The sequence below is a fragment of the Strongylocentrotus purpuratus genome, unplaced genomic scaffold (genome assembly GCF_000002235.5).
Source record: "Strongylocentrotus purpuratus isolate Spur 01 unplaced genomic scaffold, Spur_5.0 spur5_scaffold_9, whole genome shotgun sequence".
In the NCBI taxonomy this organism is placed as follows: Eukaryota; Metazoa; Echinodermata; class Echinoidea; order Camarodonta; family Strongylocentrotidae; genus Strongylocentrotus; species Strongylocentrotus purpuratus.
Window position 1 is genome coordinate 30,002,027 of NW_022145615.1, and position 72,089 is coordinate 30,074,115.

The window sequence follows — 72,089 nt, forward strand, 5'->3', positions numbered from 1 at the left end:
AGCATCAAGACACAGTATGCATACACACGAACATACGGTCAAGGTCATTTTAAGTATGTGCGCGTGCGTGCGTGTTTGTGTGTTCGTGTGTAATATTTGTTCACTTTTACTGCATATATCATTGCCATCTTATTTTAAATGCTTGAATTAGTGCTGAAACGAAAACATGTATTTTTATTTCAGTAGATTACTCAGAAGGTATTTTAAAGCAAAGTCTACAGTATTCTCATGAAAATTGTATGTAAATTTCTTGTATGTAGGTTTTCTTTTACCACATCTTTATTTACAGGTTGAATTATTTTAACTTGAATCTTCTATATTTTCCTGATTCCTGTATTCTAGAACATATTCATCTACTTTATATATTCTAAAGTATCTAATTGTCCCTTAATATTCCAACATAGTTTAATGAAAAAATGTTGTTGAACAGTTTTGAATCGAGATTTTACTCAAAACATGTTTTCAACATTAACAAATTTTTGAATTCCAGAAATTCCAAAAGACGGAAATTGGAGTATCATAATAGCTGTAAATTTTAATATTTGGTTTTAGCAGGTACCCTAACTTTGTGATAATCGGTTGCATGTAAAAATTTCATCATCAAAAAGATCTCCTAAGATCAACAAACCTGAAGCGAATAAAATTTCAATCAGCATTCTATTATTCTAGATGTATATTTTGTTTATTCGTTTGTTGGTGTATTTAGAATGGACCTAGAGGCAGGCGCGGATCCAGGGGGAGGGGGCGATGGGCCCACCCCCTCCCCCTCCTGGCCAAAAAAAGAAAGAACAGAAGAGACGGGCCCCCACCCCTTGCAAAAAAAGTTTTTTAAAAAGATGATGACCACAAATTTACCTTTTTTTCTCAAGTGGGGGGGCATATGGAAACGTTGTATCATCCGCTCAATCTGACTTGCGTGCATAGAACAAATAAGCATTTTTCCATGAAAAAGTGAAGTTTTCCCAAAATAATGTGCTTTTCTTTCCAGCATTGGGGCGCCCGGAAGTCACTCGGGTAACATTTCATAAAGTATAGTATAAAAAGACCATATGCAAATTTTCTGTACTTTTGTCGGAAAAAATACATTTATCCAGCACAATGTCGTCTCTTTTTGCGTTGGAGAAGAGCAAATAGCGAGTTTCAACCCGGCCCCCCCACTCAGGTTTCAAAATGACCGCATGCGTGTTGCCAAAATGTCCTTTTCGTAACAAAAGAAAAAGGTCGAGCCGTATTGACTTTACACACCGGACTTTTGCTGAAAAGGGGGGGATGCTGAAAAAGGCTCGTATACAAAAGAAAAAGGTCGAGCCGTATTGACTTTACACACCGGACTTTTGCTGAAAAGGGGGGGGGGTCGGTTGGAACACGCATATGCGTACCCTAAATAACACTGAGTGGGGGGGGGGGGGGCCGGGAGTTTCAATCACACTTTGGCCGCTCTCGCAAGCTCTCACTCGTTTCACTGTGGTCAAGAGACTTTGGGGCAAGCGTTTAATGAAAATAATAATTGTTAGCTTTCTTCTGGTATCAAACTTGTTTTGATTGATTGTATAATTTTGTCGGAATAAAGGAAACAAAAAGGCTCGACCAATAACTTATCAGCGTCTGAATTGACCTTTTAACCTTGAATTCCCTGATGCAAGCGCACTAATGACGTCATCTTCGCTAAATCGGTGTCTTTTATTGTAAAATGCGACACTTTCACAATGTTTATACATCTTTTTTTTAATTATTTGTAAGATATAACATATTTTTTACTGTTACCACTGAAGTTGTGGGTTTTATTTAATGAGTAATTTTAGAATAAGAGCCATTAAACTGTTTTAATTTACTGGATCGTAACATTAATGTCACAGGGTAGAAAGATGCATTTTCCAACCGCGCCGAATTTAATTTTCGTTCCGACATTCTGTTAAATGGGTTCGTGTTGTTAAGAATCTAATGCTTTCTGCTCCAACAAACGTCCACATGCGGAGTCGTTTATCAACTAAATTATTCAAATTTATGGATGCTTCCTAGCTTCCCAGGTGTTTGTGTTGCTGTTGAAGCATTTCATTCACCTGCTATCATTCTTTGTACTCCAATTGCCAGAACGCAAATTTCATTTTGGTTTTATAGTTTCATGCAATAAGTAAGTCAATACAAAAGTATGTTCTGCACAATAAAAACAATGTGTGTCCCTATTGTACAATGTAATGTGTCCCCTCATTTTGTAATAGTTAATTTACCCATTCACATAATGGAACTACCTGCCCGATGAAGCCAGTGGCCTGTGACCCCTGATCGAGCACTCAACACCGTGTGGGAGTCAGTTCGTGGTAAAATTCTTTTATGAGACAAATACAAGTAAACGTTTCCATATGGGGGGGGGAGTAAAAAGAAAATGCTCACTATGCCCGCCCCCCCCCCCCCCCCCCCCCCCCCCACTGAGCGAAATATCAGCAGGCGCGATTTTCAAATTTCCGGCAAAAAAGAAAGAAAAATGTTAGTGCTCATGGAATGGGATGTGACGTGACGGGATGGGATGTGATTATTTTTGTAGGTTCCAAGTTTTCACGTGAATTTTTAATATTCTTATTCCTCTTATGTTTAGTATAACAAAATATTCCTGGACAATGTGAATGAAGTTTCCCTACTAAATACAAATTCAAACCACTTCAATGGCGTAGATTGATAACTTGAAGTGGATTTAACTCCATAAAGAGCGACCTAATATGAATCCTAAAACTGGATTTCCACTATTATGCAGTATTCTTATACATGTGAGTATAGAGAATGATCCGGAATGGGGTTCGATTAATACGTGGAGTAGCGGTTACGTTTGTCGAAGGTCACGTCCAGATTTCCTGTTTTTTCCTTCAACATGTTTCTCTCCAAGGGCATCAATCCCTAGGGGACAGGGGGGACACGTCCCCCACGAGTTTTTCTAGGTGGGACATCATATCAAATGTCCACCCCCCCCCCATGTTTTGTCAGAAAAGAAGAGGGACCACCAGGAACAACGATTTTGTATACGAAATCTCACGAATTGGCAAACAAAATTTAAAAAATTAGTGCCTCTTACATCCCCCCCCCCCCCGCTTATTCACTGGCTAAGTATTTCCTGACGAATTGGGCACTGAAAAAAAAATGTGCTCTCGTTTCATAAAACTTCTCACCAATAACAATTTCCAAAATGTTATGACAAAGTTGTTCTTATAGACACGCAAATGCAATGATTTTAGTAGCTCATAACATTTATAATAATTTGTTTTTGATAACACTAGCTTTAACCGGGGGGGGGGGGGCGGGGGCTGAAACCTCACGTGCTAGCCTCCCCCCCCCCCCCTCCTTTCATAAAACCAAGGAGGTACCAGCACCTCCTTGTTAAAACGGAGCACCCAATATATACACGTATACAGTATCATACCCCAAAAACAAAAACATTACATACTAAACTAAAAGAAAACAGGAAGAAGAAAATGGGAAAGAATGAAACGGAGAAAGAGAGGGAGAGAGAAAGAGATACGAGTGTATGTGTGTGTGTGTGTGTGTATGTGTGTGAGAGAGAGAGAGAGAGGGAGGGAGTGAGAGAAAGGGAGGTAATTCTTAGACAAGAGAGAACTTAAATGAAGTCAGAATAGAGAGAGAGAGAGAGAGAGAGAGAGATAGAGAGAGAGTGAGAGGACAAAAGATAAAGATAATACCATAACATCTAAACTGTCTCTTTCTTGAGTCTATCTTTCTCATCCCATTCTCTTTCTCTCTTCCTTCTTTTTTTACCTCCCTGTTTTCATCTCTCTGTTCGCTTTCTCTTTTCCTTTCTCAATCTTTCCTCCCTTAGCTATTTATTCATCCACATCTCTCTTTATCAGAGGGCAGGGGATGCAAACATTAAGCATAGATATTAATTTTAAATGGGGTATATTATATTAAAAGAGAAAAGTAAATGAGTCCCTTACATCAGTTATGTCTCTGATATCATATAATCTTGTCAAATATTTCATACTTTATTTTGTAGATTGTCAATAATATCAATAATCATAGAGAAGACGTTTCCTGGAAAATTAACAGTACTGAAACATTCACAACATGTATCAATATGCAGCCAGGGTGACATACACTACAAAAACAAACAAAACATTGCACCATATTAAGCGACCAAAAACATAAAGATACAAAAGGAAGTACAATAGTAAGATTACAAGCGCACTCTTTTATAAATACTAACTTGTAATATTTTCAATTTCCATGATTTTCCATTTTAACAATTGAATCTGAACGTGAAGCACGCCAAAGCAGAAAGATGGTATACTTCGACATTACACCATCTATTCATAATCTAATACCATAAATGGGGAAAACCCTGTTCTGAACGTTGATAACGTCACAGTTAAGTTCTACTCAGCCATTGATACTTGGGTATTTAATTTCAATTCAGGAAAGTTTGAACATGTATAAGAGAATTACCATCAATTAGAAACGAATCCAAAATAATTGGAAACAAACCATGGACATAATGTAATTTATATGAGTAGAATTCACAAATGTGACAAAAACTGTTATAAAATGTTAGCTTTATTTCATAATGGTCTTACAGGCAGTATAAGGTTATACTAATCTGAGGTGTACTGTACTGGCAGCAAAGTTGTAGAAGATTTGTGCTACTGCATATTGACATTTTCTCCCAAAGGTACATGTAGCAATCACACACATGTATACATTACAGTGACCATGTTCTCCAAAAGTAAAAAGAATAATGATACATTTTACATAATGATATAATTGTCAACAACACAAATACATGTAAATAAAGATATAATTGCACAAGCCTTCATAACTAATAATACACTGCATAGGAATTTATTATATTAAGTTCTAGGATATGTAATTTTTCTTTTACTTAATATGCTTCTCCTCTGATATAAATTTATTTTATGTAGAATAATATGAATTCTTATAATATGCTGGTAATCCTTCTAATACACTTCCACTATATAATTATAAAATGCATCATTATCGTATCCTATACTTAGGAAGGACCTTATCTATAATAATGTATATTTTGTACTGCTTCAATTTCTATGTTTATTATAGCTTCAAAACATACTTTAAAATATCTTCACTAGTATGCATAAAGATAGGTAACATTTTACTTACATTAACACATATTGTAAAAAGAACAAACGTACATTTGAAATAAGCTCATTAGCACATAGATGATCCATTTCTTCATTTATATGGATTATGGAGCACACAGTGGAAGAAATAGACAAGAGGATATAGCAGACTGCATGTATACAGTTGAATACCATAATGCTGATAAATTCATAATTGTACTGAAATTGGTAACAGGCAAGATCAGTTCCTCGTAATTGTTTGTTTAAAATTACCATAGCAAATACATGTTCATGTATGTACATTTGCCGATTCTTTAGATTACCTGTTCACTTCACCATGTGGCAAAAACACAATGTTTCAAAATTGTCCATGTTTCAGTGCAGCTCTAAATATTCCAATCTTGTAATATTTCAAAGAAAATAGAACACATTTCCAACTTCTAACAAATAAAGCACAGATCAGATGCCAAAAAGGATTCCCTTCCGTGTTCTGTTATTCTTCTTGAATACATGGTATATGGTATGCTGCATGATCCAACATCGAACTGCGAATTTCAATATTTCACCTGACACTGCATGTAAAACACATATTCAAAGTAATATAGAGTATTGGAAATCACTTTTTTTTTTTCTACTTGTACATATACCTGCTTGGGCAGACCGAAAAGAAAAGAAAACAAATTGAATTTTCCTCTGGAGTACTCATATATCTGAGAAATCAAAATTTAAAGAGAAAGTTGAGTTCTGGGAAGAGGTAAAAAATAATTTGTGAGCGTTATCATTGTTATTATGCAAGCGTGGAAGAACATCAGATTAAACATGTTTTTTGAAAGGCATGGCTCTTCAAATGCCTTCATATTCTAAATATGACATGAAACATCGTAAAAATCGGGGGTAGGTTTTTATCGCCATGTGCTCGTGTAGTCCCATATACATCATTCTGTGTACAGTGCTTGTAACTTTGCCAAGATTTGGCCAAATTTCTTATCATTTTGATGATTCCAGAACCTTGCAATACACACGAATACATATATACTAGATGATCAACCTTTTCTGGCAGATTCCACAACATTTCTTTCACAATGCAATCACATGACCAGAACTCAACTTTATCTTTAAGTGTTATTTTTTGTTGTCAACATTTTCCATCACAAAATATGTCATGACTACTTTTCTAAATTTAGAGTATCTATAATACTTGAACCTTGAAGTTATAATCCCTCTCAGCATCTCTTGTAGATGAATGACCTAAAGAATTTGAAAACTAAAACTTGTTATGGGTTCAATGTTAGTCTAGAATCTGGCTTGTTCCTATTTCATATCTCTATTATATTCCCAAATGTAGATAGCGTTATCAACAAACTCGTACGCCCAGCCTAAGAACAACATAAAAATTCTGGTATCACATCATTTTCGGCTTGCGGGAAGTAGGGGGAGATCCTGCAGTGGTGGAGATTATTAAAAATTAAATCAGCCAGATTGTTGACTAGTTTCATGTCAGCGACTGGTGAGAAGATACTACTTGATGCACCTGCATGTGTTTGCATAGAATAGGGCCCACATCAAACTTAAGTGTAACTTGGGTTCCCTTGGGTATTATGATTTTCTTTATTTCATGTTAAATACTCCCTATCCCATAGAATGCCAGATTAAAACAAATTCAGCTTGATTTTATGCATTCTACATGCACACAAATTATTTTCTAGGTAATTAGAACACTTTGAAATCATCAACTTGTCAGTTATCTCCATCATTTCAGTTCAAGTTTTTGTCAAGGACAAATAGTCCAAACAATTACTGTTGTTCAACTGTGGCCATGACCTGTATAAGTATGTGGAGCATGTCAGAATCATGATACATTTAAGTGACAATGGTGAATTTGTATCTGAAAGCTCTCACACACCAACAAAAGAAAATTCTTATAATGCCATATTTTAGTGGTATCATGGATTTGTTTCAAAGCATAATTCAGGGATGCCAGCTAGAATTGATCAGAGGGCCTGAAAATCACTTAGAATAAGCTATTTTGTATTAAAAAAAGCCTATACTATGGTCTGAAAATAACTCACCAGGGCCTGAATTCAGGCTATTGCCTGAAAACTGGCATCCCTGATAATTCATAGAATTCAGAAAATTTCTAATTGAAGTAATGAGATTTTGAAACTACTTTCAATGTAATATTAAATATGAGTAACAAAAATATTGACAAGTTTTAAAAGTAAGGCAATGCTGTTCACACTAATGCCAACTTAGTCATACATGGCAAAATAAGGCAAGACTACTCTTTGCAAAACATGATTTGGAATATAATTATGCAGCCCTGAGCAAAACTTACTAAATGCAGACAACGTTACGTTATTGTGTCAATGATAACTTGCGTATGATTCAAAATAAAAGTATAAAACCCAAGTCAGAGGAAGACAGATGAAGAAAGGGAGGTAAGAGAATATTTGTTTTCTTTTCATCTAAATAATGCATAGAGCAACCACCTATGGGACTATACTCTTCCTGTTGAGTAGTAGTAAATGAGAGAGAGAAGAAAAAAAAGAAAACAAGGGGAGGGGATAGATAAAGTATACATATGCATATATAAAAACTAATAATTTGAAATAGATTGAGAGAGAGAGAGAGAGAGAGAGAGAGAGATGAGATAGAGAGAGAAGAGAGAGTAACCTGGCTACAAACGAAAGAAGTATAATCCCCAATAACAAATTGGGCACAACAGAAGTAAAGATAGTAAAGAATATATACGTTTATCTATACTTAATAATCTAAAGGCAATATAGGCTACTTATTTCAGGCTTTTATTTCTACCATTTACTTCCTAACCTACAATTACACCTTTGGTTATAAATATTCATCATCAGATTAATCTAATATTGACATGTACGCATAAATATAAGAAAATAACAAAGACATAAATCATCAAAAGAAATGGTGAAAAACAATATATATTTAGAATTGCACATGACATAGCCATTTTTTGTGACTGTCTATACACCTCTGTAACTGTGGTCTGTCCACTTTGAAGCACTTCTTGTACAGCAACTCCATGAATAGGTCTTCCTTGTGTAGCAACAGAGCCAGCGCATCCCCAATGTTCTCATCCGCACAGCTGATGGAGCGCTCATACGCGGCATACTCCGCATGATCCACAGGGTCCATCTTGGCGGAGGAGGAGGATGTTGACGTCTTGGGACCAGGAAACGAGCTAGCACTTGAGAAGTCCTTCAGGAGGAGCCATTCCTTCTCCCCTTGCACCAAGGGTTCTGTATCCGATATGTCCTCACACATCTCAACACCGTTAGGGCTCTCGACCCTCTTTACATAGTCCAGGGTGTGTGGTGTTGTATAAGACACCCGGCAACAACCTCTCTGCAGACATTCTCTTCCCAACGTCAAGATAGATCTCCTGTAAAATGGAAAATTAATATGTCAAGTTATACTCATAGTAATAACAAAACAACAACAACAATAATAAATGAATATGCTGTTCTTGTACAGTGCACATCACAGTATGATATAACTTCTCTATAAATGTTTGCTTTCAAAGGACTTTCAATATTGTTGACACAGCTTTTAGCTCCAGCCACCCTAGCGTTCAGTGCATTAGATCCACCTACTACACCTAGGTTGAGTGTGGCAAATGTAGATTAATGTTTTGTCAAAGGATAAAATTGCAGCAGCAGGATTCCAACCCTGTACCTTGTGGTTCACAGTCTGAGGACTTATCCACTAGGCAGCAACGCATCTACATGTAATATTGCTATCCATAATGACAGTGCAAGTTGAAGAGATAAAAATACTTTTTTTTTTTTAAGTATCTCCTTGCCAGTTGGCATATTTTAGGTTTCATGTCGAGGGGTCAGTGACACAAAGACGCAACTCCATTTTGGCCATTTTGAGAAAAAGTGGTTTAAGTGTCACTGAGCACTTGGGCCTTAAGGAGTTAAGTCTATGTTTCACTAGCCATTGACTTCAATGGAGTTTTGGGTGGAGTTAAGTCTTCGTGTTTCCTGGAAAGCCCACATTTTTCTGAATATTTTGATATCAAATACTCGATATGCTCACTGCTTAAACAAAGTGAACCACTGACCTGTGATACCAGATAGCTTCATGACCGGGGAAGTTCTCTATGAGGTTTGAAGTGAAGACCAACTCTTCATGGATGATCCTAAGTACATCTTCATGAGGGTGATGACACGACAAGGACTTGATAAGGAAGTATCTGTAGTTGAACCCACTGTGATCAGATATGTGCTGTTTTACCCAGGATTTGGTGCTTTCAAGTTCCTTTAGTAATACCTGAAGAAGATTATAATATCAATTATCAGAATTAAAATGTATTTCCTGAATGTTTTATTGACAAGCTGCTAGTACAACAGAGGGTAGCTTATAATGTCATCTGTGTATGTTTTGTGATAATAAAATCAAGTCAATCACTAACATACAAAGTCTACTAATACTTCTGATGTTACTTGAACTATTGTGACTCAAAATAGTAAAACATGTAGATGTCAGCATAGCAACATCAGTCTGTCACAAGCTTATGAAGTATTGATCTGTAATTGACAGCTTTCATTCGGGTCTCAGTCTTGGTCTTTGGACCTTCCTTGTGGACTACAATTTGTATTCAATCTTCATGGGAGAGAAAGAATTTCACTACTAGTGAGGATATAACCATTTTGGGGGTCATTGATACACAAAACATGCTATTGATATTAATACTAGGAAATGCAGCAAAATTCTTACATACTTAACACATTTTGAGATGGTTAGTAGCTACTACAGTCAAACCTGCTTCAGTGACCACCTGTATATAAAGACCACCTCTCTACAAAGACCACATGTTTTGTTTCCTTTGAAAATGGTTTCTCATTGGAACATGTACTAAAGGAACCTGTCTACAAAGACCACCTGCCTATAAAGACCCCTTTTCTTGCCTCCCTTGGGTGGTCTTTATAGAGAGGTTTCACTGTACCATCATCATACTGGTAGTATTCTCCCCCATAATCTGCAATCATTTGCCATACTTACAAAAAAGAATACCACAAGTGACTTACCCCTGTATCCAGTCTGGTTATTTCCTTTAGCACCCATATCCTGTGGCTCCAAGCATTGTAATTACTTGGATACCTATCAGCTGCTGCTCTGCAGGCATCCATCTCACGATCCACCACCTGCCGATGTCTCTCCGTCAGCTCAAAGGCATCAGCAGGGTGGGATGCGCTCCCTGCGGGGTGCGCTGGAGTGCCGTTGGAGTGATGCTGATTGTGGAAGGAGTTGCCGTTTGCTTGTTGTGCGGTGGAGTGGTGATGGTGGCTTGGTTGTGTACGTTTGGAAGATGATGTTGATGTTGATGACGGGAACAGCTGTTGTAACAGCCATCTCCTATAAATAAGAGAAAACATAACATTGATTTGGTCTGACCTGCAGAATTTGATTTCTAAACATCATTGTAGCTTTAACTTACTATTTAATATCTAAACAAGTAAACATGAATTCTCATTCATAAAGAATATTCAAAATTTACATTTTCTAGATGTATTTCTTCACAATAACTGTCTATCTTAGAAAGCTCTATTACTCTGGCTTAAAACTTAACTGCCAGGTGTGTTTAATAGAGGTGGCTAAGAATATATCAATACAGTACCTCTGAATGAAAGTTTCTGGGCTCTTTGGATGTTTGGTTTGGATTAATGTTGCCAATTTGAGGTCATCCTCTGCTTTGATATAATGTTTGGTTACCAGTTCCTTCCTATTGCAAAATAAATATACAAAAGGTAAGAGTACATGTAGATCAGTATTCAAATTCCAGACAACAGAAATATTGAATTCACCAGTAATCATATTCTCTAAAATAGGTATGATATCAAAATTACAATTAACTCCTATATATTTATGAAGAAAAATAATCGAAATGTAATATCCTTTTAAGACATAGACGTATTCATACTCCTTAAGGCTTAAATAACAAAGAAGTGGTTTAGATGCAATGGCTCTACACATAGACTCTAGCAATTAATTGTTATGGAACTGGGTGGTCCCAAATTTTGAAACAATCTACATATATAGTACTTGGTACTAGTATATCAGTTCCACTGAAAAAGGCATTAATATTTACTTTAGGGATTAATATAGTAATAGTTTTTGCATTCATTTCTTATTGACATCATACATGATGTAACTGATTCTTTCAGAGCCCAATGTAATCATGGAACCAACTAACTTGCCCTTGAAAACACTTCTAGCTGGCCTACCTTTATCAGACAAAGACAAAAGTTAGTTTTGTATTTTAACCCATTACATACAGGAACCGTGTGGCCCCTGTATTAAAAGCCTATCAGAATAAGAGAATCCAATTGTCAATAGGTTAACAAGAGACGCTAGAAAGAATCTTGAAACTTACCTCAAGTTCCATACTGTGTAACAGTCTGGATTGAGTAAAAGCACTGTGCAGCTGAATTCATGTAAAGATTTCAAATCTGTCATCAAGTGTCAAAGAGAGAGAGAGAGAGAGAGAGAGAGAGAAACACAAATAGAAATTAATGTATTCAAAGGTTACTTCATTACGTACAAAGAGTAAATACATTGTAGGCCAAATCAATCCTAATATAAGACTGGACAAGGAAAGCCGTCTCTAAAAATAGGATAAATGTAACTCCATGTAGTAATTGTAGTTCATCAAAGTCAAGATTTATTTCTGTCAATATGTTCTGCATCACAAAGGCCTACGGTATTCTGAATATCTTATAAAACTATAGACTACGTTTTTTGGTTGGTTTAATTCAGCATCATTACAGTGTATGGAATCAGTCAAATTTGACTATTATCACTACCTATCTTATACATATTTTTTTTAGTATGAACTTTAATTATAACAAACATTTAATTCACCTCTCTCTGTTATCATATTTATTTTTGTGTGTGTGTGTCCCTGTATAAATACCCTTTCCTGCTGCTGTATTCTTTAACAGGTTGTTGTAGACAAAGTTGAATAGGAGTTTAATGCTCCATGTTTGCAGACCAAGTTTATGATTCTCTAGCACCACAGGACTTCTATTCACTACAGGCTCAGGACAGTAGATGAAGTCAAACTCATCACTAGAAAAACAAAAAGAAATAAAACGATCAGGACACAACAAGAAATGTTACAGTTTGCAGCTATAGCAATTAATGAAAATTAACACATCTAAAGAGTCTAGTACATGGTTACATACAATGAATCCATGTAGAGTCTTGGACCTATAATGAGTGCAAAATATATTTATACAAACAAATATTTAATAATTTATGAGTCTGAGAAAAAGGGATAAGCAGGATTGAAAGTACCAACAAAATAAAATTAGGAAGGGGCAAGAGCAAAAATCAGAGAAACAGTCTAATGAAAGAAAGTTTAAGAAAAATCAGAACAAGTATGGGGGAATTTCCCCACCGACGATTTGGTCACCACAGAATATGGGACATCGTCTATATAGTCTTGCTAGTCATAATTACATATTATTCCAGACATTTAAGTGTTGAAATCTCTTGAATGGTGTTAAATGGGTACCCGGTAGGATGCGACCGTCATTGTTGGTCAAACAGCTTGTGAGCGTCAAGTAACGCCCGGCTGGAATGCTCCCCAGGGAGTGGAGATTGTGCACACAGTGTGTGTGGGCAAGCACTGAATCCAATGACCGGGGTAATATTTGAAAAGCGCTTAGAGACATTTGTATTATACAAATATACACTGCCTTGAGAGGTTCTGGTTAAAACTATGCGCAAGAGGTGACTCCAATAGTACTATTTGCTGAGGGGCGCAGCCCCGAAGCAAATGGTACTTTTGGAGTCACCGAGGCCCATAGTTTAACCAGTACCTCGAATAGAAGGCATGGTATATTTGTTTTAATTATTTAATTATTTTTATTATAAAAATAAAAATAAAAAAAACATTTTTGGGACAAACAAATTTAGAACAAAAAAATGTCAATTTTATCTAAAAAGATTTGAAATATTTTGTTTTTAGTAAATTAAGATTTGAAAAAAAAAATTGATTCAATTCAACAAAAAAAAATTCACATTTTTTTTCAACTCCCAAATACCGTAGTAAACCAAAATAGAACTCTCATATAGTACTTTCTAAAAAAAGGTCAAATACTTCTGGTCATGTGACGAGCTCTCAACCAATCAAAAGTCAACAAATTTTTGATGCAGGATATAATTAGCGCTATATCAAAATTAAATATTATCATTGTTATCTTTAAAAGCCTAGCTGCATGTCTCATGTCTTATTTTCATGGAAAAATGGTTGGGAAAATTCAAAAATGTTTGGGAGAATTCACTGTTAAATATTAATAGAGGGTGTCGCACAAGCATGTGCACAGTGATGCCTTCAAAGAAAACCATAACAACCTTCAACAATGTTACTGTGCCACTTAAAGAATAATAGACCTAGATTCAAATTGAATTAGATCTAGATCTAACAAGGTAAGTTAGAGTCGAGAAGGATTTTGTCTTTATAACGCCAATAACGGTTAAACAATAACGTGTCAATTCAAAGTTTCAATTCGCCGAATTACAAATAGTAATCTAATCTGTATGTTTAACACCTTCTGAAAATAAAACAAGTGCAATTTGCTTTAGGATTCCCCCCCCCCCCCCATCCTTCTTAGTGCACTGTCAGTGCAGTGTCATCAATTATTAGTCACCATCCACACATAAAAAAAATAATGAGTTCAAAATCAAAACAAAAGAGAAAGATCAGAGACCAATTCATACATTTTAGGATCTCGTCGAAGAGCGCTGCTTAGGTCCGCCAATATTCTCCTCGGTCGGCTATCATCTCCCATAATTCACATCAGAATAGAGGCAAAAGTCAGGGGAGAATCCTTAGATTAGTAGCACAAAATCAGTCGGCTAGCGCTCTCTCGCTTCTATAATACAGATAATAGTTATCAGACAAAAAAGACAGAAATAGGAGTCTTCGCGTGGCCAATTTGAAATAAGAATGATATTGTTGCATAATTATATTAAGAGAATCAATTTGAAAAAACAAACACTACAAATTTGAATTTTTAAATTATTTTTTTGTAATATATATTTCTTGATAAGATTTTAAACCTAGAAAAGCACACATTTATGCCTTATCAATTTTACAAAATTTGAAGTGATCATGTATTTGATAGATTAGGTTTACCGATATCGCGCGCGCGCATCGCGCGAATATTTAGTCTTCTAATTTTCGGTGCTCCTTGAAAGAGATTGAGAGGTAAGGAAACTCCATCATCTTTTTGACTAAGACTTACGCAAAGGTAGATTAATGTTAGGTCTAAAGCTCGGTACAAAGTGACTGAAATTGCACCATTTAAACTTTTAACAGATTATCAATTAGGCTATATTGACAAACTTGAAAGCAATTTCTGTTAGTCACGATGAGATGTGGGAGATCCGGAGATAAGGTGCGAAGGCCACAGCTGCCTAAGCCTAGGCGGCTACGGACCCGTTAAATAGTCTGGTTATCTATAGGTTGGGGTCGGCGGGCGCGGGGCTTTTAAATTTTAAGTTTAGGCTTTATCGTTAGCTAAGCATTCTAGTTATCCTTTTTGTCAGCAAAACTTAAAGTTTTCTTACACATTGACAGGACATGGCACTGTGAGTAGGGCCTAGTAGGGGAATAAGGAGAATAAGGATTGTCTGCATAGACCCTGTAAATGAGGATCGTCTCCGTAAATGTGGACAAACGCGTCCTAAAATTTAAAAATATGGATTGTCCGCATTTTCGCGGACGATCCTTATTTCCGATGCGCGCTATGGTAATACAAAAAAGGATTCTGCGATGATGCTCCTTGATACATTTCACATTCACTTTGCATAGAATTAGAGAGACTTTCACATAGACCTAGGTCTAGATCTACGATAAATCCTTGGAAAGACGGACAACCCATAAATTAAACTAGACAGTGAACTGGGGATATTTTGTTACGCAAAATCTGTTTTTCGTACTGACAGGACGCGGATCGGGAATGGAACCCTTCACCCGCAGAGCGCGGAATAAAAAAAAAAGGAATTAAAAAAGACTAGAATAAGACCGCCAAACTTCGGACACTTAAGACAAAACGGGGGAAAACATTAAATTCTTGTTTTAATTAGGCCTATTGAAAGATCAAATATATTATTATTGTGCAAATACTGTTTATGTATTTCATGAAAAGAAAATTAGTAAAGGAAATGGAAAACTAGAATTATTTACTTACCCGCTGAACCATCGGGAATGGTACCCTTCACCCGCAGAGCGCGGAATAAAAAAAAAAAGGAATTAAAAAAAACTAGAGTAAGACCGCCAAACTTCGGACACTTAAGACAAAACGGGGGAAAACATTAAATTCTTGTTTTAATTATTGAAAGATCAAATATATTATTATTGTGCAAATACTGTTTATGTATTTCATGAAAAGAAAATTAGTAAAGGAAATGGAAAACTAGAATTATTTACTTACCCGCTGAACCTTTTTTCATGCCAAGCTTCGGACACACTTGCCAAGCTTCGGACGTTCATGTGTAGCGCACGTACAGCGCACGTATAGCGCGCGCGCTAAAATGCGCATTCATCGGAGGTTTGGAAACCGGATCAAAAATCATACGACGGGGGTAAGTTTGACTGCGTTGATTTCATGAAAAAAGTATTATTTTCTCGTTTTGGGTAGATTTATGTTAGCTAGAACTATCAGAAAATTGTTTTTCACAACACTAATATTTTGGTGCTAAAATCTTACGAAAGTGCTATTTTTTCGTAGTCAAAATGACACTCAATATTGCCTGTCCGAAGTTTGGAAGAGCGCCATCTTCTGGTAGGGGAACCTGTATAGTACCCCTAGGTCCGTGGTAACGGCCGCCATTAGAAAATTTTCGCGATAGAGTGAAAAAGTATCTCATAAGCTCCCATAATTTTGATAGAAACCACCTGAAATATGCCAAGGATTTGTTTATAATCGATATATTGGAGGCTCTACACCTTAACTCCCCTGTTAAGGAACTGTAAAAATCTAGGTAACCTGAAATCTGTCTCTGAATTAGATGTTTTTTGTGAGTTTTGCAGACGGCAACCTGCACTAACTTTCTGTACTAACTGTATAGGTTAGTAGTAGTATCAAATGCATGCAAGTTACCCGCCTGAGCTACATGTAGGCTCATATTTTGCGTTCGAGCCGTTGAAGTAAATTTTGTCCGAAGTTTGGCAACGTCAGAAGTTTGGCGGTCTTACTCTATTCCTTTAGGACCCGATTTGTCAGCGTTCTTGGATCTTGGATTCATTTCCTCCTAAATTAGAGTAAAGGAGGGGGTAATCGACCATCTCCAGTTTTCGGACGATCCATTGGATGCATGGTAAAATCCCTTTAAAATACATCGCATAATAGCATAGGTAATCGGCAGTTCCTCTACCCGAATCTGAAAAATCGAGTATCTAACATGTGTCTGTAAGAAATATGGGTACCATATGAAATGAGCTTTATTTGAAGTATTTTTCAGATTTAGAGCCCGATTTTGTGCGAGTCGCAAGCTCAAAATTATCTCATCGCATGTATTAAATCAATGCAGGCGGACACCGCAACACACACACGATATCTCTGTCTAATTCAGATTCCAATTTCCGATCAACGCAGAGCTAGTTTTCGACCTGGCGAGCACCGTGGAGCTCCGGCGTGGGATACCTACTCCGCCCGCCAGTGCTATAGATCAGCGCAGAAACACGCGCTTGCGCTTCCTATTGACTTTGTACATGCGGTCAAAAACTGGCTTGCTATGCCGATAACTGCCTCCGAAACAGTGAAAATTGAAATGAATATTGTCATGGCAATTCGTGATTTTTTTTCTGGGATTTTTTCGTTGTTTTAATAACAATAATATTTGCTTCATGATTTAAACAAGAAATGATAATAAATAGGAAGTAAAGAGTCCCCAAAAATAGGATTTTTTCTTAAGTGGTCAAAAAAACCCTCCTTTACTCTACTCCGAAGAAGAGTTTTGACTGGAGGCGTTTACGAGGATATCCTCGTTTATGCGGACGATCCTCATTCTCAAACCAGCGCCCCTACTAGTGGAAGAAGAAATACACCTCTTAATTAATTTGACTTTAGAGTTTAGATATCTAGATCTACCACGAGTTCCAGTTCAACATGTCTACTAAACTAAAGTTAACTTAAATGTTGTCTTTTTATAGTCTTACTCTTTAATAATAGTCTAACTTCTAGTAATAGTCTACAGACCAACTTCCTTAGATTTTTCTATAGTTTAGTCTTTACTATAAATAATTTTACTAGTTTCAGACATGAGCCCAGTTTTAGTTTTCCTTAGTTTTACTTTTACTTAAAAAAAGTTTAAGGAAATGAATCAATTAGGCCAGCCAGGCAATGATTCAATGCCAATGTCATGGCATTGTCACTTGTCAGTGTCTAGACAGAAATAATTGTGTGGTGGTCTATGAGGTATTCTGTAATAAAACTTGCTTTTGTCAACCTTCCCAAATATTTAGTACACATATGGTGACACTTGCTGCACATTATCAATTCTGTATCTATATTGTATTTTCAGGAAGTCAAGGAACATGAGCTCATCACCATGGGGGGCTCCCCCTCCCGCTAAGGATCAAAGGCAACCATTTTTTCCATCTGGGCAGAGCAGACCCCCCTTTCCACCATATATGAATCAAGGAGCACCATCAAATCAGTGTCAGAACCAATCTTCAAATGCCCCATCTTACACCCACTTCCCACCAGCACCTTCTGCATCTATGGCTCCTCCAAATGCTGGAGTTGGGCATGGTTTCCACCCCCCACCCCAGCCTCCTCGGTTTCCATCTGTGCCTCCTCCGCTGCCACATGGTAATCAGTTCGGGGGGAGTGGTCAAACACCCCGCATGACACTACCCCCTCCTCCATTTCCCGTTCCACCTCAACAGCAGCAACATCCTGGGAGTGATGGTGGATATCAGCCAGTCAGTAACATGATGTTCAATCCCTCGCTTCCTCAAACTGCTCTTCAGCCTCCAAATGAATGGTCAACGAACTCGTCCCTGGCAGGTCAAGGGCATGGTCAGTGGAACCACAGAAGAATGGAGAACAACTATCAGCTCCAGAATATGAATAATAGTACCCAGAACAAATTTACACCGTACCCGCAGCAAGCCAGCAGAAGACACATACATGGAGACTCCAACTCAGGACAGACCAGGCTCCAACCCTATCAGTCATTTAGGAGCAAGCAAGCAGAGGGGAGTCACCATAATTCTTTTCCAGGGAAAACTAAAATGGCACCAGGAGGGGATGGACTCCGTATTGCTGACTTGAAGCAGAGTATGACGACAGAGGTTGACCAGCCAGAGAAAGCAGAGAGTGAAGATCAGAAGTGGGTCAATCAGTGGTCAAAATCCCTCAAAAGAGGAGATGTGTCCAAAGAAGCAACAAAACCAATATTAAAGGTATGGGAGCTTCCCAATAAAATAATGTTCAATGTACATATTCATGAACTAAAAAGTTAACCAAGGCAGTTTTTCATAAAAATGACATTCAAAGATAATACTAACTTTCACCTCTTCAAAATTTATCTGAGAAGAATGTATCCACACAAAAAAATTGATGGTCATGCTACCTGTTTTCAACATTTCTTTTCACAATTACTTAAAGGGTACATAATTGAAAGTAGAATAAATGTTGATATAGGATGGAATCTATTTTTCCAATTTTCTAATTGGAAATTTGCCCTGAAATAGCAATGTTGACATTTGCAATGTTGCTTATATATTTAGAATGTTATCATTACCATTTCAGCATCATATCAATATTCCCTTCTCTTTGCATACCCTTTTAGATATCTGAAGCTAGAATATTGCTGTTCAATTTCTTGCATTTATTGGATCAACTGAAAAAGAAGAGAGAAGAGGCATCAGATTCCTTGATGAAGGAAACAGATGAAAGCAAATGGTCTTATCTCTGCAAAGAAATGGACAAGCAAGCGGTAAGCTAGATTTAATGAAGATATTGTGATCGTTTCTATTACTGGGTAAATTATAGTACAGTTAACTCTGCATCAGTTTGAAGCTGTTGATCGCAAAAGATAGTTTAACTTACGCAAAATTTGACTAAGGTAGGAAGTATACATGTACATAACACACGTCTTGCATATTTTGGACCAAAAATTGATTTGAATGAAGGGTTAACTGTCGGATTGTTTTACTTAATCTTTCATGGAGATTCAAATAGTGATCTGCAAATGGGCAGTGTAATTTAGGAATTGACCCATGCCAATTTCTGTCGAATGTATCACATTCTGATTAAATCCATTGAGAAAGGAATTGATATTTGATGTACTAGCTGTCATGTGTCATCAATCATTTTATCTCCCTCAGGAAGACTTGTCAAAGCTAGAGTCAAGAATAAGCCAACCAGAGTTTATCGAGGGACTCAAGAGCCAAATAGAAAAGAAAAGAAGAAAGAGGGTAAGTGCAAGAGGAGTTTCAACATAATTATGATATCACCAAAAGATGTGATAACATATATGACCGTATATTCTAATGTCAAGTTACATGGGGTATCTTATTACTATCTTCATTTAATCAATCTGTTGCTTTGAGATCATATTTTGTTATTAATTGAAATTTGTTATAAACATGAATTTACATAAAGGATATTAAATTGAAATTTCAATGGATAATGGCTCTCTATCACCACCAGAGTAAAATGGAGCTATAGGTTTATACAGACAGTATACATGTTGCAGTTGCAAACAAAATTGTTTCATTTAGAGCCTGTCGCTTTTAATACAGTCAAACGTGCTTTATAGTAACCACCTGTATAAACAGACCACATTTTGTTTGTCTACCTTGAAAAGCGATTTATATTTACACAGTTATCAGAAGAAACCTGTACATGAAAACAATTTTTGTGTCTCTCTTATGTGGTCTTTGTATACAGGTTTCACTGTACTTAAATATCTTCATTTTATGGAATGTGGAAGATAATGGATCTTTCTGGGTTGTCATTATGAGTAGTTTAAAGGGAAAGTCCACCCCCAAAATAAGTTTGTTTCGATAGAGGCAGAATAATAAGAAAATCAGGTGAGTGAAAGTTTGAGCAAATTCTGAATGAAAATAAGAAAGTTATGAATTATTGAAGTTGTGATCAATCAAATACAAATTGGCAACTCTGTGACCTATTATACGAGCTCTCCTTCATTTGCTTTGTGCATAATATTCCATAAAATCATGTTTTCTTCGTTATTGATGACGGAATATATATTTGTTCCTTGCAGGGGGAGTATAGAAACATATTTGCAATTATTATATTTAGGGTGCATGTATGGTTGAAATTTTTCTCGAGGGAAAATGAAAATTTTAGAATTTTTTAGTACTGAGCAAATGGAAGTTGAGCTCGCATGATACGTCATAGAGTTGCCAATTTGTGTTTGATTGATCACAACTTCAATAATTCATAACTTTCTTATTTTCATTCAGAATTTGCTCAAACTTTCACTCACCTGATTTTCTTATTATTCTGCCTCTATCGAAACAAACTTATTTTGGGGGTGGACTTTCCCTTTAAACAATATATTAGTTGTGGACATTTCAGTGCACCTTGTTTATTAATTTATCAGGAAAGATACAAGAGGCATCGTCTAGGAGAATGGGAGATGGGAGAAGAGGCACTAAGAAAGCGGAATGACAAAATAGACGCTTCAATGGCTGCAGCGCTCCACGCCAAACAAGAAAAGGAACAAGTAAGCATTGTCTTGAGTGTAGATTCTTGACGTTTAAATCAAATCTCAAATTCTGTATTTATGTGTTGTGGTCCAGTGGATAATTCTCTGGACAGTGAACCACATGGTATGAGGTTCAAACCTGTACCGCAGCAGTAATGTCCTTTTACAAGACATTATTCTACAACACTTGACCCAGGTGAAGGTAATGGGAACCTGGCAGGAATTCATTCCTTAAAATTCTGGAGTGCTGTATAAATGGCAGCCTTGCTAAAGTGGCAATGTGCCAAACATGAGTGTTAGGCCTAAACAAAAAAAGATGTTGTATTTTCCTTTGCGACCGACCCCAAAATCTTGAAATCTACAGTCGGTTTTTTAAAAAAGTTTTGTTTTTGTTTACAGTTTTTTACCCCAAAAAATATTAAAGCATTTAAAACTGATAAATATCAGCCCAGAGAGGGAGAAGAAAAAAAAAAATTAAAAAAGAAAAGATTTCCGACCGACCGACCTATGTTTTGGGACCTAAAGGGCAATACAACATCTTTTTTTTTTAAAGGCCTTATATACAAGAATCTACTATTTTTTATTAGTGTTATATAGGATTCTGTCATTAAGATGAAGAATGTCAAATTCAACTACTTTTCTTTTTTACCCAGGAAGAGGTACTGCAAAAAGAAGTTGACCAGGTCCTGTCTGAGGTTCATAAAAAGAAACAGGATGCCAACAAGACGATGGAACTATTCAGAGCTCTCCGTAAACTGAGACAACTCCGAAAAGAGTCTGCTGAGAAAGGAGGTTCGTCTTTTGTCATCTTCTTGACAAGTGATCATATTGAGCTCATGTGTACTGTATTTTGTTTGATTGTAAACATGTTCTTACATCTTTTTTTATTAGCTGACCATGATTTTATGTTACATTAATCTTATCCAAAATGTTTGAATCAGGGTTATGATATTCTCCTTCATATGAAAAAAGTGGTCACTTTTGTAGTATGTCACTGTTCCTGTATTCTTCATGCACATTTAATTGGAAAATTATTTTAAAAATCATTATGCAGTCGAAAATGCAATTCCCATGTCTTGTTGTATGTAAAGATGTGTTTGATGGGTCTGTAATATTTAACCAGTAAAGAAGTAAAGTCATGACTGATTTATGTTACATCATTTTTACATGTAAATGGAAATACATCTTTTATAATGTTTCTTATGTCGAATTTTGGCTATAATGTACTTTTATGATCATGTATAAAGGGTTCCGAGTCTAAACTGAATAGTCCTTGCTAAAACAGTAACCATTTGTAGTTCAGCCTCTGGCTGTAAAGAACATTCACATCTTCCAACATTGAGACAATATTATCATCACTTTAATATTCACGATTGCCTTCTCTCATATTTTAACTGTAGTAGGGTACAAAGCTCCAAGAGTATTAGACGAGAGGTTCAACAAGAAGATGTCTGTCTTGGAAGAAATGATGAATAAACAGAAACTTCTCTACATTGAAGAAGAGAAAGCACTTCAGGTAAATCAGAAATAAATAACTTGCAAATTAGGCTGTGTATATGGAGTTGGCTGCTACATGAAGCAGTAGTCTTTTCTCTTTGTACTAATCTTTCAATCAGGAATAAGAATTGAATATATACATGTATATATATTTGTAATATTGAATGTATAGTCTTTATGAACACTTTAAATGTGTATTTATATTTTTATACGTTTGTGTGCATTCGTCCTTTTGTAATGTGCTGGGTAGACTTTTTCAGCTACATCTCACTGCCAAAATTTGGTTGCTTGAGCATTTGACATCCTAGTGTTTTTTCCCCCCTCTTTTTTCTTGCAGAGAGGGGAAGGGGGGGGGGGGGGTGGAGGGCAGATTGGTTAAACAACAGCCACTGTAAGAAAGAAAAAGGGCTGGTAAACTGTGTAGAAGCGTCAGTCTTCAGTTTAATCCAACATTCATTGATTTCTTTTATAGGTGATGTTAGAAGAAGAACACGAGGAGACAAGAGAGAAAGCAAGACAGAAGAAAGAACTGAAGGAACGACAGAAGGCAGAGAGAGCATGGGAAGAACAATTAGAGTTACTCTTTGGAAAAAGTAAGATGCTAGAGAAATCTAAACTAGTGCTGGGGGTGTTTCACAAAGACTAAGATCGACTTTAAGTTTGATTTAACTATGGCAGGCCTTTCATGCCACTGTTTGCTCTCACCATTAGCTGGCATTGGTCTCTCAAAGAACGTACAAACCATGGTCACAAATCTACAGAATTTACATTTTTGGACAATTGATTATTGAAGGAAAATATATTATCTAAAGATCATAATGGTGAGAGCAAACAGTTGCATGAACGGCCTGCCATAGTTAAGTCCAACTTAAAGTCAACCTTAGTCTTTATGAAACACCCTCTGGATATAATCGTAGTCATTCAATCTAGTTTAGTACATAGTATCAAATGTCAATCCTGTTTTCAATTGTATGTTGTCTGTGAGGTGGTCTGCTATGTGCTCAGGAAATATTTTTGTGAAGCTTATTTTGTCAACGATAAAGTGTCGGGGCTTGATTTGTAGGGTATATTTAGGGTCTTCGCCAGGTGATATGCTGGGTCCAGGGTTCAAGTGTGATAGAAGATTATCAATTGAAATTTGACTGCAGAGCATATTTGTTGCGAGAAAACCATTCTCAAGCAACACTTGTAACATTTGAAATAGTTATTAAATAAATGATGTAAGCAAATAATAACATTCTAGTGAAATAATCTACTGTTCTAATTTTTTTTCTTTTTCAGCAGAAGAGTTGGAACTGGGACATCCATTATTCATGTTCCGACAGTTTCACCAGCAGGCTAGTCACGATCTTCAATCTCTCACTAATATAAGGTTAGTATTTTTATCAGCGAATGCATGACAAGCTAACCGACTAAAGAAACTGAACATGATGATATCATTTTGTTGATTGATGGAGAGTGAAAAGCTACTTGAACGTAGGCCTAAATGTTGTTATACAGATCACATGTGTCATTATAGTTGTGTAATGAGAAATTACTCTTTCATAGATAATCTTTTTCTTCTGTGCTTTACTTTTCAACACCCTTCAAAAGAAGTCAAACGTGTATGGTAGGTTGTATGTTCATCATGCAGAGGGCATCATGGATTAAAAAGATACACATTTGTCATGTAGTTGTGTAATGGGAAATTACTCTCTCTCTTAGATAATCTTGTTTTCCTATCCAGTTTACTCCTTACATTATACTTGATCAACTATTGGGTTTTAGTAATCTTTCATGTTTGATAATCATTTAAGTATTTTGGGTAAATTCTGTGTTTTTGGGGGTCATGATTGCATTATTTTGGAATATACACTGATATTTATATTTTTTTCTCTTTCTGTATCATGATGCAGATGCCAGTGGGATATGTTTGTTGTTCCAGAATCAGATCGAGCTGGATCTAGTATTCCAGTGTCATGGGTCATGCCCTCTGACCCCTTGAATCACATCTGGGCAACAGCGATGGTGGATTCCTCTGGCACCTGACAATAAGAGATAATGTCAAAGGTCATCTCCGTAACTTAACAATCACATAACTGGGGCAACAGGCGAGTCGGCTCAGTCGGTAAAGCGTCCATCTCTCGAACCAAAGATCCCGGGTTCGACTCCTACCCAGGGGGATGACTGAAGCCTGCGTTGTGTGTTAACGTGCCCCTTCCCTCGTTCATAGACGCAGGTTATGTTAAGTGGAAAATACTCCATCCCTCGGATAGGACGTTAAATGGAAGCCCCGTGTAGAGAAGAGTCACTACCTTTGCACGTTAAGAACCCACTGCACTATTCGTATAAGAGTAGGGGGAAGACCCCGGTGTAGTGGTCCACCTGCTCACACCCCCAGTATAGTTCGATAAAACTCTGTAAAGAGGTCTGTACTCAATAAGGAAGAAGAAGAAGATGGGCGATGGTAGATTCCGCAGAAATCTGACAGGAGACAGTGTAGAAGGTCCTGCCCCCTGACCTAGCAACCATATGTGGGGAAGAGCTGAGTTCATGACCTGAGCCCTCTGACTTGGCAATAACTTCCTTGCAACTGCAGTGGTAAATTCTCACACGACAGCTTGAGATTAGCTAAACAGATAACCATGTGCTTATATGGAGAGATAGTTGTAGACGTACCTGGCAAGATCCAATGTCAAAGGTTTGGGTGTGTGACCTCTCAAGTTACCTCTAGGTAACAGGAATAGAACCCTGAGCTCCTAATAGCAAATGGCAGTACTGAAGATCATGCTATGTGAACCAATATATCATATACATGTATTTGTGATAGCGATGTGTTTCAAATAGGGCTGCGACGAGAAGTCGAATGCTCGAGTACCCGCACGGTTGACAACTACTTGAGTACGATTTCTCGTACTCAAATATTCGGCCACAAAAAAAAAAAAAAAAAAATAAAAATCCCAGGCCAACGCTTACCCGTGCCAGGGAGAGCGGCGGCCGCTGGCATGGTACCGTCCGTAAAAATGTTTCCCAACTCAAGCACTGTCAAACTCACCACTCAGAAACTGGGACCAAATGTCTGGATTTCTGTTTGGACTCTGAGGAAAATGGATTATTCTGCCATCTTTGGTTTTTAAAACAGCATTGTTTACTGTTATTATTATTATTAAATCGGCGCCTTCAACTGCAACTCGAAGTAAAATTGCATGCGTTTTCGGCGATGGACTTGGGATACTGCTCTAGTGGTATGGTGGTGGCAAAAAAATCCAAAATTTTTTAAATCCAAACAAAATCCAAAAATGTCAAAAAAATTATAAAAAAACATGGCGTCCGAATATTCAAGTATTCGCTTGTAAGCCTGGGAGTGTACTCGGGTACCTCATTACACTGTTGTGCACAGCCTTAGTTTCAAATTGTCACCTTTGAACTCTGACCAAAACAATGAGGAGATTGAATATTCATCAAAGAATATTGCATGACAAACATGAGATAATTGCATGTAGGTCAAATCCATGAAAATTGTCCAAAAGAAGGTAAATATACAGGGGTTATATCGAGGGATATGGGATCTTTTTTATTGTGATGAGGGCAAAATCACTTGAGTTTTTTATTCTTTTATTTTTATTTTGGCCCTTGATAAAGCTAGTGCTGTTATTTATCGGTAAAAGCAGTTAAAGTAAACGAGGGTGAGACATGCAGTTTGTAGATAATATTTTCATTAATAAAAGCTGGAAATGGTGGAACAAATTCTTATTGTGTGTTGCATGCTATTATTTTGTACGTGTCCTTCAAGTCAACCATCATGAATAATGGTTGAAAACTAATTATCACATTGGTCAAGATGTTTAATTTTAGATACTCTGAACTCTTCTTAAAATAGGGTTGTTGTTTGACCATTGCATTATAAACCAGTTTGTAATTAATTAATTAATTAATTAAAGTCCGAACATGATCAGAAACTGTAATTTGAGAATTTCACATCAATATGTATACTTCTTAATCATGACAGCATGTGTATGTATGTGCCAATGGTGAATTTGTATCATCATGGAGAAGTACTTCATTTAAAGAGAAGGAAAACATGATGAAACAGAGTACAGCTCCATCACTATCACGATGGTTGTTCTGAAATGCAGAGAGGGACTCTTTATTGGTTTCAAAACTATTTCATTATTCAATGCAGGTGTCATTTTGGGGATGAGCTAATTTGCTACAAACTGGTCTGTTATGGGTCATTCCTTGTGGTTGCTTATGGCTTTAGATTTAGATCAAGCCAATTTTACGAAACATACTAATTTTTCACTGACTAAATATGCGATGTGTCCAGGAATAGACTGAAAAAAGCAGAGAGTAAAAGAGAGAGAGAGAGAGAGAGTGTGAAATGAAGACGAGTAAAAAAAAATTTAAAAAAGGATGAAGAGAAGACAAGACAAAATGTGATCTGTATTGAGAGAGAAAGATAAAAGTAGAAAATGGAATACAGAAGAATCATGTGAACATGAATAATAATTGAACAATTGTTGGAGACGGACCTTCAGATTCAATTCTAAGGATGAATAACTTGATACAAACTTCTCTTTGATTGCTTCATGTAGTATCATTTTATTTCTCATATTTACCTGTCTATACATATAATTTACAGAACCTTAAGTCATATTTACAAAGTAATGAAATAGTATGGAAAATTATACAGAAATCAAGTTAAAACTAAGCAACATTCTGCAATAAACAAAAGAATTTCAATATACAAAGTATACAATTGTACAAGACGAAGCATAAAATAAAATAAAATTTACACAATAAATAAATATGGACCTCTGGAAAACTGATCTTCTCAAACCAAGAGAGTACACTGTCTGCACTAGATAATGCTGACCAACCTAGTAATGCGTTTAAATGTAATGCATACTCCTTAGTAGTAAAGATTGACAACCTAAACGCTGGTTTGGGTCACCTGTAAAAAAGCTGTCACGTTTCCATTGAATATCCAGATTGTAGAGTAGACCTTTGGACAATTCACTCAATAAGAGTGCAAGTCTGTATATTTTGCGATGCGAATGAAGTATGAAATTGCCCTCTGTTATTCATTAATTTACATTTGAGATCTACCATTTATGATAAGCTGGCCAATTGCCCTTTAAAAAAAAAATTCATATAAGACATTTCAAAACTGTTGGTCGCAAATCTTCCGCATAAACATCAACTGCCTAGTAGTAGCATTTAACCATCAAAGGAACTTGCATATATATGCATGAATTTTGATGTTAAAGGAAACCTCACCCCAAAGAATAAGTGTAGGTATTCTGAAAAATGAGATGTATTCCAAACCTTTGATGTACAAAATTCCTTACGAAAATATACAGGAGATATATAAATGAAGATGTTCTCTTTCATACACTTTGGTGGGGAATCTTGTAGATTAATGGGCAAAAATATAATAAATCTCCCAGAGATTAATTAAAGTTATTTCTTGGGGTGATGTTTCCCTTTAAGGAAGAAACTCTTTATCTTTTAAGCTTGAATGCATAAAATTTAGTAATAGTTGATGACTACATCACAACAACATTGCTTCCGTCTAACACACAGGGATCGTTAAAGTCATAAAATAAAACAAAACTAAACCAGATACAGTTGAATAAAAACAAGGATGAGTTTCATAACGCATCTATTACAACACTCGTATCAGTCTCTAATTTAAAAGATTATTCACGCACAACCAGTTGAAAGTAAATACTTATCTTTCATTTTTTATACAAATCCACGCTTTCACTCCGGCAATCGTTTATTAGTTTGAAACAGTGCATTATTACAATTTGAGGCAAGTTCCGCATCATTAGCCAGGCTCAAATTGAATGACAAATGTGCTTGTAGCATTATTACTACTAATGATAGTTTTGGTGGCTTTTTGTAAAGCACTAGCGTCCATCAAGCCTTCATGGTCCTTGCGCTCCAGCATTATTACCCGGTCTCAGGTACCCATGTGCACCTGGGTAGAGAGTGGCAAATGTGGAATAAAGTCTTGCCACAGGATGAAAGTGCTGGGCTGGGTTTTGAACCCTCAAACCTCGGAATGAGAGTCGAGTGAATAAACCACTATACCACTACAAATGGCTTCACAAACATGTCAGGTCTGATAAATATAGTGTATGTCCATGTACTGGCTATTCAATCATCGACCAGCAGTTTAACAATAATAATAGTACAGTACAACCTGCATATAAAGACCGCTCAAGGGAGACATGAAAAGTGGACTTTTAGGCAGGTGGTCTTTATGTACAGGTGGTAGCTAAAGCAGGTTTGACTGTAATAAATTATATTTCTATGGCACTTAATACAAAAAGTCTCCAAGTGGTTTCTTCTGTTTGCACAAAAATCATATTTTCTATTAATAATGCATTAATTTTACTTCTGTCCTCCTTGAAAAAGACCTCAGTAATGTTCTTTTCAACCACAAATAGATATAAAGCACACAACAATTACACATGTACGGTACGCAGCATTGGTATAGTGTCAACTCAAAGTTAATTTGAAACGGTAAGAACCACTAGTGCATAAATCCAAAGATAAATCCTGTACAAATTCTACCGAAGAAGATATTGAGAGAAGACACTGGACAAGGGTATATAGTGAACCAGTGCAAACTACATGAAAGGACTATATGATGTATACACCTTTTGCCAGCATCCACCATGTACATTATGAGTTGTGACACACGACATGTACCGGTAGATCAAAATGAGTGCCCAAGATTAAAGTTCTGTAGTAGCATGTGCATGTTTTTTTTACGAGAACTCACAAAAGAAGATGTGTTTTCACTCAAATAATATTAATGCAGTGAGTGCCACAATTCCTCACATAAAGTGTTTTATCGAAAATGCCATCAGAGAAATGATACTACCAATTATTAAAGAGGAGCCTTTAACACTCTGTAATAAGTACATACACTACTTGTAGAGTATTAAGCACAAGTACTGTCATGACCTTGGGCAGTCGTGGTATTTATAACTAGCTTGATCAGCATGAATGTTGAGGAAAGCATTATAATTTTTTTTTGATGTATTGTATGCATATATGTGTATTTGAAAAGTTGTGACATATGTTACAAAATTGCAATACAAACCAAGCAACCATATAATCTAAATGCAAACGTGCTCATCATGATTGATGCTGTGTTGAATTCATCAGTTCATGTTGATCAAAATGTGTAACTTAAACTGTACAACATTGTGTTTTTTCTCATAATAACAATGGTAACAAGTACACTGAGCATGTAGAGGGGACAAATAGGCACCTTTGTACATTAGCATATATCACATGACCAAGAAAGGTTAATGATACGGAGGCAAGATGATGAGACTGAAGATGCGGCCGTTGCTATACTCTTCATTACAAAGCTATCCAACATTGTGAATGAGCCATAAACTGCCTACAAAAATGTCCTCTACAATAAAAAGAGTTAGTGATTCTATAAATAGATTACAGCTAAATAGTAGACAGTTTATATATATATATCTATGAAATCCTTCTGAAATAGGTGATGAAAAGTAAGATAAGGATAGAAAATAAAGAATTTGATTAACAAAAACATTTATGTATAAATATGTAAATGTAATAACAAAGTTTTACAAGAACAACGTATCATGTTAAAATATTGAATTTAAATGTATGTAAAATTTGTAATAATATCAAGAAATATGTAACACAATAAATATCAGAGAATATTAACTGAAGAACAATTCAAACAAATAACAACAAAAAATATGATAGAAATTAAGTTTTTTTTTTTAAAGAGTAGGCATAGAAAAAATCAACCTCAAAACTATCCCAAATCTCAGAAATTACCCCAACAAAAAATTATGCCACCTCCTCAAAACAACACTTAAATGTAGATGATTAATACTTGGCTTAAATCAAGTGAAGAGGTGTTTATTGATAAACCTGAAATTAAATCATCAATCATTGTCACAACAATTCTGATGTTTTCTGATCAAAGATCATCAATTTCAGCACTAGTTCTGAACTGAAATTGTGAATGACCTTAAATGCAAACAGTTAAGGCTTCTATAAATTGTTGAAAATGTTGAGATGAATTTAGATATTCTCAGGTAAGTTGTTTATGAATTATTTTGACAAATGTGATGGTACGACTCCATAAATTAGTTTTCTTTCGCATAATGCAATAAAAAAAGTTAATTTATTATGATTAGAATCATTAAATCACATGAGGTGGTATACAAACTGTCACTAATTATTAAACAACCCCACTTGTAAAATACTCAAATGCATTAATGTACCTTGGATAACAGCAGACATATGCATATCTACAAATGCTGGTTTAAAAGTTCAAAGAAGTGTAGGTTACTGTACAATCCTGGATAATACCAGATCATAGAAGATGGTTAAAAAAGGTGGTTTATGTTTTTGTCCTTGCATACGATACAGTAAATAATAAACCTGCAATCAGTTATATGTCATATAAACAGGCATAAAATGGTGACATAACATTCCAAAGCTATAAAGAACAAAATAAATCATCTCAAATGAAAAGAAAAGAAATAACCTTGCCATCAAGATCGATTGTGACATCCGAGCATGAAGAATATTACTCATTTCCTTTCAATGCCTTGTGATAAACACATCTTTCAATGTTCCAACGCTGAGAATATATCTTTCAAGAGGATGACGACGAAAACAGGTAAGGTGCTACAGAAGCCATCTGGTAATCATTGCTACTTCCTTCTTTATTGATGAAAAGTTTCAGGTTGACAATGACATAAGCCCTCTACTGCCACAGGCCCACATAGTTCCCAGAAAGACCAGATGGCAATGGACCACCGGCCACAAAGAGCCTGGTCCCAGACTTGTCATACCGGTGGGTGTACACAGCATTAGGATGACTTGACTCACTGAAGAACTGGTGGAAGAGGGAGTCTCGTTGCTGGTGGGTGAAAAAACATTCAAATGTAAATATTAACCATTATGAATAGTGGAAAGATATAGTTGACAGGTGCTTTAGGTGATATATACATTCAAATTTAAATAACAATTATTAATAGTGGAAAGATATAGACAAGTTGACAGGTGCTTTAGGTGATATATACATTCAAATTTAAATAACAATTATGAATAGTGGAAAGATATAAACTAGTTAACCGGTGCTTTAGGTGATATATACATTCAAATTTAAATAACAATTATTAATAGTGGAAAGATATAGACTAGTTGACAGGTGCTTTAGGTGATGTATACATTCAAATTTAAATAACAATTATGAATAGTGGAAAGATATAAACTAGTTAACCGGTGCTTTAGGTGATATATACATTCAAATTTAATAACAATTATTAATAGTGGAAAGATATAGACTAGTTGACAGGTGCTTTAGGTGATATATACATTCAAATTTAAATAACAATTATGAATAGTGGAAAGATATAAACTAGTTGACAGGTGCTTTAGGTGATATATACATTCAAATTTAATAACAATTATTAATACTGGACAGATATAAACTAGTTGACAGGTGCTTTAGGTGATATACATGTATACATTCAAATTTAATAACAATTATTAATAGTGGACAGATATAAACTAGTTGACAGGTGCTTTAGGTGATATATACATTCAAATTTAATAACAATTATTAATAGTGGACAGATATAAACTAGTTGACAGGTGCTTTAGGTGACATTCAAATTTAATAACAATTATTAATAGTGGACAGATATAAACTAGTTGACAGGTGCTTTAGGTGATATATACATTCAAATTTAAATAACAATTATTAATAGTGGAAAGATATAAACTAGTTAACAGGTGCTTTAGGTGATATATACATTCACATTTAAATAGCAATTGTTAATAGTGGAGAGATATAAACTAGTTAAAAAGTGCTTTAGGTAATTAATTGTAACACTAACACTAGATTTTGGGCAATTTAAAAAAAAATCAATTATTTTGATAAGTATTCATTATGAATATAAAATATCATTTCCACATCCGTGAATCAGAGCCATTCACTTATTTATTGTTAGCTATGTTACTAGATTTATCTGGATTCATCCAATCTTAGGAATTCCAACAGGATTCCCTTCAGAGGGTTTTCTTAGGTAAGAATATCAGTACTGGGGCTGAAATTCATGCTTTTAGAAAGTGGGGAGCACAATCCTTGAAAACCATAACATTTCTAAAGGTACACATTATATGATCCATGTTATATCTTCATCAGGCTTAGTAATGATTTTGTTTCCTATGTCATAATATCCATGAATGAAAACAAGTTTTGGATTAGTTTCAACTTAATTTTTCCATTTGGGTTACATTCTAATTTATCAAGCACATAAACATGTATCAGTATAAGAAAATAACTCACCAGATACCCTTTTCCAGTGTATAACTTCACAGGCACTGTTTTCCCATCAATGTCACTCTCGATGAAATGACCAGCTCTCAGGTCAAAGAACATGAGAGCCCCTTGACCTGTACCGACCGTCAGGACCCCGTCCATGAAGCTTACTGACCGTACACCTAGATTAGGTATTCATAAACAGAACAGAAAATAGGTGAACATGACCTTTATTTCACGGGAAATAAATTACAATGACCATGTACAGAGATAAAAGTAATGAAATCTAACTTTTTACATTTTCTTTAAATTGAACAACACCTCTTCCAATATGGCACCATCTAAAATAAATTGGTTATAAATGGACTTTTCTTCCCACGAGTGCAATATATAACGTCAGACTGTCTAGATTTTACTTTTACATCACCATATAATCTCCACATCAAAAACTCTATACTCTTTTGGCCTGTAATTAATTTGTCTGTTCTCATGTTATTGTGATACAAAGACTCCATAGAAATATGAACAAATAGCTGGTAACCAAGTTAGTCACTTTCAAAGGTATTGAGGCAAACTCTACCATGATGATTAAAGATAAACTTGAGTTCTGGTAAAAAAAAGAAAATGAATTCTCACAGAATCTAACGAAACTTACACTGAATGTTCAAGATTACAAATAAATGTCATGTGCCAAACAATTTTGGAAGAAAATGTATACTGACTGAGTAATGAGCATAGAAAGATAAGGAAATCAGGGTAGTACTAGCCCCGACATCATGTGTGTTGTCCCATATACATCTATCTGTGTAAGTGATTGTTACTTTACCAAGACTCTGCCAAATTTATGATGATTTTGATGACTCTAGAACCTTGCATTACACACCATTACTTACATGCTATATGATCAACTTTTCTGATCCATTCCACACCTTTTCTTTCACAATGCAATAGCATTACCAGTACTCAAGTTTATCTTTAAGAATTGAGATAGTGATACTACTATGACTGAGTGGATAGACATCCCATATTGATGAGATGTGGATTAACTCAACACATTGAGCAAAACAGGTTCTGGGGGGGGGGGGGGGGGGGTGTTTCATAAAGCTGTGCATCAAGTTATAAATGACTTTACAAATGATTTGAATTTGAAGAGCCAAATGGGATGCCCAAAGTTTTTCCTGACATTTTAACAAAGTGTTACTGTATTTCCCATAATCTCAATTAAATTGTAGCCAAAATACACTTTGCATTAAAATGTTTTGTTAATAATGATATTATGATAAGGTTAATCTACATCTGCATATTTCAACTTTAGCTTTATGCAATTCAAAGGATTTGTGAATCCCATTTAGCTCTTCATATTCAAGTCATTTGTAAAGTCATGCATAACTTTATGCACAGCTTTATGAAACACCCCCCCCCCCCCCCCCCCCCCGATTTGGTACATACCACTGCCCCTCTCCTTTGAATGCACAGATGCCACACATCTACCATTCCTAGAGTCCAGGAAAGTTACGTGAGACTGGGAGCCGACTGCATAAAGAGAGTGGTCTTCTGACAACGAGATACACACATTCTCCTCGCAGTATGGCAAGCGTCTGGAATGCAGCTTACGGAATCCTCTCAAGTCCCAAAGGTGAATAAAACCATTGGCCGACAATGAAGCTAATTCCTGGACAATAAATGAGAATAAAACAGAACAAAATGTAATCTCCATTTTTTCCCTGAAAAAAAAGTTTCAGTTATCACATTATGGAATTCAAACATTTTTACCCCCAATGACTGAAAAACTGCACTTCAATTATTTTAAATTTAAATTTGAAGAAACCAATGTGTATGTATGGACATCAAACAAAAGAATTCATAGGAGAAGTTGAAAATAGCTGCAAATTCACTCAAATCCATATTAATGTGTTAAAGGGAGTGTAGCCTAACGAGACTACGTGTTTTTTTTCCGTGGCCTGACTCGGGGGCCGATTGGGTATTATACGACTTCGGATGACACGACCGCAGCAATCACGTGCGTGCAACATACACAAAACCGAAGCGGGAGGAGAACTTCGGTCTGTTTCGCGGACGCTGACCATGTAAAGATTAAGTTGCTGGCTACCTATCAAGTCCATTCGTTTACTTGCAGTTGTCCAAAAGAAGACGTAAATGGCGTTAACCAGTATTTGCCAAGCTACACTCCCTTTAACTACTGTTTAGCACGCTACAATGCATTACGTGAGAGGATTTAACAAATGGAGAATCTGGCATTGGCAGAAAGGAGAGAAAGTAGAGGACTTGAAACAGAAAAAGAGTACTGTTGGAGGACAGTTTGCAGAGATGGCCCGAGTAGAGCTCTAGGAGTGAAAGACCAGGGAAGGGAATTCTTTGCAAAGGCTAGAAACAGGGAGTTGTGGGATAGCATGATCGCAAAAGTCAATAGATATGGCACCTAGAGCGAGAGAGGGAGAGAGAGAGAGGGAGGGAGGGAGAGAGAGAGAGAGAGAGAGAGAGAGATATAAAGAGAGAGAGATTCTCTTTTAAAGCTTATCTGTACTAGTTTATAGGAAGGATTAGACCACCCTGCAAGGTCACTGGACACGCAGTTATCTCATCAACTCAGCTCTTAATTAATATAAGAAAAAGAGCATCATGGGGGACCAATGGTCACCGATTAGGCATTATTTTCTATATAGAGGGAGCAAGTCGCTACAAGTAGAACAGTGTGGCTTTAAGTGCAGCAGTATTAAAGGAATTCATATTCTCACCTTCGTGTGCTGGCTGTACTCCAAGGCTCGTACTTTTTCACTTTTCTCGCTTGAGCGTAGCAAGACTGGGAAGATGGATTCATAAGATGGCACTAGGGTTGTTTCGTTGATGTCTTGTACCCGGTCACACAGGTCTTGGCTGACGGACCAGACAGAAATCTGAGAATCTCTTGAACCTGGTTATTGACAATTTAAGGGCGAGAGATATGGAAAGTTGTTGTAAGTCTCTGATTTGGCCTTTGGGATGATTAAGGTTAATGTATTATTTCACCTTCAGACTTTACTGGCTGTGGAACACTGCTCTTAACTACTTTTCAAGAACACTTTCAAAAGTCCTTTGAACATTAATTGATTGAAGAAAAAAGAAGAACCTGAAAGTGAATTTTAGTGGCTAATTCGTGGCAAGACATCATTGTTGAAAAATGTCACCTTTCATGACATGTATTTCTACATTCAGCTGTAATCATAAAACATTCGAGAATTCTGTTGGAAAAATATGACTGGTGAAGTACTCATGACTTACTCTCCTTCTCACAATGTACAATGTACATTAAAATAAAACCCATGCAAGCTGGTTCCAACGAATGTAACTTAGTCCAAATCACTCCATTTTATACCCACATTGCATAATTTATGCGCTTAAGGTCCGAAAAGCTGCACAGAAATTAACAAAAGTACACAATTCACGAACCTGCAACTAAGTATTGATCATCTAACCACACTACTGAGAACATCCAGTCGGTATGGCAATTCTGAAGAAAAGAGGTAACATAATAATAGTCAACTAGTTTGTTTAAATTCATGAAGCAGAAGTGGAGGGGTGTAAATGTTAAGATGAAAAGTTGAAAATAATTTCACAAGAATTTAGTTTAAATGTTATCCACGCAAGCTCCATCAGTGATCATCCAAATTACACAGATTGCAACTACACTTCAGCACATACATTATCAGAATATGTTCATCAAATTTAATGAAAGGAATGCAACAGTCTACCAATCTTTTGGTAGTCGAAACTAACTTGATAAATTATTGGCACATGAAGGCCTCATACAGTAGCATACCGAGACATGTTGTGTGTCCAGGTTGTGTATTTGGACAGTTAATTTTAAATAGCAATTTGAAGAAATTTACAAGAAATATTTCACAGATCTTCAAAGTCTTATAAATGTTGGACAATATTATATGCCAAGGACAAATATTCAAGATGGTAGGTGATAAAACATGAATAGTTTCTGTTCAATATGAAGGATAAGGAGAAGTCTTAATGTTTTTTAAGTGTCCAGACACCCACACCACCCCCCCCCCCCCCCCACATCATATCCCTTCCCTGCATTCAAGAAAGGATATCATTGATCAGGAGGCTGGCCTGTCATTGAATCAAATAACTTGTTCTTTAATATCTTTATCATTTTGTTTTTTCCTAGTGAAGGTCATAAATGACTTGATGGGCAATCATGGTAATGCTTCAAAAGTCAAGAAAAATACAAGCTTGATTTTCATACTCTGTGTAAACAATCTCTTGATGTGCATGTACAGGTACAGGTAAGCCATGAATATTTCTCAACTTACTTGTCCGACGCAAACAGGATCAAACGTGGGTAACCGGTAGATGCCAATGTTATTTGGGTTGTCCGCACCTGTTGCTAGCAGGGTATTACTTGGATTGATAGCTATGCTGTGGATGCCACTGTTGTTTACCGGAATGTCTCTGGTTTTCTGCTCGGTAGACTACGCAGCATTGGAAGACTACGCAGCATCGGAATGGAGACTTGGTGATTGAGATCCAGGTCTAAGGCTATCAACTGAAGGTGAAGGATTTTCAAAAATAGAAAATGACATGGTCAGAGGCTGATGTAAAATGGTACATCAAAGGTTGAAGGAGGAATTGGAAGAGAGAGAAGGGTTGGAGAAAAAGAGGGAGGGAGGGAGTGGGAGAGAGAGAGAGAGAGGGGTTGGAGTGGGGGAGAGAGAGGGAGTGGGGAGAGAGAGAGAGGGGTGGGGGAGAGAGGGAGTGGGGGAGAGGGAGGGAGTGGGGGAGAGGGAGGAAGTGGGGGGGAGGGAGGAAGTGGGGGGGGGGGGGGAGGGGGGGGGAGAGGGAGGAAGTGGGGGGGAGAGGGAGGAAGTGGGGGAGGGGGAGGGGGAGGGGGAGGGGGGAGGGGGAGGGGGACAGCAATGAGACAGACAGACTGGAAGATAAGAAACAAAGAAATCTGGCAACCAATTTGGGGAATTACAACAACTATGCATGGACCTCTATTCTTGACATTTAAATCAAGCTGGAAAACATGGTAACATGAGGTGTAGAGCATCATTCAACTTATTTCAAGTTTGAGCTGGTTTTTAATGGCAAACAATCACTATCACTGATTTATTAATCCACTAGTATAAAGATTAAGGACTCCAAGCAGTAATAACATTACAGGGAAACTGGAGGGTGTTACTCACTCTATTGCACTTGGTTCCAAGGACAACTTGGTGATCTGAAATCCATTCTGAAGCAAATATCTTATTAATTTCTCCAACGTGTACCTCTCTCTCCGAGAGCACATGGGGAAGTCTACGGGTGGTCAGGTTACAGATAACCTTCTTCCGCTGCTTAGCGTGTCCTATTGTTCTGCTTCGTATATGATGGAACACAGAGGCGCTTTCAGGGTCACCTGCCCCCATCCACTCTCCACGATGTCTTTCCGTGAGAGCTGTTGCAGCAGCTTTCCTCGACGCATGGATTGCATCCTCATTTGAATGCATCTCGCTGAGCTTGTGTTTCTTTTTTCCTGGTTACAATAAGGCCTTCAATGTTCACTAGTACTGGTCAGTTCAGGGTGATGTACCATATATCTTTAATCATGGCGGCATGTCACTACTATGATGGCATTTTTGTAGTAGTCTGTTCCGATGTTTAGAAAAAAGATCTGTAGGAAGAGAAGGTATGAAATTATATTACCTATATTCTACCGTGTGAATCCATCAAGCTTTAACTTGTCATTATCCGAGGTCCTGCTAGTCTTCACATCTGTTTGTCTCCCAAGAATGTAGAGCCTGCTTATTATTTGCCAAATATTAATTTGTATAATACCCCATTTTATTTTGTATGTTAACCAGTCACAGGACTATCTGAATGAGAGGCTTTGTCAATATGGGATTCCAATGCCCAACAGTTGAAAAAGGTAATAAAACTTTACTACAGTTTGTAGATGAAATTGCACCTCATGAGGGCTTGGGGTCATTTCACGAAACCTTCATAAGTACAAGATCAACAACATCTCGGCGCTGTCACTCGGCTTGTCCGCTAAGTGTTTCACGAAATTTAACTTACAAGAGAATGCCATCTCAAGGCAATTGTAAGTAGGTCTACATGTATGGGCAGCGAAACAATTGAAAACTGAAATTAATCATCTGATTTAGACCCTATTCTCAAGATCCGCGCCTAGATCATGTAGCTAGCTAGCTTGACGTACGTATCTTCGCACCGTACCATATGCAGCTAACTCGCAGACGTTTTTTTTCATCGGCGCTCTGCAGATTTCGGGATGGTCTACCGAACCGCCCGCTGGCGATGCTAAAAATGGATTCCGCGTAAGAAAATAACCCTAGTTCACCGTCTTCCCGAAGATTTATCGCTCATATTATGTCTCTTTACACAGTCAATGTAAAATGCATCAAGAAAATCATTGCAGAATCTGTTTTTTCTCATCGCCAACATGCCGATAAAAAATATGAAACTTCTGTGAAAATGCGGACGATCCTTATTTTTGAGGATGCATCGGTACGCGCTAATGAAGACAATATGAAGGGGTGGCCAAAGCTCGCAGATATTTTTCTTTTCTTGCACATTACAAAACATCCAGATCAACATATATCGTGTTCCATACGTCATAAGAATCATAATTTAATCAGATTATATAACATTCCAAGGCTGTATTTACTTCAAACCAATGATAAGACAAGAATATCGGAAGTCTTACCACAGCACTATCGACGTCTTTCAAAAAGTTCGCGCATGATATTGACTGCCCTCTTGTGATGGGATATATACATGTAAACATTCCAAAAAGGGACATAGTTTCAATCAGAAGCCGAACTTTATATTGAAACTTTGAAAAAGACAATAATTTCTCTCTATCATTGAAATTTTGCCAGAAAAAAACACCCTTGTTAAATTTTGCAAATAAAAGACACATTTTTTCATTGTTTATGTGTTAATGAGAATGTAGTCCCTATCTGCATGTCATCTGTTTGTTAAAAAAGTTTATCGTGTGTCTCCTTTTTATATGTCAGCCATACACGAGTTCTCGCTCTTTTCTCTCTTTGTCTTTCCACTTTCCCCTTTTAAATTTGTATTCTTACGAAACCCATAGATTCACTGAAATTCACAAACACAGATAGGTCTACGATGGAAGCAGGCACGCAGGTTCCGTTTTTTTTGGTGTAAGAAATTGGAATCTTATCATTATTTTAAATCCCTCTAATAAACTGATTATCATATACAAAAACACAATATACATTTTGTTATGATAAAAAGCGTGAAAAAAGCTAGCTTATTCACATTTTTATGTCGCATTTTGACCTTTAGAGTTGTCGACAGTGCTCAAAGATTTCGTTGTCTCAGTCCCACACAGGCATCGCGTATCGTTCTCCTGTTATAAGCGCTTTTAGTGTTACTGTTAGTATGCATATATATGTATATTGTTGTCTCCAGCAGGAGTGGATACAGCACCAGAGCAGCTGATAAGCTTGTCACTCTAGTGGAAGAATTGGGACTTACTCAGCATGTCACCCAACCTACAAGAATTCAGGGAAACACAGAAAACATCTTGGACTTGATCTTCTCCAATAACCCTGAAATAGTGGACAAGATATCCGTTACAGATGGCATTGCTGACCACAGCTCAGTGATAGTGGACTTAAGAGTAGCTCCTACTAGGAAGCGTCCGATAAGAAGGAAAATCTACCTCAGGGGTAAAGCAGATACTCAGGGTATCAAGGAGACACTTCAAGACTTTTCAGATACTTATTTCCAAACGAACCAAGACAAAAGTGTAGAGGACAAATGGTAACAAATTAGAAGTGCAATACTACACACAATGGAAAAACATGTCCCGCACAAGTTTTCCACTAGCCGATTTAACTTACCATGGTTCAATAGATCACTACGTCGTACGATTAAGAAGAAACAGAGATTATACAACAAGGCAGTTAGGACAGGAAAGCCGGATGACTGGGAATCGTTCAAGGCCTTTAGGAAAAGCACCCACAAGCTCATTAAAGAAGCCCGTTCTTTATATGTTAGGGACACTCTTGAATCGGCAATTCTAGAAGAGCCAAAAAGGTTTTGGTCTTACATTAAGCAACTGAAACAAGAAAACTCGGGAGTAGCAGATCTCCAGCAAGGGGAGAAGACTGTAAGCAACGACACAGACAAGGCAAACGTTTTGAATGAACAATTCCGGAGCGTCTTCACCAACGAGCCTCCTGGATTAGCACAGTCCCTTGGCAACAGCCCTTACCAGAAGATTGGACATCTCAACATTACTAGGAAAGGGGTCGAAAAGCTGCTCAGCACGCTGAAGACCAACAAAGCACAAGGGCCGGACGGCATTCCACCGTGGTTCCTGAAGATCGGAGCTGAGCAGCTATCTGCACCTTTGCAAGACCTGTTCCAATCTTCCATCAACACTGGAATAGTACCGCAAGAATGGAGAGACGCCAACGTAGCCGCCATCTTCAAGAAGGGGAGCAGGAAGAGTGCTGCAAACTACAGACCTGTCTCGTTGACATCAGTATTGAGTAAAGTCATGGAACACATCATACATAGCCACGTAATGAAACACCTAGAAAATCAACATATCCTATCAGACTTCCAACATGGGTTTCGTGCTAAAAGATCTACTGAAACGCAGCTAATTCTCACAATCAATGATATAGCCAAGAACTGGATAGAAATAAGTTAGTCGACATGGCAGTGCTTGATTTTACAAAAGCTTTCGACAAGGTCCCTCATCGTCGCCTAATCTCTAAACTACAATATTATGGTCTTGAGGGAGAAATCACTTCTTGGGTGAGAAGTTTTCTGATGGGCCGCACACAACGAGTTGTCATCAATGGTCATTCATCTCTACCTGCATCTGTTACATCTGGCGTACCGCAGGGTACAGTGACCGGCCCACTATGGTTCTTGTTGTACATTAACGATCTACCAAACAACATGGCCTGCACAACCAGATTGTTCGCAGACGACTGTTTGCTGTATACAGCCGTATCAGCTGATCAAGATACCAGCGTACTGCAGAAAGATCTTAGACAACTGGAAAGCTGGCAAGACACATGGCTGATGAACTTCAACCCAACCAAGTGCTGTACCATGACCATTGGTAAGAGAAACCCCCCTCATCACAAGTATAACTTTTGTAACCATAGTCTCGAGAGTGTGTCTTCTCATCCATACCTGGGTGTTCACATATCGAATACATTGAGCTGGAATACTCATACTCAGGCAGCTACCAAGAAAGCCCAGAGAATACAGAATGTAGTCCGCAGGAACTTGTGGAGTTGCAACAAGAAGGTGAAATCAACTGCGTACCTGGCGTTAGTAAGACCGCTTCTCGAGTATGCATCGTCAGCTTGGGATCCCTCTACCAAGCAGAATATCAAGTCCCTAGAACGTGTCCAACGACAAGCAGCCAGATTCTGTACTAGCAACTACATTAGAGAAGAAGGCACAGTCACCAAGGCGCTAAACGACCTAGGATGGGAATCGCTTCAAACTAGAAGGAGAAACCAGAGACTCAGCATGTTATACAAAATGAAGAATGGACTGGTCGACATTCCTTTGTATGACTATGTACAACTGAATTACTGAATCCCAGAGAAACCAGGGGGAACAACCAGAAGTTCCTACAACTTCACCACAAAGCTAGAGCCTACCAGGACTCCTTTTTTGTGTCAACCATCAAGGACTGGAATAACCTCCCAACCTCCATAGTAAACAGCCCATCATTAATCACTTTTAAGAACAATTTACTTAAACATTCCCAATAATTTGATTAGAGTCAACCCACACACAGCGTGCTCTGTCTACAAATACGTTAGCGTGGATGTGTCTGGAAAGGACATTTTGCTGACCAAATCATACAGATACAGATACTGCAAACTTTGGTCACACGCGAACTGTCACAACTCACACTCACAGTCACAGTCACACCACCATAGATTCTACGTTTATGCAGATGATCCTTATTCTCGGACTTTCTGAAATAGAAAAGGGGGAATAGTCTACTCCTAATGCCAAACTTCCAAAGGCTTGCAAAGCTTAACTTAAGCCTAAGGCTTCTACCAAGCTCAGGATTTTTTTTCCTCTTTTTTTTTTGATGACGTAATTAGCTAGCTGAGTGGAAACCCCCGCCTGCCCTAACCCTGGCTTGGCTTTTGCCAACAGATGTGTGATTAATCAAAACTATCACTGCACTACACAAATCAACACATCATGATCAAGAAAATTACTGTAAAGAAACAAAAATCCTAATTCTTCATCACATATTGACCGTTCATAACTCCACAAACTTACCTCTTGAATTAAAATCAAACCGGCAAAAACGAAATTCACAAGGCTTGTTTACGTTGACTGATGTCGTGAAATAAGCGCTCAGCCCAAACGATCGAAAAAGATATCTAATTATGAACGTAGAGGACGCCCCGCAGCTAGCTTTGAAAGTTTAGTGCATGTCCCATATGTTGCACTTTTTGTAGTGATTTTTCTTTCTACATTGTCCGACCCATCATGAATATAATTATATCCAAGCAAGGGAGAATACAAGCACCAATAAAATACATCAAAGTCGAAATGTCTTCATCATATATCTAACGTTTGAATTTAATTCTATGGTCAGAAGTCAGAACCTCCTCTTGATCCTGCTTCGTGATGTGAGTGTGACTGCAAGTTTTACTTTCACTTTTTAGTCTCAGACGTCGATCAGACTAGACTCTAACGTTAGAGTCTACTCTTCTTAGTTTAGTGTGAGAAGTAGTTTGAGTTTGACTATATTCTATAATAATAATAATAATTAGATAATATAAGATATTTATTCGTCTTTCTTTCAAATGACATATAGAGCATAACATTACACATTACACATTTACAATAGACCTATCTATAATATATGGCAATGATGAAAACAAAGTGAACTAAAACGAAAGACGAGGAGACCCTGGTAAAAGCAGAGCTTGTAAGTTTTAGGGTCCCCTCTGCATGAGCCAGATAAACATGATGAGTAGATACTTGTGACTACCTAAGAATACAATAGGGAAAAGGGGTATAAAAAACGAGAAGTATACACACACAACAACAACAAAACGAGAGACTAGACAAGACGGTAGAAAAGAGAAAATATGAGAAATAATAGAAGACTACAGCACATCGACAATAGGCACAATTAATACAACAAGGGGAGGGAATAAGAGGTTGACAATCTGAAAATATTCAGTTAGACACATATTAATATCAAGAAGAAAATTTACATTTATAGTAATACATAATAGATCTTGGCATCATAATAACTACTCTATGAGTCACAGCTAGTATTTGTCGAGAAGATAAACCTCAAGTGTACACTTAAATGAAGAGAGACTAACAGATTGCTTAACGCTAGAGCCTATAGAGAGTTCCAAAACCTAGGTCTAGTAAAAACCAATGTATTAATTTGATACAGTGTTTACTCAAAGTTTGTAAACCTGTTTAAATCTTGACCTGGGCCTTAACAGTTAATTGGGCTGATTTTTGTTGGTGTTTGTTTTGATATGATTCTTCTTTGTTATTTGTTCTTTTGTATTTGTTTATATAGAGTCTAGAAGTGTACTTTAAATTATTAAAGTATAGACATAGTGTATAACTCTAATAAAATCTTGTTATACTAGCTGTCTGTCCTTGGTGCTTCTATAATCTAGGATAGCAGGATTCAGAATATATTCCAGAGATTTAGTCAAAATCAAATTCATGTTCCTAGTTGATTAATTAATTCTCACAAACTTTCACTAGACTACTTAATCGTCCCTTGATTTTATATTTAGGATATACCATATATTCTGCAGATTCCTTGATGACCTAGTTTGAATTTTAAGATGTAAATTTATACACTTTACATTATATTGCATTTTCAGATCAGATCATAATTCATGTTGCACATGGGTAAACTGTGAGGTATTTAAAACAATGATTTAACAGAATATACACATATTTCTCTCAGTAAAATTCTGGTACAGTTAACATGAAATTTTTATATTGTGTTTGTTTTTCTTTCAGAACGTATTTATTTGGATCAGAAAAAGCCCAGTTGAGATGACACAATGAAAGGTTCGTCAGTGAAAAAGCCTGTCATTCTAGATGTGGGAAATTTGTTCACCAAAGTTGGATTTTGTGAGTTGGAGAAAACTTCACCAGACCACATATTTCATTCCAAGGAAGCAGAGAAGATCCCTGACAGGGTGGTTGATCATTCACCTTCTCCATTGATATCAGACAGGACTGTCACTGACTGGGATAGCTTTGAGCAAATTATCCAGCATGCCATATGGACTAAGAGCAAGATCAAAAGCTCCGATCATCCTCTGGTACTCATCGAAAAACCAGGTCTTGAACGTAGCTGCCGTCAGAAGATGGTGGAGTTGGCATTTGAAGGGTTAGATGTGCCGGAATTCTACCTAGCAAGTGAACCTGTAATGGCACTATATTCTGTTGGTTTGTCATCTGGGATCGTGTTGTCTTCAAGTTACATCTCATCAAACGTTTCCACAATACATGATGGACACAGGCCCCATATGGCCTTGTTCATCTAGGTTTTGGAGGAAGGGATGTAACTCATTATGCAATGGACGTTATTAAAGACGAGTTGGGCAAAGAGGTGAGTGTTGAGGAGGCTGAGCAATTGAAGTGCTATCATGGGCACTTTCATGCCAAGGATAGAACTTGCAATCCTGGGCCTGAAAAACTTGAAGAGATTGGACAAAAGATTGCAGAATATGTCTTAAACCCCAAAGGTGATTGTATGGGTAAGTATTCTACAGCAAAGCTTGATGCAATAGAAGTCTGAGGAGAATAGCCCTTCCAAATTATTTGAAAATGAGAAGAGCCTCCTGTTTTTTACACAGGTTTGTATAAAGTAAACTGTAAAGCTCTACATATGACTTTAAAAAGTGACATAAGGTATGAACGAGTAAAATTTCATATTATTTTCATAATCCTTTTAAACTGTTTAGAATTTTACCTTTTTAAGTACTCTATTACTCTATTACACTTCTTTCTTGAGTTTTCATTTTTCCTTTGACTTCTTTAATGTAATGTAACATGACAAACAGAAGAAAAGAGAAAGAGAAAAGTAGCTACATCATGTACATCAGGCGCGGATCCAGGATTTCTTAGGGGAGGGGGCCCAACTTTTTTTTTTTTTTGCTCCCGAAAATTTGAAAATCGCGCCGGCCAAAAAGTCGCTCAGTGGGGGGGGGGGGGGGGGGGGGGGGGGGGGGGGGGGGGTACAGAGCACAATTTTTTTTTTTTTTTTTTTTTTTTTTTTTTTTGCTCCCGAAATTTGAAAATCGCGCCGGCCGAAAAGTCGCTCAGTGGGGGGGGGGGGGGGGGGGGGGGGGGGGGGGGGGGGGGGGGGTACAGAGCACAATTTTTTTTTTTTTTTTTTTTTTTTTTTTTTTTTGCTCCCGAAAATTTGAAAAACGCGCCGGCCAAAAATTCGCTCAGTGGGGGGGGGGGGGGGTAGTGAGCACATTTTTTTTTTTTGATCCTCAAAAAATTTCAATTTGCACCCCCCCTTGAGCGCCAGGGGGGGGGGGCCCAACCCCAAAAATCGTAAAAATCACGTGATTTTACATGATTTTTTCTCAAGGGGGGGGGCCCGGGCCCCCCGGGCCCCCCCCCTGGATCCGCCACTGATGTACATCATAGATATTGCTTCAAATATTCCACTTTCACAAAACAATCTCTGAGTGTGTGTGATTCTCTTCATTGTATCAACAGGTTTCCACAAGGCGATCCCTCGTAGCATATACCTGACTGATGAAGAAGACGACTATGAACATGTTTATTTTCGTAATATAATGCTCTGCGGCGGCAACAGTCTTTTCCCTGGAATCAAGGAGAAGCTGGAAATGGAAGTAAAGACACCATATTATCTCACATGTGGGGTAAGAACTAAGAAGTATAGACCTATATATGTTTTAAAGTATAATTTCAAATATTTTGAAATTGAAATTGAATTCCTCCAGTCAAAACTTCAAACCAGTGGTCTAAAATCAAGTGAATGTATACCATACCCACAATGGCCACAAAGCCATGTAGGCTTCTCTAACTTTCTCTTTTTCAGGTACTTATAACATGTTATCTTTGTACATTTTGTTTAGGGTAAATGAGAAATAAATGGAATGAAAGAAATAAAATCACTTCACGGTAAACCATTTGAGATTCAATATCATGAGTTGGAAACTGAAATATAAGGAAAGTTAATTCTAACCAGTACACCATTTCTGTTGCAATTAAAGAGAAATATTTTTGACATGATTATACATATGGCTATAGCTTGCATTTGTAGTAGAATATAAATTGTTTAACGCAAGGTAAGTTTGGTGAGATGCCACAAGGTCCAGAAGGCTCATCTGCCCCATTCAAGTAATCGTGGACTTGATATCATGGACCTGAATGCTAAGAGACTGCAATATGTGATTGAATTCAGTCTAAGTCTCAATGGCCACAATACTTGTGTTGTCAAACTTAAAGTAAAGGGACAGATGATCAGGGATTGTTTAATGACACATGTGCATGTATTTTTATTTGAGATAACCTTATCAAATATCAATTATACTTTCTTTCAAGTGTAGAAACATTTAAATAAATAAATATTTTCATTACATTTCATATGTCACAATCTAAAATATATATTGAGAAATATGCAACTATAGTTATAAAAACAGTTGACTGGCATTTTTTCAGAAACTAGTTGAATGATTTCAAGAAGAAAAAGAAATCTCTGAAATTTTCTGATGTTTATGGTAATGCTATGACACTAGATTGTAACTGTTCCTTGCTAGACTATATCTGAATGTGTGTGTGTGTGAATCATAATTCTTAGACCCCTTGATTCATGTTGCGTATACATGTTACAATTATCATTATTTTTTATATTTTTTCTATTAAATATTTTTCATTTTGTAGGTACGTGTGATAGCGCCATCATTCCGACAGCATGCAGCATGGGTAGGAGGCTCAATCGCTGCATCTCTTCCAACTTTCAAATCATTCTGGATAACCAAAGAGGATTATAGCGACTATGGGGAAAACATTTTGCAGAGAAAATGTTTACCATACTAATTACATGAGACATCTTATTTATAAGGGTCTTCAATTCTTTTATTTTTATTATTATTATTTTTTTTGGGGGGGGGGGGTTGAGGTGCATTTCAAAAAATAATAACTCCACAGATACATCTCTGATCAAGCTGAACAGTGTAAAATGTTGGAGAATGTATTTTGTTAAAAGAAAGTTTTATGAAATCCTTGTAACATGATGAATAAACAGTACTATTAATTTTCAATTCAATCTTTTATTTTGGTCACATTAAGGCCAAGTAGTGCAGTCCCGCTTTAAGAAAATGAGATGAAGACAAATTGAGAAGTGAAGATATAAACAGACATTCTATTTGTCGCCCTCTCTCGGCGGCTAGGCAGGCTCGCTACTCTATATACAGATATATTGACTGGCAGGGCCGGGTGTGTAATAATATACAAATAATGACTGCCAGGACGATGACTGCTCATGAGGATGATGCATGGTGGAAATTATCACTCCCAAGGTGGTGTGTTCATTTATCACCCCTGAGGCGAAAATTTCACTCTCAAGGTGAAAGAAATCCAACATAATTTATATGGAAATCCAATCAGGTACTGTGACGGCTCAATGTCGCTACGGGTATTCAAAAGGACTGCTATTCATAAGGACCGCTATTCATAATGTGAGAAGAGGGTCGGTATTCATAATGTGAGAAGAGGATCGGTATTCATATTATGAGAAGATATATAGATAGATGAGAAGATATAATATATAGAGACATCCCCATAATCTATAGCCCCTCCCCCTCCCACTGGATCCGCCCGTGGTTTCGCCAAAAAAGGAAACATTTTTATTTCTTTTTTGTTTCCGAAAAATTTAAAAATCGCCGGCCTATAATTCGCTCATTTTTTTTTTTTTTTTTTTTTGGGGGGGGGGGGGGGTAGTGAGCACTCCCCCCCCCCCCCCCCCCTCCTGGATCCGCCACTGGCTCCAGTGGTAAAAAAAGGAAAACATAACACACACATAATCCTATCATAATTTGTCCCCCTCGTGGGAAATCCCCCCCACCTCAACTGAGAGTCAAACTTGAAATTTACTTTGGTGACAAGACGATATATTTTACAAGGAAACCATCATAGCCCCCATCCCCGAAAATAGATATAAATGTCGGAAATATGAATGTCCAAGTCGTCATCATATAGGCGGCGGGGGGGGGGGGGGGGGGCTGGGGATATTTCATGTTCCAAAATTAAATTGTATTGATTCAATTCTCAATTTCGTGTATCACAATGGATAACAAATTTCAAAATTACAGTGTAACATATAGATAGCCTGATTGAGTGTAAGTGCAAGGATTACAATAACCAGGAATGACAACAAAAAATAATCCACTATACTGCATATCCCTTCTGGAATATAATACAGGGATAAGAATAAGTTATTTTAGTGGTAATACTTTTTACAATCTGTTTCCTTGTTTTCTCTTTTATTTTCAACTAAAAAGGAAAAAGGAAAAAGTAAAGATATACACCATTATATGCTTTATGATTACCAACATCTCCTACGTGATGACCCCCCCCCCCCCCCCCCCCCCCCCCCCCCCAAAGACCCTATTTCAAACTCGTGGGAGACAGTGGGCTTTGGACGATATATAATGCTTTTTACAATACTAAATTCTATCAAGATTAATAATATGGTTAAACAAAAACGAACGATATATTCCTGTTTTCAATGTGTATGATGAATTGACAGGTGGTATGTATATTATGATGTGTTTTATCTGTAATTATCTATCTTGTTTCATGACAACTCACGCCAGCCTTACTCTTGTTTTGTTTTGTTCCCTATATTGTATTTTCATTTTTAATTTGGTTTGGCTATTTAAAGTAATTGATTCTTTATATTTCGTGTGTGAACCTTTATACATGGACTTGAATAAATATTACATGAACTTTATGTGTTTGCTTTGAACTTATCATGTCTCGAATTAATTGATGTTTAACTTTTTCTGAACCTGCATCCATGTATATGTTAAAATTCTGTTTTTCCTGTGTTTGTAACTTTGTTCTGTATTTATCATAAGATATCCCACTCCCAAATTAAGCAAAAACAACAATTTCTCATGACATCTTTTACGTTTTTTTTGTTGCACTATACAGTGTGAGTCAACAAAAAGTTTACACCTAGAAAATTGCTAATTATTCAAAAAATCATCGATGAACATTAAACTGTTATAATTTTATGAAAGAGTGTTTTATCTCAAATCATTTGGTACCATTTTTGTGTGGTATGTGTTCACGCTTGGATGAACAGGAGACATTTTTGCGAGAGTGCAAAAATCGACTTGCGCCAAAGTTGCCTATGTGATGTTTGAATAAAACAATTGGGATTTGGGTAGTAATTCGGTCTTTGCAGATCCAAATAACACCCCTAACAAAATTAATCATGCTACACATATCAAATATCGAATATAAAATATCAACGAACATTTGTATGCGCGTGTGTGGGGTGTGTGTGACCAGGCCTGTGTGTGACTTTGCCCTTTGCAAAAACATATGCAATGCATTTCATTTGATACATTCAATCCATTCTCTCACTCCGCTTATCCCAACATAATACATACTGTAGCCATCACTTTGGCGCAAGTCAATTTTGGCACTCTCGCAAACAATGCCACCTGTTCATCCAAGCGTGAACACATACCACACACAAATTATACCAAATGATTTGGGATAAAACACTCTTTCATAAGATGTATAATAATTTACTGTTCATAGATGGTTTTAAAAATAATTAGCAATTGTTTAACTTCAAACTTTTTTTTGACTCACACGGTATAGACCTTCTTACCCATCACCACCACCAATACCCCCTAAAAAAAGACAATTAATGTTTGGTTCATATTCGGATTTCATTACCTCTTTGTATAAGATACATGACGCGAAAACCTTCATGGTCCGAAAGTGTTCAAGCACTCTATCCAGGGGCGTCGCTGAAGGGGTGGAGGGTAGGACACCCCTCACCTGTATGGATAGTGTCGGTAAAATTGCGGTGCTGTCGGGAAAAATGAGAAAAGGGGGGATGAGAGGGAAAGGGAGAGAGAAGAGAAGACAGAGAGAGAAAAACGAAAAAGGGGAAGGAGAGGAAAGAAATGAAAAGTAAGAAAAGAAAGAAAAGGAAACAAAGAGAAAGAGCTAGGAAACAAAAGAAACAAGGAGATGAAAGAGAGGAGAGAGAGAGAGGGGGGTGCTAAGAGTCTTAAGAGAAGAGAGGGGGGGGGTGTTGGGTGGAGTCGCCACGTCGAGGGAGCAAGAAAGATACGAATAGATAATTATGTTGCTGTGTCGGTATTCTTGCTCGATCATCGTGTACTATATTAATGCAGAAGTTTGAAGTCGTTGAGATGTAGTGTGTCGGTCGACCGGCAGTTTTTTCCGTTACAAACTGACTTTAATTTATCGGACAAAGAAACATTTTTGAAACTTCAGACACTGATTTAGAGTCGGTTCAACGAATCTTCTTCTTTCTGTAATAATTTAATGAAACTTAAAAGCTTCTGTGCTACGCGCGGGAGGGGGGGGGGTTAATCAAGGATTAAGAGTAAAAAACAGTACAACGAATCGTCTTCATTCTGTAATAATTTATTGAAACGTCTAAGCTTCCGCGCCGGAAGGGGGAAACTGGATTCAGACAGGATTAAGAGTAATAATTTAATGAAACGTCAAAGCTTTCGTGGGGGGGGGGGGGGGGAGGACTGAATTCAGACAAGGATTTAAAGTGGAAAACAGTAGAACGAATCGTCTTCTTTCTTGAATAATTTAATGAAACTTCAAAGCTTGCGCTCGGCAGGGGGGGGGGGGCTGAAAAAATAATTTAGCTCCTGGCCCCGGGTTTATAGGGTTAGATTTGTAGACATCGGGATTATTTGTCGGTAATTGCTAGTTTTGTCGGTAATCGGTGGCCTCTTCAAAAAAAAAAGGTCTATCGACGCCCTCCCGCTATCCCCACAAATAAAACACAATTCTAAAGTTCCCCCCCCCCCCTCCCTCTTACCCCTCTATGAGCATTAACTAGGCTCATGGCCGGTCCAACCATAATGTGTAGGTCCATCAGTCCTATTAAAAGCTACTTTCTACAAAAAAACATTATACTGTCGCATATACTAACATTTCTGAAATAGCAAACTCAGTCCTTAGATAGCTATGATAAGGTGCGGATCCAGGGGGCCGTGCAGACCCCCCCCCCCCTGTATAAAGAGAAATAGAAAGAAAGAATAATGTGACCTGCCAGTGTCACACAATAATGAGGTATCAAAATATGCTCATCTGACCGTGATCAAATGCCTAGGCCCGATGAGCTTCCGGGTGCTCTGCCCCCTGGCTGCCCATTATGACGGTAATTTAATGCCTAAACACCTTGAGCTTATAAGAGCTCCGCCCGATGGACCCCACACCAATTAGTGTCCTGCCAGTATCACAAAATAATGAGGTATAAAACAATGCTCATCTGACCGTAATTAAACGCCTAAAACCCCTGAGCTTCTAGAAGCTCTGCCCCCTCGACCCCACCAAGGCGGGCCCCTGAATACTTATCTGACCGTCATAAAATGCCTAAAAACCCTGAGCATCTGGGGGCTCCGCCCCCTCGACCCCACGCCAATTAGTGTCCTGCCAGTGTCACAAAATATCAAACTATGCTCATCTGACCGTAATTAAACGCATTAAACCCCTGAGCTACCGGGGGCTCTGTCCCCTGGACCAAAACAATAGCCCTAAGGCGGGCCCCTGGATGCTTATCTGACCGTTATTTATTGTTTAAAACCCCTGGATCCCTCACCACAAGTGACCTGCCAGTGTCACAAGTAAGGTATTAAAATATGCTCATCTGATCATTATTGAATGCCTAAAAATCCTGAGCTTCCAGGGACTCTGCCCCCTAGACCCCACCTAGGGCCCTAAGGCGGGCCCCTAGAAGTTCATCTGACGGTAATTAAATGCCTAAAACCCCCGAGTTTCTGGGGGCTCTGTCCCCTGAACCTAGCACCAATAATTAGTGTCTTGCCAGTGTCACAAATAAGGTATCAAAATAATTATGCTCATGTGACTATAATTAAACGCCCATGACCCTGAGATTCCGGGGGCACCTCCCCTTGACCCGACGCTAATTTACGCTATGCTACACCTGATCGTTAATACTTTAACCTCTACCCACCCACTGTGAAAAACGTTCAGCGGGGCCCGCATGTAAGAGTGGGGTGCTGCGGATCCCCCCCCCCTTCATTACGCCACTGCTGGTCACCGTTACGTACCAATATTTGGCTAGCATATTTCAAATTTGGGCCCCCCTAAAAAATGCTGGATCCGCGCCTGACTATTCGCGCCTGATAATGGGTCTGCTTGGTCTACTTAATGTCTGAGTGGCGTAGCTTGGATAAGATCAGTCGGGGCATGGTGGTGGGGCAAGATTTCCAACAAGGAGGGCTTAGTTACAGAATCGAAGTCTTATTTTTTATATTGCTAGTTTTTTACATGTATATATTTAAAAGTGTTATCTATTGTGCCGAACATGTAAACATGAATATTCCAGCCAAGACTGTCCTTCATGTAAAATTGTATTTGTATATGAATCATGTTTCTGCTCTAATAAAAACCATTTTTGAATTGAATTGAATGAATGATAGGATTATGTGTGTTATGTTTCATTTCTGATTTTGGTCACCACAGAAACGGGATATGTCTTTATAATCATTAAAGATAAAAAAATAAAATAAAAAAAGACACATTTTCAAGACCATGTGTCGCCCCGCCCCACAGCTACGCCATAGCCACGGGTGTCCTCCATCTTATATTTTCCCTTTGTTATTAGCATGTTGTTATTAGCATGTTGTTTATTGCTTAGGCTTATTTGATTTTAATAAATAACGGCCCTAACTCTATATTACGAATAGCGACTTTCATTTCGTTTTAATTATGAATAGCGACCGTCTTCTCGTTTTATGAATAACGACCCTCATTTCGTATTATGAATAGCGATTCTCTCCTTGTATTGTGAACCCGGCGGCCCCCCCCCCCCCACTCAGAGGTCGGAATGACCGCATGCGTGTTGCCAAAATGTCCGGTAAAGGGGTACTTTAATTTCGTGCGACAAAGTCCGGCCCGAGATTTGTAAAAAAAAAAAAAAGGGTGTATTTGACTTTTCACCCGGAGATTTCTTTAAAAAGGGGGTTTTTTTCTTTTTTTCTCTCATCTCTTTGGAATCCTGAGAAATTATTCCGAATTTAGGGGGGTACATTGAGCATTTTTCCTGATTTAGGGGGGTCTCCAAGGCAGGAAAAGCCCGCAAAAAGCCCGCGAAAGGGGGGTTCGGAAATGTTGGCAGTCCTCAGATAGGGGGTGCTTTCAAAAAGAGGGTACGAGCATATGCGTACCCTAAATAACACTGAGTGGGGGGGGGGCCGGGATTGTGAATAGCGACCCTCATTTTGTATTATGAATAGCGGGTTCCATGACACATGCTCCGCCGACGATTGCTCCGCCGACATTTACTCCGCAAAACGCGACAATTGCTCCGCGACAGTTGCTCCGCCGACATGTGCCCCGCCGACATGTGCTCCGCCGACAATTGCTCCGCCGACATGTGCTCCGCCGACAATTGCTCCGCCGACAATTGCTCCGTAAAACGCGACAATTGCTCCGGTGACATTTGCTCCGCCGACAATTGTTCCGCCGACATATTTTGCTCCGCCTGAAGCGACACTTGCTCCGGTGACATGTGCTCCGCCGACAATAATTGCTCCGCCGATCGACATTTGCTCCGCTAAAAAAGTGCCCCGTAAAATACAAAGGCTACTACGACAATAATTGTTGCTCCTCCCCAAAAGTACCCCGCAAAAGACAATGCTCCGCCGACAATTAAATTGCTCTCTGATCCAAAGGTGCGGCCTCGTGGAAGACACGAATGCTCCTCTGGCAATTAGTGCAATAAATGCTCAGCCGTTTTTTGCTATTCCCCATAATGTTTGATTTAAAAAAACATCAAGTTTTAGCTCCTCATGCAAGTTCTCCAGCGAAAGATAATTACTCCGCTCAAAATCTGTTTCATTTATCATTCATTAGCCGATCCAAAGCTCATGGATATCTCTCTCTCTCTCTCTCTCTCTCTTGCTCTTCCTTTTCCTTTTCACACCCTTTTCTTGTCTTCTTAGCTCTTTTCTTTCCTCTCATGCTATTAGTCTTCTTTCATTTTCATCACTTCTTCTTTTCTTCCCCTCTCGAGTTCTAGTTCTCTCGTGAAATTGTAACGTAATGAAGTACATGTAGTACATTCTTGTTAAGAATAGTATTTTCAATAACATCCAGTCCGTCTTTTATAGGTTTCTTTCCTTCAGTTAAGTGTATGTAGCTTTACTATATATATATTTGTGTGTAAAACACCCCGTCTCATTCGAGTACTTTGTTTTCACTGACTTTAAGGGACTCACGGAACCACCGGAAGAAGAGCAATTGGCTTATCGTGAAGAACTGACATCAAACTGCAACAAAATGATTTGTATAAATGGGAATAAGCAGAAAGGCTGCCATCTAATTTTCCCGTCTGAATGGGTTCTCTTCTTTACGTATAAGTGCCCTTCAAAGCTTATTTTGAGCCCTCTCCTGTTGCTTTCTAGAACTTCCACGATGACCTAATACATTGTATCAGGGGCGTCGCTAGACCTTTTTCAGTGGGGGGGGGGGGGGGGGGTTGGTGTAGAGGCCAACGATTACCGACAAAACTAGCCACCAGTTACCGACAAAATTAAGTGTCTCAATATCTACAAATAACCCTATAAACCCGGGACCGAAGGCTAAATTGTTTTTCCTATGAACTATCTATAGTACTTGCGTATGCGCGAATGATCAATTTCCTCGACGACATAAATATTCGAATTATTTTGTCAACTTAGTCAACATCATAGCTATATATGTTAATGCAAGCGCGGAGCTAGGATCTTATTTTAGGGAGGGGCGGTAGTGAGCAAGCGAAGCGCGCTCGTTAGGGGTGTCGGTGTAAGGCCCCTCGCGCGAAGCGCGGAAGCTTAGACGTTTCCCTAAATTATTAGGAAAAGAAGACGATTTATTTTACCGTTCTCGACTCGTCTAAATGAAGTTTTCCCCTCCCGCGCGAAGCGCTGAAATTTTGGCGTTTCATCAAAATAGAGAAAGGAAGACGATTCGTCGTATCGTTGTTGACTCTTAATCCTTGTTTGAATTTAGTTTCCCTGAAAATTTTTAATCATTATCTTCATAACGAGTCATCAAAACTGAACCATATCTAAAACACACGAACTTCAGGTCAAGGTTCGACATAACATCTCATCAAAATCCGCGCGCGTCTGAATTTTAAAATGCTCAAATTCACTTTTTAATCAAAACAGAGTAGGTTCTAGGCCATTTAAAGAATTTCGAAAATTATGCACGCGCGTTTTTGCGTGTAACGCCATTACACAACAAAGAAACGCAATTTTTTGTTCTTTCATGATATTTCATAACGGAATGCACGTCCGTTTAAAGTTGAAATTCAAAGAAAATCCCAAAATTATGTCAACTAATGTATGACTAGAAACTGGTAATCTAACAGATGGCCATCGTACAAGTTATAGGTCAACTACATATCGGATTTATAAAAAATACAAATACAACCACCTTCATAGCAGCTGGGATATACCAGAGATTCGCCGGAAAAAATAACGATGTTTTAATGACGTCACTATATGGACCAACACTGCCCAAGCAGACGACATCCCATAGAGAATGAACATAATTGCAAAGCTATTATTTGTCAAATTATAATGAGTTTAATGTATATAAATGTAATGGCATGTCAAACCATTCAAAAGGGGATATGACCCGATTCTGATAACTAAAATCTTTTGCTTGTAAATACACAGGATTGGGGTTAATTAACGATCAAAGAAACCAGACTTTCAAATTGAAACCCCCCGGAATGATATTAAGGACGGCATTTGTTCCCTCTTGAAACGCCGAACATACCCCGATGTGTGCAGCTGAATATACAATGGCGTCTTATTTTGTTTACAAGCGACAGATTCCTTTATTTTTGTATCGCTGCATTTGTCATCAAAATAAAACCATGCGCGGGGTTAAGAGTGAGGCAATAGATTATACATTTAGCCTGACGGTAGTGAAGTAAGAGAAAGGACTCAAGAAAAGATGAAAACACAGGCACTGAAAATGTGTGAGATGTCATGGGGCATCGTCTGCTTGTGCAAGTCATGTCCATACTGTGATCTCACAAATCTCAGTAGCGTTCGGAGAGCCCTTCCGGTGCTATGCCGGGGCTGTATTTAAGCGTTTTGTAATTTATAATAATCGTTACTTCTAATATTTCCAAGCATTGAATTTTGATAACCTTGTCGAATCAAAGTTTCAACTTTGCAATAATGAAAATAAATTTAGTTTTTAAAATCAATGAATATCAACTTTAAGATAAATTGCCGTGTGCACGAGCACATTTAATACATTATATAGGCAAAAACATGATTACACAAAATCCATCACAGCTCTTTGGGATGCACCTAGACCCCAATTGTTCTTTTATTTTGATTATATGAGTCGGAGATATGATTTCATTTCTCATTTGGCCACTAAGTACATTTTAACGTCATCATAATGGCCTTGGAAGTCAAAATACGTATTTGCATATTATGACGTCAACATATTTACAGAAAATGATTGTATCTCTGCAAATATTGATCAATTTTCTTCTAAATTTTGATACGTTGTAGCTGAGACAATTCTTCACAAGATTATTACCAATATTTATTCATTTTGACGACGTCATTAGATTGTTTGCTTAATATGCGTCTTATGCCTATGGGAGGTGAATGATACTACATTCCAGTCTAGACTTGTTCATTATGTTGCGTATGTAGTGCGTCGAAATATCAGTTCAATGATTGGTAGGCTCTGCAATCAGGCGAAAATTTGAGCTTGTTTAGTAAAATAATCATATAACAATTGTCTATCGCATTCATGAAGGGGCGCTATACCACTTTTAATCATTGTCATCGTCATTTAAAACAAATAAATCATCATCATCAATATCTTTATTATCGTATTTATGAATATTATCATTAGATCATCATCGGCACACTTTCATGATACAAAAATAGCATACGTATCACCTAATTCGTCAAAGTGACGAATTAAAGTCTAGTTATAATTGTTAATCATATCATTATTATCATCTGTATTATCAGCATATTCTACAATGGCAGTAGTATAGTATAGTCATGTAGAAGTAGGTCTAGTAGTAGAGGTATCATTCTGATCCTTATTATCCTGATTATTTTTTGCAATACATCTATATAGACGATAAACTCACGACAATTTACAATTGTCATGAATCATTGTCTTTAAGCTTACCATTAAATGCATCTGGTTCGAATTTTGCTCAGGTATTTGGTACGTGATAATTTAAATGGTAGAAATGAACTTGTGTCCTATTCATTCTAGTCTTATTCATTTGCATTATGTTTTATTCATTCAAGTTCTAATGTTTTTGACTGTTTTTTAAGACAATATCTTTTGTGTCGATCATAGTTCTATGTAGCTTGATATCTCACGGTAATTTTGAGAGAAAAGCAATGCAAGCAATGATTTCTGAATTGTAGCGACAATCGCGTTCGCCTTTGCTGTTCTTCAATAATATTTGACAAGCAGTATTAATTAATTTTCAAGGACTCATGATACATTCGTTTAACAGTTGATTACCCTCGGTTGATTCTTTTGTTCGGATTATTTGGTGGGGAAAATGTATTATTGAAAATGTATTAGTGAATGTATTATTATTCTTATTTGTTCATCGTCTCTACGATGCTCTTTGAATCAAAAACAGCTTTTAGTGTTAGGCTTCCTGAAAGAAATTTCAATTGTTGCTAAGAATTTTTTGGTTGCACTCTGTAGATTATGATGATGTGTTTGATCTTTTTTTCAATACAAGATCAAACACATGATGAAAATCTACTGGCTGCATGCCAATAAGTTCTTGACAACAATAACAAAATGTGAGCTAGTGCTATTCGGTGTGGCGTACACATGGCAATCATATGGTAGATAAAATTATGATCATCAGTACTGGGTCAAATAAATTAAAGAGAACTGAATTTGAACCCGGGCCATGGGCTACCCCCTCTCGTTCTCTCTCCCTCTCTCTCCCTCTTCGTCGCCTTACCTTTCCCTCTCTTACCTCCCTGTGCATTTGTATGCCTCGATAATACAAAAAATAAACAATAAGATTCTTCCTTTTCCCCTCCTTCTTCCTAGTACATGTAGTAGGAGTAGTACTAGAAGCAGTATCACAATAATAATGACAACAATGATTATTATGGTTGGTGGTGTTACTAATGTTATTTTTGTAATTATTATGTTTGTTATTGTGATTAATATCCTTATCATGATTATTATCGTTAATATAGGTTATTATTGTAATTGTTATAATCATTATTATTGTTATCATTATGATAAATATGAACATGATGATTTTGATGACGATTAGTATAAGTATATAGTATTATCATAATTGTTATCATATCATTATTATCATCTGTATTATCAGCATAATCTACAATGGCAGTAGTGTAGTATAGTACATGAAGAAGTAGGCCTAATAGTAGAGGTATTATTCTGATCATTATTATTCTGATTATCATTTGCAATACGTCTAGACGATAAACTCATGACAATTGACAATTGTCATGAATCATTGTCTTTAAGCTTACCATTAAATGCATGGTAATGTTACTAATTGAAAATTCCAAATGTTGGCAGCTATGCCCCTATAAGACCTACACCTATAACGACCCGGCCCCCTTAATTCCCCCTCCCTTAATTTGTTTTAAAAAAAGAAAGGCAACTTAAACGAGGATCTGGTGCGCTTTTGGACTACGTGCATTAATGTTGTTATGAAATTATCCGATGAAATTCCCCGATGAAATTCATGATTTCATAAAAACAAACAGAAGGATTTGGCGAGTCATCCTTTGTTGCAACACAACTGGTATATGGGAAATACCACTTCTGTGTTTGTCGCGGTGTCAAAAGGTACATGCATAAAATGACGTACGTCCTATCTTTATAACCCAATGAAAATGTGTAAAATAGAGCATGTGCACAGAATGACCAATCCCAAGAGGCCGCTAGACACGAGAACCGTGCCCATAATAATAGCACATATTAAGGCCGTCACACCTTCATTACCTTTATTCAACTCAAAATGTAGGGATCAAACTTACTGGGAATGAGCTCAAAAAACAACTATAATGAATTAAGCACAGAGATACAAGACGAAAGTCACCAAAGGAAGCCTGCTGAATCAGCAGCATTGTCGAATTTCAACTATGGAAGAAAACAAACTCAAGATCAGGGCAATGTTTGCCTTAACTTTGAACAATATGGACGAAAACGCAGCAGCAAATGCAGGACACTACTTGGAGTTGGATCTACAGCCCAGCCTGATGCCAATGCGCCAGAGTTTAGAACAAGAGACCACAATGATACCAATGGTATTACCAATGAAGTTGTTGAACTTGAAGGTGTGTATTTTTAAATTATTTTATGCCTTTAATAGTTATGCTTATTCTATAACCTAGCTAGGCTATATACTCGTACGTACACAGGCCCGTAACTCTTTGTAATCTAATACTAGTTTTGTACGAGGCTTCTAACTTCAGCCAACTGAACTCGTGACAACTGTCTTGAGAGGTTCTGGTTAAAACTATGGGCAACAGGTGGCTCACGATCAGGCCCATAGCTAGAGTTTGATGTTTAGGGGGGGGGGGGGCACATTCATGTAATCGATCGAGGTAAAAAAGAAAAGAAAAGGGGGTCTAAAAAAGTTCAACCGATCTTGGAATTTTTTTTTGGGGGGGGGGCACATGCTCCCCGTGCCCCCCCCCCCCCCCGTGGCTACGTGCCTGCTCACGATACTAGGGACTTTTAGATTTGCACGACGTGAATGTGGACCGCTACGTGTGACGTCCTTTTAAGGCACTAAAAGGACGTCACATTGCCTTAAAAGGACTATGTCACATGTAGCGGTCCACGTTCACGCCTCGAAGCAAATATTAGGGACTTTTAGATTGAGTGGACGAGAACACGACGAACGCCGACTGATCATGCGTGTCAACGTACTTAACTGTCCATGTTGACTACAATTAGAAATCTTTTAGATTGCACTCGGCGATATACATGCATGCAGGAAGTAACACTATGAACATGACTGACAAAGAAAGAGGACAAAATATACAGTTCCTCATTCTACCCTGCTGTGGTAGACAAAAAGAACATCCCTTCACTGTTATTATGTAAAAATGTGTAGAACAGGTGAATATGCATGTGACGCCTGTTTTACACATTTTTTACATAATAGCAGGGAAGGGATGTTCTTTTGTCTACCTGAGCCTGAGGAACTGTATATTTTATGCGCACGCGGCATAATAGTACCGTATTAGATTTAGGAAAATCAAGGTTGGCGCATTCTCGATCGCCGACTGAGACGACGTGACGCTTGCGCAGTGCCTTAAAATGACGTCACACGTTGCAGTCAAAGCTGTCGACGTGCAAATCTAAAAGTCCCTATTAGAGTCACCGAGGCCCGTACCTCGAAGAGAAGGCAGAGTATAATTGTTTTATATCCTGCTAAAAAAACAAAACAAATTGTATTAACATTTTTGAAATAATTTTTGATTCAAATTATTTTAATAAATTTTGAAATTGAAAAAAAAAAATATTTTATCAAAAAATTAAAACAATTTACCTTTTTAACGTTAAACATTTAAAAGGAATTATCAATATTTTTTTTAAAACTCCCAAATAGTACTCCCAAATAGTATTTCTACTCCCAAATATTATACAAATATAGACTGTCTTGAGAGGTTCTGGTGAAAACTATGCGCAAGAGGTGACTCCAATACTATTTGAGTCACCGAGACAATAATCTTAACCCGTACCTCTAAAAGAAGGCATTGTATATTTTTCTAATTTCCTGCATCAAAAATGTATTTTTTTTTTTAAACTTCAAAAAACTTGAAATTAATTATAAAAACATATTTAACTTATTAAATATTTTGATAACTAATTGTCAACTAATTTTAAAATTGAAGAGCTTAACTCTGTGTGTTTTGTGTTTGATTTAATATTTTAAGATACTGAATTATGTAAAATATCATGAAGTGATAAGAAAAAACAATAGAGATTCCAATTGTAAATTCCTTCACCAGAATATGCAGCAGCATTGTCGAATTTCAACTATGGACAAAAACAAACTCAAGATCAGGGCAATGTTTGCCTTAACTTTGAACAATATGGACGAAAACGCAGCAGCAAATGCAGGACACTTGGAGTTGGATCTACAGCCCAGCCTGATGCCAATGCGCCAGAGTTTAGAACAAGAGACCACAATGATACCAATGGTATTACCAATGAAGTTGTTGAACTTGAAGGTGTGTATTTTTAAATTATTTTATGCCTTTAATAGTTATGCTTATACTATAACCTAGCTAGGCTATATACTCGTACGTATACAGGCCCGCAGCTCTTTGTAATCTAATACTAGTTTTGTACGAGGCTTCTAACTTCAGCCAACTGAACTCGTGACAACTGTCTTGAGAGGTTCTGGTTAAAACTATGGGCAACAGGTGGCTCATGATCAGGCCCATAGCTAGAGTTTGATGTTTGGGGGGGGGGGCACATTTATGTAATCGATCGAGGTAAACAAAAAAAAAGGGGTCTAAAAAAGTTCAACCGATCTTGGAAATTTTTTTTTTTTTGGGGGGGGGGGGGCACATGCTCCCCGTGCCCCCCCCCCCCCCCCGTGGCTACGTGCCTGCTCACGATACTAGGGACTTTTAGATTTGCACGACGTGAATGTGGACCGCTACGTGTGACGTCCTTTTAATGCACTAAAAGGACGTCACATTGCCTTAAAAGGACTATGTCACATGTAGCGGTCCACGTTCACGCCTCGAAGCAAATATTAGAGTCACCGAGGCCCGTACCTCGAAGAGAAGGCAGAGTATAATTGTTTTATATCCTGCTAAAAAACAAAACAAATTGTATTAACATTTTTGAAATAATTTTTGATTCAAATTATTTTAATAAATTTTGAAATTGAAAAAAAAAAATATTTTATCAAAAAATTAAAACAATTTACCTTTTTAACGTTAAACATTTAAAAGGAATTATCAATATATTTTGTTTAAAACTCCCAAATAGTACTCCCAAATAGTATTTCTACTCCCAAATATTATACAAATATAGACTGTCTTGAGAGGTTCTGGTGAAACTATGCGCAAGAGGTGACTCCAATACTATTTGAGTCACCGAGACAATAATCTTAACCCGTACCTCTAAAAGAAGGCATTGTATATTTTTCTAATTTCCTGCATCAAAAATGTATATTTTTTTTTAAACTTCAAAAAAACTTGAAATTAATTAAAAAAAATATTTAACTTTTTAAATATTTTGATAACTAATTGTCAACTAATTTTAAAATTGAAGAGCTTAACTCTGTGTGTTTTGTGTTTAATTTAATATTTTAGGATACTGATTTATGTAAAATATCATGAAGTGATAAGAAAAAACAATAGAGATTCCAATTGTAAATTCCTTCACCAGAATATGCAGCAGCATTGTCGAATTTCAACTATGGACAAAAACAAACTCAAGATCAGGGCAATGTTTGCCTTAACTTTGAACAATATGGACGAAAACGCAGCAGCAAATGCAGGACACTTGGAGTTGGATCTACAGCCCAGCCTGATGCCAATGCGCCAGAGTTTAGAACAAGAGACCACAATGATACCAATGTTATTACCAATGAAGTTGTTGAACTTGAAGGTATGTATTTTTAAATTATTTTATGCCTTTAATAGTTATGCTTTTACTATAACCTAGCTAGGCTATATACTCGTACGTATACAGGCCCGCAACTCTTTGTAATCTAATACTAGTTTTGTACGAGGCTTCTAACTTCAGCCAACTGAACTCGTGACAACTGTCTTGAGAGGTTCTGGTTAAAACTATGGGCAACAGGTGGCTCATGATCAGACCCATAGCTAGAGTTTGATGTTTGGGGGGGGGGCACATTTATGTAATCGATCGAGGTAAACAAAAAAAAGGGGGTCTAAAAAAGTTCAACCGATCTTGGAAATTTGGGGGGGGGGCACATGCTCCCCGTGCCCCCCCCCCCCCACCCGTGGCTACGTGCCTGCTCACGCTACTAGGGACTTTTAGATTTGCACGACGTGAATGTGGACCGCTACGTGTGACGTCCTTTTAAGGCACTAAAAGGACGTCACATTGCCTTAAAAGGACTATGTCACATGTAGCGGTCCACGTTCATGCCTCGAAGCAAATATTAGAGTCACCGAGGCCCGTACCTCGAAGAGAAGGCAGAGTATAATTGTTTTATATCCTGCTAAAAAACAAAACAAATTGTATTAACATTTTTGAAATAATTTTTGATTCAAATTATTTTAATAAATTTTGAAATTGAAAAAAAAAAATATTTTATCAAAAAATTAAAACAATTTACCCTTTTAACGTTAAACATTTAAAAGGAATTATCAATATTTTTTTTTAAAACTCCCAAATAGTACTCCCAAATAGTATTTCTACTCCCAAATATTATACAAATATAGACTGTCTTGAGAGGTTCTGGTGAAAACTATGCGCAAGAGGTGACTCCAATACTATTTGAGTCACCGAGACAATAATCTTAACCCGTACCTCTAAAAGAAGGCATTGTATATTTTTCTAATTTCCTGCATCAAAATTTTTTTTTTTTTTAAACTTCAAAAAAACTTGAAATTAATTAAAAAAAATATTTAACTTTTTAAATATTTTGATAACTAATTGTCAACTACCAAATAAGTACTTCTGAATAGTACTTTTCTAGCCAAAAAACTGGCAATTAGTGCAGTCACCCATAGTCTTCTGATCAACTCGCTCGCGCAACGGCATGTGTATGTTCTACAATACGGAGATGGGGCTTGGACAACGACTATATTAGTATAAAGAATATAAGGAAAAGATTTCATCATGTCGTTGGAAAATGGTTAAAATATTAGAGAACATTGCAGAATTCTTACTTTTAGCATAATAATAATGTTCTTAGTAGAGCCTACACGTAGTTGTCTCTCCCCCATTGTTAAAAAAACACAACTTACTTGATAATTTCGATTCAATAAATTATAATCCTTTATTTTGTAATACTGATAGACAAAAATAGATTACTGTTTACCACTTTTTTTTTTATTGAAGCGTTTATATTCTTATATTAAACTTAAATGCTTGAAAATGTTAAACTTTCATAATTTCTCAGTAAATCGCATTATATCGAATGGAAAATTGGTTATGAAATCTAATTTGTTAAACTTTATTGCAACTGATATTCCATTCCTTATACAAGTAATTAATTGTAAAATAGGAGATTTACTTTATCTCTGTTTTGCCCTAAATTATGTTATTTAAATCCGCGGCTCTGGGCGGATGAAAGCATGTAAAGCACACGGATCTGCAGCGTTAGCTTTGTATCATTTAAGCCCAACAAGAAAGTGAAATTGTTGGAAATTTGCATTTGTAGAAAATTACATTTTATAGTTAGTCATAGCCACGCTGTTAGAAATGTCCATCAATCTTCAGAAGGGACGGTGAAGTGGGGGAGGGGGCAGAGGACTCACTTTTTTGTTGGGGGGGGGGGGCTGGCCTGACTTTTCTTTTTATTTAATGATTACACCATCGAGCCACAACTCGGCCTATAACTCATGGCCAAACTACTCGATTTTAGACATTCTTTTTTCCAGAAGTTTGCTCAGTGTATCACTTGCTGAGACAAAGGCATATGAGGGGGGAGGGGAGCCGGGTCACCATGCCCCCAAAAGAAGGATACACCCCACCCCCCCCCCCCGTCTCCCCTCGGCAATAATCGGGAAAAACTTCACACAATTTCGGGCAGAAACGTAAATAAAAGTTAAAGAAAGAAGAAAATAAAGCAGCGCTGAAATTAATGACTGCAGACCTATATCTTTTCGATAAGCCGAATATAGAACCATTACCAATATTCAACCTGTAACATGCTTTTTTAAATATATTTTTACCTCTGACATTTTTACCTCTGACATTCACCTCTGACATTTTTACCTCTTACATTAATCCTCTGACATTTTTACCTCTGACATTTTTACCTCTGGCATTTTTTCCTCTGACAATTTTACCTCTGACATTTTTACCTCTGACATATTTACCTCTGGCATTTTTTCCTCTGACAATTTTACCTCTGACATTTTTACCTCTGACATTTTTACGTCTGACAATTTTTCGTCTGACATCTTTACCTGGCACCGGGTGTTGAGAAAGAAAAAAATAATAATTTAAAAATCGAAGTGGAGACTTTCTCCTACTTAAGTATCTATTTTTTGTTTAAAAATAAGTCCCTTTCAACCCTTAAACTTCCTCTTAACTCCCTTTAAACACCTTTATTAAAACTTGAAATGCCTCTAAATACTTTTATGAAACAAGCCCCACTACTGTGTTGTCCATCATGAAAATGCATAGGGTGGGGCCTTGTTCACTAGTACACTATAAGTCGTTATCCAAGCCCCATCTCCGTGTTCATGCAATGCCATCGCGCAGGGGTTGATTCAAGAATATTATGATAGAGAGTTGGCTGAATTTAGAAGTCTAAGATGATTTGTAATTTACATTACGGGCAAGTTGGCAAGTTACGGGGTCTTATATTATAGCGATATTGCCTATTTGATTATTGATGTGATATGTTTTATTACTTGTCTGATACTTCTTTTTCTTTACCTCTTTCTTTATCTCTGTCTTGGCTCTCATTTTCAGTTTTATACCCCTTCTTTCATGATATATACCAGCTTAATAATTGTCATTCTTTTATGTTTATCTCTCTCCATTGGTCATCAGTTGCTGTCCAAAAATCTTCCATTAACAAAAATGAAATGCTTTAGAATTTGACGTCGTCTATCTCTCTCATTATCTAAACGTAATTTTAAAATTGAAGAGCTTAACTCTGTTGTTTTTTTTTGTTTAATTTAATATTTTAGGATACTGAATTATGTAAAATATCATGAAGTGATAAGAAAAAACAATAGAGATTCCAATTGTAAATTTCTTCACCAGAATATGCAGCTCCAAAGCGAAAGGAAGAAGAAGACAAACCAGCTGGACCGGTCACAAGCCGTCCGTTATCTGAACAGAAGGAATGCAATGCAGCTAAGATGCAGAAGACAGAGATCACTCGGCCGAAGATGAGGTTTCCAGGAGACAAAGATAATACCTTTGAAATGGATAGAAAACAAAGAAAACAAAGAAAACAAAATGATGAATTATCAAATGTTTATTTAGCTCAAGAAGAACGGGTCAGTGTTTTAAATGTAGCATATGAAAACGTTCTACAATATACATTATATAATGTATACTTATCAAAGAAATATTCAGAAAGGAATAAATGTTTCTCAAATAATGAACAGAAACATCCGTTATCTGAACTGAAGGAAGGTTATGCAACTAAGTTGCGGAAAATAGATATTACGCAACTGAAGAATAGGTTTACAAGAGACGAAGATAACAATTTTGAAATGGATAGAAAACAAAGAAAACAAAGAAAACAAAATGATGAATTATCAAATGTTGATTTAGCCCGAGAAGAATGGGTCGTTGTGTTAAATGAAGCATATGAAAACGTATTACAATATACATTATATAATGTATACTTATCAAAGAAATATTCAGAAAGGAATAAATGTTTCTCAAATAATGAACAGAAACATCCGTTATCTGAACTAAAGGAAGGTTATGCAACTAAGTTGCGGAAAATAGATATTACGCAACTGAAGAATAGGTTTACAAGAGACGAAGATAACAATTTTGAAATGGATAGAAAACAAAGAAAACAAAGAAAACAAAATGATGAATTATCAAATGTTTATTTAGCTCAAGAAGAACGGGTCAGTGTTTTAAATGTAGCATATGAAAACGTTCTACAATATACATTATATAATGTATACTTATTAAAGAAATATTCAGAAAGGAATAAATGTTTCTCAAATAATGAACAGAAACATCCGTTATCTGAACTAAAGGAAGGTTATGCAACTAAGTTGCGGAAAATAGATATTACGCAACTGAAGAATAGGTTTACAAGAGACGAAGATAACAATTTTGAAATGGATAGAAAACAAAGAAAACAAAGAAAACAAAATGATGAATTATCAAATGTTTATTTAGCCCGAGAAGAATGGGTCGATGTGTTAAATGAAGCATATGAAAACGTTCTACAATATACATTATATAATGTATACTTATCAAAGAAATATTCAGAAAGGAATAAATGTTTCTCAAATAATGAACAGAAACATCCGTTATCTGAACTAAAGGAAGGTTATGCAACTAAGTTGCGGAAAATAGATATTACGCAACTGAAGAATAGGTTTACAAGAGACGAAGATAACAATTTTGAAATGGATAGAAAACAAAGAAAACAAAGAAAACAAAATGATGAATTATCAAATGTTGATTTAGCCCGAGAAGAATGGGTCGATGTGTTAAATGAAGCATATGAAAACGTTCTACAATATACATTATATAATGTATACTTATCAAAGAAATATTCAGAAAGGAATAAATGTTTCTCAAATAATGAACAGAAACATCCGTTATCTGAACTAAAGGAAGGTTATGCAACTAAGTTGCGGAAAATAGATATTACGCAACTGAAGAATAGGTTTACAAGAGACGAAGATAACAATTTTGAAATGGATAGAAAACAAAGAAACAAAGAAAACAAAATGATGAATTATCAAATGTTTATTTAGCTCAAGAAGAACGGGTCAGTGTTTTAAATGTAGCATATGAAAACGTTCTACAATATACATTATATAATGTATACTTATCAAAGAAATATTCAGAAAGGAATAAATGTTTCTCAAATAATGAACAGAAACATCCGTTATCTGAACTGAAGGAAGGTTATGCAACTAAGTTGCGGAAAATAGATATTACGCAACTGAAGAATAGGTTTACAAGAGACGAAGATAACAATTTTGAAATGGATAGAAAACAAAGAAAACAAAGAAAACAAAATGATGAATTATCAAATGTTTATTTAGCTCAAGAAGAACGGGTCGATGTGTTAAATGAAGCATATGAAAACGTTCTACAATATACATTATATAATGTATACTTATCAAAGAAATATTCAGAAAGGAATAAATGTTTCTCAAATAATGAACAGAAACATCCGTTATCTGAACTGAAGGAAGGTTATGCAACTAAGTTGCGGAAAATAGATATTACGCAACTGAAGAATAGGTTTACAAGAGACGAAGATAACAATTTTGAAATGGATAGAAAACAAAGAAAACAAAGAAAACAAAATGATGAATTATCAAATGTTGATTTAGCCCGAGAAGAACGGGTCAGTGTTTTAAATGTAGCATATGAAAACGTTCTACAATATACATTATATAATGTATACTTATTAAAGAAATATTCAGAAAGGAATAAATGTTTCTCAAATAATGAACAGAAACATCCGTTATCTGAACTGAAGGAAGGTCATGCAACTAAGTTGCGGAAAATAGATATTACGCAACTGAAGAATAGGTTTACAAGAGACGAAGATAACAATTTTGAAATGGATAGAAAACAAAGAAAACAAAGAAAACAAAATGATGAATTATCAAACGTTGATTTAGCCCGAGAAGAATGGGTCGATGTGTTAAATGAAGCATATGAAAACGTTCTACAATATACATTATATAATGTATACTTATCAAAGAAATATTCAGAAAGGAATAAATGTTTCTCAAATAATGAACAGAAACATCCGTTATCTGAACTAAAGGAAGGTTATGCAACTAAGTTGCGGAAAATAGATATCACACAACTGAAGAATAGGTTTACAAGAGACGAAGATAACAATTTTGAAATTGATAGAAAACAAAGAAAACAAAATATTGAATGATCAAATGTTGATTTAGCCCAAGAAGAACAGGTCAATGTATTACATAAAGCACATAAAATTTTTCCTTTGAAATTTTTTTTAACCGAGCATTTTAGAAATGTCCCTGATTTAGCAGCTAATATTGATTCAGGTGGTATGAACTACAGAGTAAACAATTTTGAAAACGTATTATTTCCTACTCCAACCAAAGATTATAAAATGATTAATGTGGTTTATCACCTTAATTCTACAAAAGCTAATGGCCATGATAACATAATAATACAAATATTAATGATAATAATAATATTATTGATAACAATTATTATGATCATAAATTAAAATACTATGGCGTGAGAGGTCAAGCTCTTGCTTGGTTTACTAATTATTTACCAGACAGAAAACGTACAATACGTATCTTTAAATGAGAAAAAGTTATAGAGGAAAGAAAGAAAGGATAACATCGGAAGAGGTTTTAGAAGGAAGAAACCGGGCATGGGGGCTCAGTGGTTAGAGCGCCCGCCTCATGAACGGGAGGTCGTGGGTTCGAACCCCGGCCGAGTCAAACCAAAGACTTATAACAATGGGACCTTCTGCCTTCTAGCTAGGCGCTCAGCATATTAGATTGGCGAAGGGTAGTAATAACATATTATGTTATGCAGGGCCCACTGGAAGAGCAGTTTCATAACTGAAGTGGCTACCCTGGGTAAATAAAACGTTATTATTATTATTATTATTATTAAACAAAGGATAATGCTAAGTTCACACCGACGCCGAATTGATGGCGCATTAAATCGGCGAGCAAAGCAGCGGCAAAGCGTAAAAAAGCTTAATTAAAGACTTAATTAATTGAAGACCGTAATAGAGCATGAGAAAGCTTTGAGCAATTCGGGACATTCGGCAAGAGCGCCAAATTTGTTTAAACTGTTTAAAAATTTGAGGCGATCTGTCACGAATTGCGTAAAGCGGGGAGAGCGTATTAAAGCTTATCAAAGTTTTGCTCAAAGCGTAGGAAAGCTTAACAGAGTTTAAATTTTTGGCGCTCTACCGAATGTCCCGAATTGCTCAAAGCTTTCTCACGCTCTATTACGGTCTTTACGCTTAAATTAAGCTTTGTTACGCTTTGCCGCCGCTTTGCTCGCCGATTTAATTCGCCATCAATTCGGCGTCGGTGTGAACTTAGCATATTATGCCTAGTTCACACCGACGCCGAATGTCGCGCTTTAAATCTTAAATCTTAAGCTTAATTAAAGCGTAAAGACCGTAATAGAGCGTGAGAAAGCTTTGAGCAATTCGGGACATTCGGCAAGAGCGCCAAAAATTTAAACTCTGTTAAGCTTTCCTACGCTTTGAGCAAAACTTGTATAAGCTTAGTGACGCTTTGATAAGCTTTAATACGCTCTCCCCGCTTTACGCAATTCGTGACAGATCGCCTCAAATTCTTAAACAGTTTAAAAAATTTGGCGCTCTTGCCGAATGTCCCGAATTGATCAAAGCTTTCTCACGCTCTATTACGGTCTTTACGCTTTAATTAAGCTTTGTTACGCTTTGCCGCCGCTTTGCTCGCCGATTTAATGCGCCATCAATTCGGCGTCGGTGTGAACTTAGCATAACATATCTCAGAAGATCGTTAGATTTTTTGAAAAAATGACGCCGAATTGATCGCCGATTTAAAGCGCGACATTCGGCGTCGGTGTGAACTAGGCATTATGCCTAGTTCACACCATTCTTATAACCATAAGAATGGTTATATAAGGAAGAAACAAAGAATAACATAAGGAAAGGTTAACATTAGAAAAGTTTAAAGAAGGAAGAAACAAAGGATAACATAAAAGAAGGTTATCGAAGGATGAAACAAAGGAAGGATAACATAAGAAAAGACGGAAAAGAAAATAACAAAAGATTGATGATAGCAGGTTATAGAAGTAAGAAACAAAGGATAATAAGGAATGTCTATAAAAGGAAGAAACAAAGAATAACATAAGAAAGGTTATGAAAGTATATACAAAAACAAAGGATAACAAAAGGAAAATGTTATAGACGGAAGAAACGAAAAATAACATAAGGAAAGATTATAGAAGGAAAAAGCAAAGGATAACATATAGGGAGACACAGAAATAGAAATTGCTTAAGAATATATAATGAAAAGTAGAAGAGAAAATAAAAGATGGAAAAACAAAGAATAACATAAGAAAAATAGAAAGAGAAATGATAGAAAGCAAACAAAGAATAACATGAGGAAAGATAGAAATGATAGAATAATTATTTGTCTCCACTCCACCATACAACACAGAATAAATTATATTTTAAAGAAGAATTATAGAATCAATGCCAG

The 72,089-nt window shown here is 37.0% G+C and overlaps 6 protein-coding genes across 7 annotated transcripts in view; 3 read left to right on the forward strand and 3 right to left on the reverse strand.

The window, feature by feature from the left end:
* LOC115920711 (methyltransferase-like protein 27) overlaps positions 1-663 on the forward strand; it is a 15,464-nt gene extending 14,801 nt beyond the window's left edge. The window contains exon 6 of the mRNA XM_030977203.1: positions 1-663. This exon is cut by the window's left edge and continues 277 nt beyond it. The gene's annotated coding sequence lies outside the window, so the exon portion shown is untranslated.
* A 5,493-nt stretch (positions 664-6,156) lies between these two features.
* Positions 6,157-14,021, reverse strand: LOC115920710 (protein prenyltransferase alpha subunit repeat-containing protein 1-like). Its single transcript, XM_030977191.1, has 7 exons — positions 13,860-14,021; positions 12,049-12,203; positions 11,509-11,584; positions 10,753-10,857; positions 10,163-10,490; positions 9,196-9,404; positions 6,157-8,511 (listed from the first exon to the last, which is right to left on the reverse strand). Exons 1-7 carry the CDS (start codon positions 13,928-13,930, stop codon positions 8,055-8,057), a joined length of 1,401 nt encoding a protein of 466 aa, XP_030833051.1. The 5' UTR covers positions 13,931-14,021; the 3' UTR covers positions 6,157-8,054.
* A 255-nt stretch (positions 14,022-14,276) lies between these two features.
* Positions 14,277-24,358, forward strand: LOC756487 (programmed cell death protein 7). 2 transcript variants are annotated; one of them, XM_030977194.1, is made up of 10 exons: positions 14,277-14,349; positions 17,670-18,555; positions 18,945-19,091; positions 19,483-19,572; positions 20,727-20,849; positions 21,485-21,623; positions 22,232-22,347; positions 22,801-22,921; positions 23,610-23,700; positions 24,224-24,358. In XM_030977194.1, the coding sequence occupies exons 2-10, from the start codon at positions 17,683-17,685 to the stop codon at positions 24,354-24,356; spliced, it is 1,833 nt and encodes a 610-aa protein (XP_030833054.1). In that variant the 5' UTR covers positions 14,277-14,349; positions 17,670-17,682; the 3' UTR covers positions 24,357-24,358. The 2 variants fall into 2 exon arrangements, with proteins under 2 accessions (XP_030833054.1, XP_030833056.1); XM_030977196.1 differs by having other exon boundaries at positions 22,235-22,347.
* Positions 24,359-28,975: 4,617 nt separating this feature from the next.
* LOC115920568 (DDB1- and CUL4-associated factor 12-like) lies at positions 28,976-37,103 on the reverse strand. Its single transcript, XM_030976526.1, has 6 exons — positions 36,978-37,103; positions 36,100-36,160; positions 35,409-35,584; positions 34,102-34,324; positions 32,680-32,834; positions 28,976-31,245 (listed from the first exon to the last, which is right to left on the reverse strand). Exons 2-6 carry the CDS (start codon positions 36,140-36,142, stop codon positions 31,090-31,092), a joined length of 753 nt encoding a protein of 250 aa, XP_030832386.1. The 5' UTR covers positions 36,143-36,160; positions 36,978-37,103; the 3' UTR covers positions 28,976-31,089.
* On the reverse strand, positions 37,103-43,094 carry LOC115920537 (DDB1- and CUL4-associated factor 12-like). Its single transcript, XM_030976413.1, has 3 exons — positions 42,973-43,094; positions 37,854-38,320; positions 37,103-37,210 (listed from the first exon to the last, which is right to left on the reverse strand). The coding sequence occupies exons 2-3, from the start codon at positions 38,154-38,156 to the stop codon at positions 37,103-37,105; spliced, it is 411 nt and encodes a 136-aa protein (XP_030832273.1). The 5' UTR covers positions 38,157-38,320; positions 42,973-43,094.
* A 17-nt stretch (positions 43,095-43,111) lies between these two features.
* Positions 43,112-47,784, forward strand: LOC115920569 (actin, alpha skeletal muscle-like). The gene is made up of 4 exons (XM_030976527.1): positions 43,112-43,328; positions 44,704-45,449; positions 46,426-46,592; positions 47,617-47,784. Exons 2-4 carry the CDS (start codon positions 45,269-45,271, stop codon positions 47,770-47,772), a joined length of 504 nt encoding a protein of 167 aa, XP_030832387.1. The 5' UTR covers positions 43,112-43,328; positions 44,704-45,268; the 3' UTR covers positions 47,773-47,784.
* The last annotated feature ends 24,305 nt before the right edge of the window (positions 47,785-72,089 follow it).

Excerpts from the sequence above, each read along its gene's own strand:
- LOC115920710 (XM_030977191.1), bottom strand. The coding sequence starts at position 13,930 with ATGGGAGATGATAGCCGACCGAGGAGAATATTGGCGGACCTAAGCAGC. Across the intron at positions 11,585-12,048 it reads GAATACAGCAGCAGGAAAGG|ATTTGAAATCTTTACATGAA; the intron begins GTATTTATACAG and ends ACTTGATGACAG. Across the intron at positions 9,405-10,162 it reads TAACCAGACTGGATACAGGG|GTATTACTAAAGGAACTTGA; the intron begins GTAAGTCACTTG and ends AATCTTCTTCAG.
- LOC756487 (XM_030977194.1), top strand. The coding sequence starts at position 17,683 with ATGAGCTCATCACCATGGGGGGCTCCCCCTCCCGCTAAGGATCAAAGG. Across the intron at positions 19,573-20,726 it reads AAAAGAAAAGAAGAAAGAGG|GAAAGATACAAGAGGCATCG; the intron begins GTAAGTGCAAGA and ends TTAATTTATCAG. Across the intron at positions 21,624-22,231 it reads AGAGTCTGCTGAGAAAGGAG|TAGGGTACAAAGCTCCAAGA; the intron begins GTTCGTCTTTTG and ends TTTTAACTGTAG.
- LOC115920568 (XM_030976526.1), bottom strand. The coding sequence starts at position 36,142 with ATGTTCTCAGTAGTGTGGTTAGATGATCAATACTTAGTTGCAG. Across the intron at positions 32,835-34,101 it reads TTCAAAGGAGAGGGGCAGTG|GTGTACGGTCAGTAAGCTTC; the intron begins GTATGTACCAAA and ends TACCTAATCTAG. Across the intron at positions 31,246-32,679 it reads ACACTGGAAAAGGGTATCTG|CAACGAGACTCCCTCTTCCA; the intron begins GTGAGTTATTTT and ends TTCACCCACCAG.
- LOC115920537 (XM_030976413.1), bottom strand. The coding sequence starts at position 38,156 with ATGCATTCAAATGAGGATGCAATCCATGCGTCGAGGAAAGCTGCTGCA. Across the intron at positions 37,211-37,853 it reads TTGGAACCAAGTGCAATAGA|TTGATAGCCTTAGACCTGGA; the intron begins GTGAGTAACACC and ends CTTCACCTTCAG.
- LOC115920569 (XM_030976527.1), top strand. The coding sequence starts at position 45,269 with ATGGACGTTATTAAAGACGAGTTGGGCAAAGAGGTGAGTGTTGAGGAG. Across the intron at positions 45,450-46,425 it reads CCCCAAAGGTGATTGTATGG|GTTTCCACAAGGCGATCCCT; the intron begins GTAAGTATTCTA and ends TTGTATCAACAG. Across the intron at positions 46,593-47,616 it reads CATATTATCTCACATGTGGG|GTACGTGTGATAGCGCCATC; the intron begins GTAAGAACTAAG and ends TTCATTTTGTAG.